Genomic DNA, 72,089 nt, shown 5'->3' on the forward strand with positions numbered 1-72,089 from the left:
TAAAGTAAAATAAAAATTAAAAAAAGGAAAAAGAAAATGTGCCATTTGGTTTCAGGATAAAGGAGACAGGGTCTAGGGAGAAGATGGGAAGTTAGATCCATGGTCCAGTAAATGCTTTTTATAGCCCTCTCATAGAAATTGATAATGCACAGTTGCTTATTAAAGATGGAGAATTGCTGCAGAAAAGAAACCTCTTTAACTATAGCATAGCATTTCTCAAATGTAATTGCCCAAGGAAAGGTTTTTTCACATAATATTATATAACACACCCAAAGACCTAATATGCATATTTCAAAAAACAAGCTTTGAAAAGAGTGTACTACATTGTGATAAGTATATATGGAGTAAGATGCCTGGAGTAAGACCTCAATAAATGGGAACTATTTTCTCCACCCCCCCTCCAAATTATAAACCTACTGAAGATGGAGACTGATGGTTTAATAACAAATATCTAGGATCAGGAGTATAATTTGAAATATCTTGCTAGGATGACTTCTTGGAGGAGTCTATTTTCTTTCTTTCTTTCTTTCTTTCTTTCTTCTTTCTTTCTTTCTTTTCCTTCTTCTTTCTTCCTTTCTTTTTCTTTTTTTGTTTTACAGAGTCTCACTCTGTCACCCAGACTGGAGTGCAATGGCACAATCTAGGCTCACTGCAACATCCACCTCCTGCGTTCAAGCTATTCTCCTGACTCAGCCCCCCGAGTAACTGGTATTACAGGCGCCCACGACCATGCCTGGCTAATTTTTGTATTTTTAGTAGAGACGGGGTTTCACCATGTTGGCCAGGCTGACCTCGAATTCCTGACCTCAGGTGATCCATCCACCTCGGCCTCCCAAAGTGCTGGGATTACAGGTGTGAGCCACCACGCCTGGCCTGGACTTAGGCTTTTGAATTAATGTTGGAATAATTTAAAACTCTGGGGAACTGTTGGTTTTGAAATGTGAAAATGACATGAGATTGTGGAGGGGCCAAGGGTGGAATGATGTGGTTTGGCTCTGTGTCCCCACCCAAATCTCATCTTAAATTGTAATCCCCACTTGTCAATGGAGGGACCTAGTAGGAAGTCATTGGATCATGGAGGTGGTTTCCCCCATGCTGTTCTCATGATGGTGAGTAAGTTCTTATGAGAGCTGACAGTTTTAAAGTGTGGCACTTCTGGTGGCTCACGCCTATAATCCCAACACTTTGGAAGGCCGAGGCAGGTGGATCACAGGTCAGGAGTTCAAGACCAGGCTGGCCAACATGGTGAAACCCCGTCTCTACTAAAATTACATTAGCCAGGCGTGGTGGTACACACCTGTAGTCACAGCTACTTGGGAGGCTGAGGCAGGAGAATTGCTTGAACCCAGGAGGCAGAGGTTGCAGTAAGCCAAGATCATGCCACTGCACTCCATCCTAGGTGACAGAGCAAGTCTCTGTCTCAAAAAAAAAAAAACAAAAAAGTGTGGCACTTCCTCACTCTCTCTCTCTCCTGCTGCCATGTAAGATGCTTCTTGCTTCTCCTTCACCTTCTGCCATGATTGTAAATTTCCTGAAGCCTCCTCAGCCATGTGGAACTGTAAGTCAATTAAACCTCTTTTCTTTTTTTTTTTGAGGCGGAGTCTCGCTCTGCCGCCCAGGCTGGAGTGCAGTGGCCGGATCTCAGCTCACTGCAAGCTCCGCCTCCCAGGTTTACGCCATTCTCCTGCCTCAGCCTCCCAAGTAGCTGGGACTACAGGCACCTGCCACCTCGCCCGGCTAGTTTTCTGTATTTTTTTAGTAGAGATGGGGTTTCACCGTGTTAGCCAGCATGGTCTCGATCTCCTGACCTCGTGATCCGCCCGTCTCGGCCTCCCAAAGTGCTGGGATTACAGGCTTGAGCCACTGCGCCCGCCCGGCCTAAACCTCTTTTCTTTATAAATTACCTAGTTTCAGGTATCTTTACAGAGGCCTGTAAAATCAAAAGCAAGTTAATTATTTGCAAGATACAATGGGAGTACAGGCATTGGGTAAATGTTCCCAAATGGGAGAAATTGGTCAAAACAAAGGGGCCACAGGCCTCATACAAGTTCAAAACCTGGCTGGGAAGTCATTAAATCTTAAAGCTCCAAAATCCACTTTAACTCCATGTCTCACATCTAGGGCACACTGATGCAAGGGTAGGGCTCCCATGGCCTTTGGCAGCTCCACCCCTGTGCCTCAGCAGGGTACAGGCCCTGCGGCTGCTTTCACAAGCTGGCGTTGAGTGCCTGCAGCTTTTCCAGGGGCATGGTACAAGCTATCAGTGGATGTACAGTGCTGGGGTCTGGAGGATGATGGCCCTCTTCTCACAGCTCCAGCAGTGCCCCAGAGGGGACTCTTTGTGAGGGCTCCAACCACACATTTCTCTTCCACAGAGGTTCTTCATGAGGGCCATCCAGGCATTTTCACACATCTTCTGAAATCTAGGAGGCTTCCAAAGCTCAACTCTTGTCTTCTGCATACTGCAAGCCAAACACAACATTAAAGTTGCCAAGGATTGAGGCTTGCACCCTCTGAAGCCACAGCCTGAGCTGTACCTTGGTCCCTTTTAGTCACAGCTACAGCTGGAGCAGCTGGTTTTCAGGGCACCAAGTCCCAAAGTTGCACAGAGCAGTGTGGGACCAGCCCACAAAGTTGTTTTTTTTCCTCGTAGGCCTCCAGGCCTGTGATGGGAGGGGCTGCCTTGAAGATCTTTGACATGCCCTGAAGGCATTTTCCTTATTGTCTTGGCTATTAACATTCAGCTCCTCGGTTACTTATGCAAATTTCGGCAGCCAGCTTAAATTCTTCCCCAGAAAATGGTTTTTCCTTTTCTACCACATGGTCAGGCTGCAAATATTCCAAGCCTTTATGCTCTGTTTCTCTTTTAAACATAAGTTCCAATTTCATGCCATCTCTTTGTGAATGTATATAATCGAATGCTTTCAGAATAAGCCAGGTCACTTCTTGAATGTTTTGCTGCTTAGAAATTTCTTCTGCCGGGCTGGGCACAATGGCTCGCACCTGTAATCCTAGTACTTTGGGAAGCCAAGATGGGTGGATTTCCTGTGCTCAGGAGTTCAAGACCAGCCTGGGCAACATGGTGAAACTCCGTCTCTACTAAAAATACAAAAAATTAACCAGACTTGGTGGCACACACCTGTAGTCCCAACTACTGGAGGAGAGGCTGAGGCACAGGAATTGCTTGAACCCAGGAGGTGGAGGTTGCAGTGAGCCAAGATCATACCACTGCACTCCAGCCTAGGTGACAGAACAAGACTCTGTCTCCACAAAAAAAAGAAAAAGAAAGAAAAGAAAAGAAAATTTCTTCTACCAGATACCCAAAATCATCTCTCTCAAGTTCAAAGTTCCACAGATCTCCAGGACAGGGGCAAAATGCTGCCACTCTCTTTGCTAAAGCATAGCAAGAGTGACCTTTGCTCCAGTTCCCAATAAGTTCCTCACATGTATCTGAGACCACCTCAGCCTAGACTTCATTGTCCATATTACTATCAGCATTTTGGTCAAAATCATTCAACAAGTCTCTAGGAAGTTCCAAACTTTCCCACATCTTTCTATCTTCTTCTAAGCCCTCCAAACTCTTCCAACCTCTGCTCAACACCCAGTTCCAAAGTCACGTCCACATTTCCAGATTATCTGTATAGAAGTACTCCACTCCTGGTAACAATTTTCTGTATTAGTCTGTTTTCACACTGCTATAAAGATACTACCTGAGACTGGGTAATTTATAAAGAAAGGAGGAGGTTTAATTGACTCACAGTTCAAATGGGTGGGGAGGCCTCAGGAAACATAATCACAGTGGAAGGTAAAGGGGGAGCTGGACTTTTATGTAAAAAAAAATTATATTAAAAAAAGTAGGCCGGGCGCAGTGGCTCAAGCCTGTAATCCCAGCACTTTGGGAGGCCGAGACGGGCGGATCACGAGGCCAGGAGATCGAGAGACGATCCCGGCTAACACGGTGAAACCCCGTCTCTACTAAAAAATACAAAAAAACTAGCCGGGCGAGGTGGCGGGCGCCTGTAGTCCCAGCTACTCGGGAGGCTGAGGCAGGAGAACGGCGTAAACCCGGGAGGCGGAGCTTGCAGTGAGCTGAGATCCGGCCACTGCACTCCAGCCTGGGTGACAGAGCAAGACTCCATCTCAAAAAAAAAAAAAAAAAAAAAAAAGTAATGACTGCCCCACAGTTATTAAAAATTAAAGCTTCAAAATAATCTCCTCTGACTCCAATCCAGGACACAGTGATGCAATGTGTGGGCTCCCAAGGCCTTGGCAGCTCCAGGCCTGTGGCTTTGCAGCGTTCAGCCCCAGCAGCTGCTCTCAAGGTCTAGCTTTGAGTGCCTGCAGCTTTTCCAGGCACATGGTGCAAGCTGCCAGTGGATTTACCATTCTGGGGTCTGGAGGAGGGTGGCCTCTTCTCACAGCTCCAATAGGCAGTGCCCCAGTGGGAACTCTGTGGGGCCACCAACCTCACATTTTCCCTCTGCACTTCCCTAGTAGAGGTTCTCCAAGAGGGCTCCACCCCTGCTGTGGTCTTCTGCCTAAGTATCCAGGCTCTTCCATACATTTCAGATACATCCTCTGAAATCTAGGCAGAGGCTCCCAAGCCTCAACTCTTGTACTCTGTGCATCAGCCAGCTTAATACCATGAGGAAGCCACCAAGGCTAATCACTTGCACTCTCTTAAGCAGCAGCCAAGCTATATCTGGGCCTCTTGGAGCCATGGCTGAAGCTGGAGAGGCCAGGATGCAGGGAGCTGTGTCCCAAGGCTGCATAGAGGAGCAGGGCCCTGAGCCTGGCTCATGAAGCCATTCTTCTCTCCTAGGCCTCCAGCCCTGTGATAAGTCATGAGTCATGTAATGTGGTTTTAGAAAGTACAATCTTGGTCAGGCAAGGTGGTTCACTCCTCTAATCCCAACACTTTGGGAGACCAAGGCAAAAAGATCACTTGAGCTTTGGAGTTCAAGACCAGCCTGGGCAACATAACAAATCCTCATACCTACTAAAAAAGAAAAAAAATAGCCAAGCATGATGGCACACACTAATAGTCCCAGCTACTCAGGAGTCTGAGATGGGAGGATCCCTTGAACCTGGGAGATCAAGTCTGTGGTTAGCTATGACTACACCACTGTACACCAACCTGGTTACAGAGTGAGAGCCTGTCTCGACAAAGAGTAAAAATCTCAGGAAAAAACAAAAAGGCTCTAAGAAGGAAAGAAGTTATTCAAGCACCTGTAAGAAGATTCCTGAGATTAGAAAGGTACAAGTTAATTATAATGGGTAGGATATCACCAAAGAAATAAATTATATTTCACAAGTGTTTATCGATAAACTGAACTTACATTTCAATTTGCACCTGGTGTCAGTGTAACTACTAACTGCATACCCTTTTGCTCCCAAAAGTGTCTCACTTTGGATAATGAATTATGTGTGGACACCCTACCATGTGCCAGGTGTACTAAGCAGTAACAGAAAATGAATATAAAAATTAATGATTTAATACTGGGGTACTGGGCCAAAAAAAAAAAGGCATGTGTCTTGCCATCAGAAAAGAGTTCCATTTCATTACAGAGGCAAGAAGAATATGTCTGAAAGAATCTGAAAGCAATAAAATGCTTTTTCTAGTTTAAAGTCAGTGTTAGGTAGAGCAAATAAACTGCAGGAAAAAAAAAAATGGAAAGGGGAAAGGGAGGAATGAAGTAGAGAAATTAGGAAAAGCAGATGGATGCATTTGCAAATTGATACCCAGAACCTAAGCTTGAATCCCTTTGTCATTGAGTGGAAAATGGGTGCATACAAACATGACTGACTACAGGCTAGTGACCTTTAGCCTGCCACTCTGGCAGCAAGGTAACTAAGACTACAGCCTCAATGGGGTCTTAATTTTTAACCAGTTTCTTCAGAAGGTATTTCTTAGAAGATCAGGTATTGCCTTCATATAAAATATACCCCAAGACTTTTTTCCCATCTCTTTCAGACCATCGATGTAACAAATTTGGAATTTTATTTATTTATTTCTCCAAGAACCTTTTAACTTCCAGAGAAGGGCGAGTTTGGGTGTGTGCAAAACTGAACTGTAGGACTGCTTTGCTCTCAAAACCTTCCACGTTGAGAGAAGCTTCTGGCCTTTGCTCTCTGCTTTATTTTTCAGCATTTTTCAGCCATCGCCAGCATACTAAGTTCAGTTTGCCCCAAGTGCTCTAAGGGTTTTAAACTGTGCTAGTTTTCTAAAAAGTAATTCATTTTTAACAGGTCTTATTTCTGAGTAAACCCACAGAAGAGCAGTTATGGGCAAATAAAAGCAGATTTTATTTAACATTCTGTGAAATGTGGCAGCCCGGGAAGAAGATGCATGCTGGGCCTGGCACAGAACTCCACAGTCAGTTTCCATAGGGAAAGAAGATGAATAACCCAATGCAGTCAACCCCTCTGTGAGTACAGAAGTAATGAACAAAGGACTCCTTTCATGTGGGTGCTTCATAACACTTTACACTGACTTCATGCAGCAACTTCAAAGCACTTCTCTGTTAAGAGTAATTATCTGCAATTTGCAGAGTAGCACACACAGTCTTCTCACAGATTGTACACTCTCCTTCAGACCCCCAGCTGGCTGGATGTGAACATGACAACACTTCATTTGTAGACCAGAAACAGCTTCCTGATTCAGCCTACAAAAAAGGAAGGAAAATATTTTAAATGAAAGGCTTTCCAAAGAGCTATGTCCTTGGTGTTGGCATGCTACTCACTGTGATCCAAGAGCCCAAGTACAGCTTGAAAAGAAAGCCCTAATTACCAGATCACTAAAATAGGATCCTTTTATAAGAGCAGCTCATATATTAACAAATTAAACCTAATGTTTTATAATATAGAATAAACTGAAAACTGATGGTATGAATTGAGTTATTTTTGTCATACCCAAATGGATTGGAATCAAGGAACCAGGAGAAAAAGCACTCAGAGTACACAGCACCTGCTTCAAGAATTATCCTGCAAGCTCAGCTGCTGAAATGGCCTGCTGCAATGTAAGACCATTTTTACCTAGCAGCTACCTAAATGACCTGCCATGACTCTAAGATTAGTTTTTCCTACTGCCATCATTCACCAATCAGAGCTTGTCAGCTCCCAGAAACTTCACTACTGCCAGTGAGCTTTCTTACAAAACAATATGTAGCATTTCTTTTTCTAATAAAACACTCAACCTTCTCTTTGTTCTTCAGACATACTAAAAACCACACCAGTCTGTGTGTATATCACAAATTGCAGTTCTATTTTCTCAAATTAAACCTTTTGTTTATAGATTTGTCTCTACGTTTTTATTTGACTTTGACAAAACTAACTGATGAAATAGTAACTTTCTGTAACTTGTTATTTTTTTAAACAGCAGTATTTTTAACAAACCACTTGATTCTTCAAGTAATCAATTTCTGTCTATAAAACAAAATATGATTCACATTTTTTTCAAGGTCATAGGATGTTTCTTCAATATAAAATGTCTTTTTTTTTTTTTTTTTTTACAAGATGATGTCTCACTGTGTTACTCGGGCTTGTCTCGAACTCCTGGGATTAAGTGATCCTCCCACCTCATCCTCCCAAAGTGCTGGGATTACAGGTATGAGCCACCATGCCAAGCTGGAAAATGTCTTTTAAAAATGATAAAATATATAAGGACTTCTAGGATCCTCTCTAGTTATAATATGCTATCTGTTATATAGGAATTTTGATCATTTTAGTGTATCTTGTTGATATGGTTTGGTTATGTCCCCACCCAAATCTCATCTTGCATTGTAGCTCCCATAATGCCCATAGGTCATGGGAAGGGCCTGGTGGGAAATAAATGAATCATGGGGGCAGGTCTTTCCCAAGCTGTTCTCATGATAGTGAGTAAGTCTCATGAGATCTGATGGTTTTATAAAGGGGAGTTCCCCTACACAAGCTCTCTTGCCTGCCACCATGTAAGAGGTGACTTTGCTTCTCCTTTGCCTCCTGCCATGATTGTAAAGCCTCCCCAGTCATATGGAACTGTGAGTCCATTAAACCTCTTTCCTTCATAAATTACCCAGTCTTGGGTATGTCTTTATAAGCAGTATAAGAACAGACTAATACACCTGTTAAATAGTATGAAAAGTATATGGTGGCTCTTAACCACGTGAATTGACTTTCCTAAGAATTTTAGTTTTTACTTTTAATTATCCAATGTATATTTATATCTAAATTCTAAGGACAATTGTTAAATTTCTACCACCATCTTTTTTAGGTAGAACTGACTTGAAACTAAGCAAAACAAAAAATTATACACAGAACTTTTCCTCAATAGATTGTTTTAATTAGTACTAATTTTTGTTTGTTTGTTTGTTTGTTTGAGATGGAGTCTCACTGTGTCACCCAGGCTGGAGTGCAGTGGTGCGATATCGGCTCACTGCTGGCACAATCGTGGTTCACTGCAACCTCCGCCTCCCAGATTCAAGAGATTCTTCTGCTTCAGCCTCCTGAGTAGCTGGGACTATAGGCATGCACCACCACGCCTGGCTAATTTTTGAATTAATACTAATTTTTAATCAGAGTATTATGTTTACAAAATTGTTTTAGGTATATGAGGAGTTAAAAGGCTTACAACCATAACAAAATAATAGCTCCAAGTTCTCCTTGCCTGCCAACTTTCTTGTCCTACTTGCAGTTTTAACATTTCTATAATATTACTTTTAAAACTCTAAATAATATGTATGTATCACTATCTCTCAGTTCATCACATTTTAGTTATTTACTAACTTTCCAATATGGTAAATGATTTGACGCACCATCTTCCCCTTCTTCTTTTCCTCCCAATATAATTCACTCTCTTCTTCTCTTTCTGTCTCATTTAAACTCAAACACAGAGGTTTCATTCTTATAATTATGTAAGTATTCGTCACGGTTGAATCAAGTGGAGTATCATGACTGCATTTACTTTCTTGTACAAATTTTTTTTTCATTTACTTTATTTCCCACACAGTCCAACACTTCTATAAAATGCCTTGCATGGCCAGGTGCAGTGGCTCACACCTGTAATCCCAGCATTTTGGGAGACTGAGGTGGGAGGATTATGTGAGCCCAGGAGCTTGTCACCAGACTGGGCAATGAAGTAAGACCCTGTCTCATTTACATATATGTAGAGAGAGAACTACAGTCTTGAGGAAACCAACTCAAGACCAATATGTTCTGTGATGTAGATTTCCTAGAAACATAATTGCTGTTAACTACAGAAAGAACCCCATAAAGATAAATAGGAGTAGAGATACAAAATTTGGAAGATAACCAGAATAAAGCCATTTGGTAGTGATATTGCCAAACGTCATCTAGACAACAATTGGACATTTGTTTAATGACCTTTGAGAGTTCCAGGGAATGTTTTTTTTTTTTTTCTGCCACTAAAGAAGGATGTCACTAATCACATTGCAAGTGGCCCTGAGTATGTCCAGAGGAAGGATTTTCTAGTTAAGCAGAGAGTTTTTTGAGCTTTCACATTAAATTAGGCTTATATTAAAGGGGCTACAAGAATTAAAATCTTTGCAAATGTATAGAATACCTAATCCAATCCTGGAAAAACTGTTTTATGCATACAAGAGAGACAGAAAATAATAAAGACAGAGACAGAGAAAAAAACAATAGAGATAGAGACAGAGAAAGAAACAGAGAAACAGAGAAAATAATAAAATCTAATTTAAACATCCCTCTCCAGAAATGGAGTTATCATAGTCCTCCATTCAAAAAGAATTTTTTTTAAGTTTCTAAGTGACATCTAACACATGAGAGAATAAGACAAGGCCCTTGTGCACACGAAGCCTACAGACTAGTATAAAGACTAGACCCAGCCTGATCAGGCCGGGTGTGGTGGTTCATACCTGTAATCCCAGCACTTTGGGAGGCTAAGGTGGGCAGATCACTTGAGCTCAGGAGTTCAAGACCAGCCTGGCCAACATGGCAAAACCCCATCTCTACAAAAAATACAAAAATTAGCTGGGTGTGGTGGCATGCACCTGTGGTCCCAGCTATTCTGGAGACTGAGAGAGGAGGATCACTTGAGCCCAGGAGGTGGAGGCTGCAGTGAGCTGAGATTGTACCACTGCACTTCAGCCTGGGTAATAGAGCGAGCCTCTGTCTCAAAAAAAAAAAAGAATATAAATATATATATACACACACACACACACACACAGACACATATCTTTTATTACCATGTCTCAAAATCAAATCCATCTACACATAGATATAGATAGATACATATATACATACATCTATATAGGTAGATACATATATGTAGATATAGATATATACATACATCTATAGAGATACATATATGTATCTATATAGAGATACATGTGTACATATAGATACATATATAGATATATAGATAAATATATGTATCTATCCATATGGATGTATGTATATATGTATATATGTATCTATATATAGATGTATGTATATACACTTACATATATGTATCTATATAGATATATATATGTGTGTGTATCTTTTTTTTAAAGTCTTCTTTATGGCTTATAAAGGATGGATTTGATTTTGAGAGATGGTAATAAAAGCAAGGAAGGCAAATTCTGATTCAAAGAAAAGCAGTGCTTCTCACCAGTCAAGAGATACTTCAATTTTGAGGCTCTTAATGCATTTTTTAAAAGTAAAGAAATGCAAAAATACTAGTTTACAGAATAGCATTGTTTATGTCTCTATTCCATTTGAAAATAATGAAGTCTAAATTTAAAACGCTTTTTGAATGAAACTCCCAGGACAAATGGTCTTTTTGACTCCCCATCATCACTCACCCCAAATAAATCCTGAGATACAAAAGCAAAGAGAGACAATGTCATAAGGCACATTCAGAGGAAATAAATGTGATCTTGATTACAGAAATAAACAAGACAGGTTATGTGGAATTTTTTTTTTCTACATGGTTAAAAAATGTTTAACAAAGTTCTTTTAATATAAAGGATGCACAAAAAATGTGATTTTTTTTAACTCCTTAAAAGCATTTATCTATGCCCCTCATGTATCATGTATCACTCACCTTGCCAGTTGTGATAATAATTTATCTTCTTAGCAAACTGTGGTATTATTATATATATTGGTTTTTGTCCATGGTTTCTGGCTTACAACTCCCATAGCCCTTCTTACAGTCTTTTGTTATAACTTTGGGTATGTCAGGCCTCAGAAAACAGAATTTCTCTGACCTTCTTCCCTCTTTTCACCTGCCCCAAGGCAGAACTCTTATCTGCACCCCCATCTTAAGACTGTCTGCAGAGAGGGTCCCACCCTATACACTGAGGGAAAGAATGCTTGTCTTGAAGTGTCCATGAAAACCCGTGGGGACTGGGTTCAGAAAGTTTCCACATTGCTGAACACGTGGAGGTTCCTGAAGGCTGGCGTGCCCCCAGAGGGCATGGAAGCTGCGTGCCCCTTCCCACATACCTTACCTTATGAAGGTATACATGTCTTCATCTGTATCATTTGTAATGTCCTTTACAATAAACCAGCAAACGTAAGTGTTTTCCCTGAGTTCTGTGAGCCACTCTAGCAAATTAATCAAACTCAAAGAAATTGATTAATTCCAAAGAGGTGGGAGCCCCACCTTGAAGTTCCAAAGAGGCGAGAACCCCAACTTGAAGACAGTCAGTCAGAAGTTCCAGAGGCCTGGAGCTGTGACTGGGTGTAAGGAGGAGGTGGTCTTGTGAGACTAAGCCCTCAACCTGTAGGCTCTGATGCTATTTCCAGGGAAATGGTGTCAGAATGAAATTGGAGGACACCCAACTGGTGTCTGCTGCTTAGGTGTGGGGAAAAAATCCCACTCCTACTTTTGGAGGCCGAGGCAGGAGGATCACCCGAGATCAGGAGTTCGAGACCAGCCTGGTCAACATGGGGAAACCCCATCTCTACTAAAAATACAAAAATAAGCCAGGTATGGTGACGCATGCCTGTAATCCCAGCTAGTCGGGAGGCTGAGGCAGGAGAATTGCTCAAACCTGGAAGGCAGAGGTTGCAGTGAGCCAAGATCGCACCACCATACTCCAGCCTGGGTGACAGAGTGAGACTCAAAAAAAAAAACACTCGACTGCTTTGGTCATGGAAGTCTTCTGTGTTGATGATTGCTGTGGTGCTGTGAGAGCAGAGGGAAAACAGGGTTTGGCTGTGTCCGCACCCAAATCTCATCTTGAATTGTAGTTTCCATAATCCCCATGTGTCATGGAGGAACCCAATGGGAGGTAACTGAATCGTGGGGATGGTTACTTTCATGCTGCTCTTGTGATAGTGAGTGAGTTCTCAGGAGATCTGATCATTTTATAAGGGGCTTTTCCCCCTTTGCTCGACCCTTCTTCCTGCCTCACTGTGAAGAAGGTGCCTTTCTTCCCCTTCTGCCATGACTGTAAGTTTCCTGAGGCCTCCCTATTCATGCATAACTGTGAGTCAATTAAACCTCTTTTCTTTGTAAATTACCCAGTCTCCAGTATTTCTTCAATGCATCGTGAGAATGAAGTAACACGCATTGTGTGGGAGAGTTTTTCTCTACATACAAACTGTTTTACAGATTTTCTCCCATATCAAGTTTTATTCTTCAGTAAAAGTAAGTAATATTAAAGCACAGCATGACTTTTCTAGGAATGTTAGTAGACTCTGATGTCCCAAACACCAGCTGGTCTCTTCACTAAAATCTGACCACGAGAGAAGAAATTGTGCTCTGAAGGAAGCAAGTTCATCTTCAACAACAAAAATATTAAATAAAAGTTAACATAAGCCTGGGCATCATAGTGAGACCCCATCTTTACAAAAAATAAAAAAGAAATTATTCAGACGTGGTGGCACAAGCCTGTGGTTCCAGCTACTCAGGAGGCTGAGGTGGGAGGATTGCTTGAGCCAGGGAGGTCAAGGCTACAGTAAGCCATGATTGCACCACTGCACTCCAGCCTCAGCCTCGGCAACAGAGCAAGACACTGTCTCAAAAAAAACAAAAAAAGAAAGAAAAGAAGAAAAATCAGCATATATGCTGATTCACCAGCTCATAAAAATCACTATTTCATATCTTGTAACTCCTTTCTGTTTTACCCACTGTATTTCACACAAAATTCGCCCCCTCAGCTTTTTCTCTGGGAATGTGGCATCAGAATTAATCATAGCATTTTAGATAATGTTGGTGAACAAATCAAAGTTTATCAGTCAGAGAAATTAGCAAATCTGTACTTCTCTAGACGTTAGAAGGGGATGGGTTGAAAAACATTAAGCAAGAAATGTCAAAGGAACTGGAAGTGAGAGAGGGCCAGCAAAGTCACAATAAAAAAGCTCTGAAATATGTTACATGAAGGTTTTCCTACATATGAACAAATAAAAATGAGAGCTGAGAATTCTATCTAAAAGCAACCAGAGCACCATCTGAAAGTGAAAGTGATGAAGATTCAAATAGTCTATATTTTTGTTTGCTTCAATATCTAAGTAATATCTGTTTATGTAATGCAGAATTAATTTGCGTTAATTAATAAACTTCTTTGAAGTTTATAGAGAATGCATACTTAGGGGTCATTTTTTCATTATTTTTCTCCATTGATGAAGTGAATGTAGAGAAACTCATATGTCAGACATGGTGCTACATACTTTACAAATATTATATCAGTTATTGTTCAAAATAATCCAGAGAAGTAGGTGTCATTATTATCCCTACTTTAGAGATGAGGGAAAAGAGGAGATTACATAATCTAAAGTTATATAACAAGTAAAACCAAGAATCAGGCCGGGCACGGTGGCTCATGCCTGTAATCAGAGCCCATTGCTATGTGACCTTACGTGACAAAAGGAATATTGCAGATGTGATCATGGTTAAGGATCTTGAGATGAAGATCATCTTGGATTATCTAAACAGGCTCAATCTAACCACTTGAGTTCTTAAAAGTGAAGAATCTTTCCAGCTGGATCAGAGAGAAGGCTAAAGGAGGAAAGATTCAAAGCATAAGAGGAAGTTGACTCGTTGCTGGCTTTGAAGATGGAGGAAGGAGCCAGAAGATAAGGAACATGATGGCCTTTAGAAGCTCGGAACAGCTCTCTGATAACAGCCAGCAAGGTCATGGAGATCTCAGTCCTACAATCGCAAGGAACTCAATTCTCCTATCAATCTAAATAAGCAAGGCAGCCGGCTTATGCCTGTAATCCCAGCACTTTGGGGGGCCAAGGCAGCAGATCACCTGAGGTCAGGAGTTTGAGACAAGCCTGGCCAACATGGTGAAACCCCGTCCCTACTAAAAATACAAAAAATAGCCAAGAGTGGTGGCAGGTGCCTATAATCTCAGTTACTCAAGAGGCTGAGACAGGAGAATTGCTTGAACCCGGGAGGTGGAGGTTGCAGTGAGCCGAGATCGTGCCACTGTACTCCAGCCTGGGGTACAAGAGTGAGACTTCGTCTCAAAAAAATGAAAATAAATAAATAAATAAATAAGCAAAGAAATAGACTCTCCCTTAGAGACTCCAGAGAGAAACACAGTTTTGCTGATTTTAGTGCAGTGGGACCTGTGTAAGACTTTCAATCTACAGAACTACAAGATAATAAACTTATGTTATTCAAGATAAGTTTGTGGTAATTTGTTATGGTACAACAGAAAACAAATACAGAAGAGATTTTCAAGACATTTTTTCAGTTCTAACACTCATTTTACCAGTGAGAAAATTGGGTCCTAGTTATGCTATAAAAAGTTCTTCTAACCCTATTCATTTGGCTAATATCTATTCTGCCCTCATAATTCAACTTGGATGTCTTTTCCTCCTATAAGTTCTTCCTGACTCTCCAGGACTAGGTGTTCGTACTATGTGGTCTCAAAGCTTTCATGCATGCTTTAGCACACTGCCTATTTCTCTGAACTCCCTACTGGATTTTGAGGGCAAGGACTTTGTCTTACTCAACATGGTATTTTTTTACCTTAACACATCCCAGTAGTTATAGCTCAAGAAACACTGAATGAAAAAATAATTAGCAGTTAGAGCTCAACAAACATTCATTCATTCAATTCAACAAACATTGAATGTTTGTTGAGCTATAACTCAATAAAATAATATATTTTTTGAGCTATAACTTCCTATAACTCAAAAAATAAAAACACTCTGTCTCCTGAGTACATTTCCCCTATGCTGTTAGAGTATTCTCCTAAAAGTGACCAAAGCATGGCAAACAGATTTTCAGCCCTGGAGTGGCAGTATAGCTTGTTTGCTAAGGACATGGATTTTGGAATCATACAAACCAGATTCACGCCATGCCTCTACCAATTATTAATTATATGGCCTTAAACAAGTTTCTTTCTAGTGTTAGTTCCTCAGTTGTAATAATAGCACCTGCTGCAAAGGATTGCATGAGAATTCACTGAAATGATGCTTATAAAATGTTTATGTGAGGCCAGGAGCGGTGGCTCACGCCTGTAATCCCAGCACTTTGGGAGACCGAGGTGGGTGGATCACCTGAGGTCAGGAGTTCAAGACCAGCCTGGCCAAGATGGTGAAACCCCATCTCTACTAAAAATACAAAAATCAGCTGGGTGTGGTGGTGGGCACCTATAATCCCAGTTACTCAGGAGGCTGAGGCAGGAGAATCATTTGAACCTGGGAAGCAGAGATTGCAGTGGGCTGAGATCATGCCACTGCACCCCAGCTGGGCAACAGAGCAAGACTCCATCTTGGGAAAAAATAAAAATAAAAAATAAAGAAATAAAATGTTTATCCAGGTATTTACCAAATAGTGAGAGCTAAAACAGAAAAATTGGCCATTATTATTACTAGATACCTGCAATGGCTAGTTTTATGTATAAATTTCTCTAAGTCATGATGAGCAGATATTTGGTCAAGCAATTATTCTAGATGTTTCTGTGAGGGTGTTTTTGGGTGAGTTTAACATTTGGTGGGCTTTGAGTGAAGTAGTTTGCCCTCCATAATCTAGTGGGCCTCATCCAATCAGTTGAAGGTCTAAATAGAACAAAAATCAGCTTCTCTGAGCAAGAAGGAATTCTCCAGCAAATGGCCTTCACTTGAACTATAACATTAGCAGTTATCTGGGTCTCTAGCCTGCTTGCAGATTTTGGACTTGCCAGCTTCCATAATTGCATGAGCCAATTCTGTACACACATGTGTGCACACACATACATCCCAGTGATTCTGTTTCTCTGAAGAATCCTGACTAATATACAATACCTGTAAATATGATGATATTATTAGGTACAACTTGTAAAAATGAAAATTGGAAGATATGTAGATTCCTATTATCTATTATAAGTAATTATTCCTTTAATTTCAATATCAGATGAGACTCCTTCAGTTATTAAGAGCAGCAACAACAAAAACAACAAAAGAAAAACAGGCTCAATATAAGAACAAAAAAGGAGAAAGAAGAGGAAAAGAAGAGAGAAGGAGAAGAAATGCATTGGCTCATGTGACTGACATGTGCTGGCATATATCTAACTTCCGGGATAATTAGATGCACATTTCAAAAAATATCACCAGGTTCCAGTGTCTGTCCACCTCTCAGAGATGCCCTCTCCATGGGGTTTCATTCTCAGATAGTAGTTCTTCTTGTGGTGGTGAGATAGATGTAGCAGCTCCACATTACACATTTTCGGGCTCAAGTCACAGTGAATGAGAATGCATCTTTTCTGATAATTCCCATGAAAGTTATGAGACTTACTCTTTTGTTTTTGTTTTGTTTTGTTTTGTTTTTTGAGACGGAGTCTGGCTCTGTCATCCAGGCTGGAGTGCAGTGGCCGGATCTCGGCTCACTGCAAGCTCCGCCTCCCGGGTTTACGCCATTCTCCTGCCTCAGCCTCCCGAGTAGCTGGGACTACAGGCGCCCGCCACCTCGCCCGGCTAGTTTTTTGTGTTTTTAGTAGAGATGAAGTTTCAGCGTGTTAACCAGGATGATCTCGATTTCCTGATCTCGAGATCCGCCCGCCTCGGCCTCCCAAAGTGCTGGGATTACAGGCAGGCGTGAGAGACTCATTCTTAATGGACTGACCTAGAACAAGTGTTCATTCAGAAGCATCACTGTGACCAGACTAGATATGTGGATTGGTCTTGGATAATCTGTGCTCAATACTGGGACTCCCCAGCAAACTAATAATTGAAAATGAGGACGGAGTAGCTTTCCACTGGGTATATGTTGCCTGAAGAAGGTTAAATGGATGCTAGTCAGACAAGAACAAGAGATAACCACTCTAATTAGTTAACAAAATCACTCTTTGCAATTTATGTTATTTTGCCTTCTACAAAGGGTATTTGATTTTTGAGAACCAAAAGCACAAGAAGATACCTGGCATTAAATATTTTTTAAATATTCCATGCTAAAAACTCACGCAACATGGAAAATGTATAACAGGAAATTCCCTTCCTTAGCCGTTTTATGACAGGAACAATTTCAAACCTTTCCATAATATTACAATTATCATCGTTGCTATTTGGTGATGATTAAGCTTTAAGTTTGCTTTATATTTTCGAAGTGATCTACTATCGTTTGTATTAGCCACACATATGTACGTATATGTAATTTTATGTATCAGATTCTCTAGGTCATGGCATCTAGAAATGCCAGTCGGATCCTCTGGTATTTCTTTCTCCAATATTCAATTTTTTACAAAAAGCCAAAAAATTATCACACCAGTTGGTTAAAACAGCTTGTAGCTAGGCTAAAATGAGAACCACCCTCCAACCCAGGATAACCAGTCTGTTACTTAGTAACAATAACAGAATATTCTAAATCTAAACCACAACAAGAGTTGGATGGACAGTTTTGTTTGCCATGATTTCAATATTCAAAACACTGTCCATATAATTTAGAGAAAACTTAAAGTCATATACACAAAAACTTTGACAATGGTTTTTACTAAGCCAAAGAGATAGATAACAATTATTGAGCGCCTAATGCATCCATGCCTTACATTCATTGTGAGCAAACGTTATTAGCCCCATTTTTCCTATGAGGAAGAACATTCAAGTTTAGATAGTTTAAGTTGCTGAAAATAAAGTCAGCTTGCAGGTAAGCACCCGAGCTGGGTTTTGAACTTAGAAAGTGTGATGTCTACTTTTCTGTTAAGAAAGCCTATTAAAGGCCAGGCGCCGTGGCTCACACCTGTAATCCCAGCACTTTGGGAGGCCGAGGCCTGTGGATCACCTGAGGTCAGGAGTTCGAGACCAGCCTGGCCAACATGGTAAAACCCCATTTTTACTAAAAATATAAAAATTATCCGGGCATGATGGCAGGCATCTGTAATCCTAGCTACTTGCAAGGTTGAGGCAGGAGAATAGCTTGAACCTGGGAGGCAGAGGTTGCAGTGCCTGGAGATCGCACCACTGCACTCCAACCTGGGTGACAGAGGAAGACTCTGGCCCCCCTCTAAAAAAAGAAAACCTATTAAAGACCACCTTTTCCTTCTAAATCTCTAAACTCTCCAGAAAAAAAAAAAAAATTACTTTTAGTTTGGCCAACATAGTAGGACTTCATCTCTACAAAAAATTAGCCAGGTGTGGTGGCACATGCCTACAGTCAGCTACTCAGGAGGCTGAGGCAGGAGGTTCACTGGAGCCCGGGAGGTTGAGGCTGCAGCAAACCACAATTGCACCACTGTGCTCCAGCCTGGGTGATAAAGCAAGACCCTATCACCAAAAAAAAAAAAAAAAAAAAAATTACTTCTGCAAAATAGAAAAACATTGTTATAGAAGGAGGGAAAGAAGGAAAGAATGGGTAAGCAATTTCATTATAGACCAATAACCACAACATTATAGCCACGGTTACTTTGTTTAGGCTATCTTATGGAGATTGTTAGATAAAATGGGTGAGACATAAGTTACTACCTATAGTGGATGCTGTAATACACCAATAAGGTTCCCCTTACCAGGCCACAGCACCGGTCTACCCTCCACCAGAGAACTGCCCTCAGCTTACTGGAGCCACTTCACCAGTAAGGTTTCCCAAGCCTCCCTCTTCAACTTCCCTGTCCCTCCCCATCTCCAGCTCATAATTAATGGTTGAATAATACAGGGATATAAAAGGCCAGCCCCTGGGTCCTCAACTCTAAAGCACCTTTATTTCAGCAATCACTCCTTCACGAACAGGCTAAGGCTAGACTTTGCTTGGCTCTTTCATTCAAAATAAAATAAGCTATGTGAGTAAAATATATGCCCATCTTTTATTACAAAGTCTCAACCTTAATCTCTGTCCCGACTAGAAACTAGGATTTGCATTAATTATGATGCCTTGATCACATGGTAACAACTCTTGCAATTTCAAGAGGGTGGTTTGCTAATCTGTTTGAGAACTGTCTGTGCTGGACTAAGAATGGTGCACTAGCACAAAGAAGTAAGAGGTCTGAAGTCCAACATTCTAGCCCCGCCTCTGCCACTTATTTTTGCTAGTCAAATGATGTTCACTCTGAACCTTCCTTTCCTTCACTGTAAGAAGATGGATTATACTTGTCCCTTCTAATTCAGCATGTAGATGTGAGAACAGCAGAGCTAATAAATGAAAGGAAAAAAATTGGGCCCAATTTTTTTTTCTACTTGAAGAAACCAAGATATAAATTACTGTAAAAATAGTATCAAGTCAGAAGTCTCTACTCCCTAGAGCTATGCTATATGTGTTCTATTAAAGGCACACTATTCAACAGACAAAGAAGTTTGCAATATCTGACAGTTCTCGCTGGAACAAATAGAAATTTAGTTTGTGAGCAGTAAGTCAAAATTGAATCCAACGTGTTTGTTTAAAAGAAGACATATAGCAACCTTTTCTTCAATCTTCAATTTAAAAGCAATTTCATTTTCTATTGCACTCATTTTTTTGTAAGTAAATTTGTGTTGTATTGTGAAGTAAATGAAATCAGGGTTTCTTTTGTTGTATAGAAGAGGAAATTCTTTTTTAAATAATTACTTGTCTTTGGATAATTCCTAAGAGAAGTTTTATTTTGAGTAATACTTTTGTTACTCCTTGATGACATTTTGTTTAATCATGTTTACCATCTTTTGTATTTCTTTCAATATTGGCCTCCTAAGAGATTTGTTATGAAGCATTTGTGTTCCCTTTTGTGTTTTTCTAAAGTGCATTCCAAGCTTTATTTTTCTTCTCTGAAATTTTCTTCAGATCCACCTGAGTAATTAAGTGATCATATTGTTTTCACTTTATAAAAATACTGTTAAGATTTGTATCTTAATAGTATTAAGATTTCCATATTTCTACAAAATAGATTTGTAGTTTCATACTGTTTCCTGGCTCCTCTGTGGAATCAGGTCATTTAAGGCTACTCTGTTGTTAAAAATGATGTCTTAATTTAAAAGATAGTCCAGATTTTACTGTTACTTTCTTATTTACTCCTCACATCTCCGAGCTGGTCATCTTCAGCAAAATAATCCAAAATAGTGAACAATCTTATCCATTTTACTTACAACAGAATTCAATGAAAAACTAAAGGAAAATGTACTACAAGGACACTGAGAAGAATATGACCCATTTCTTTTATCATGTAAATTGAAAGCAGCTGGAAGTTAGCTATGTAATGAACTCCCAGGTACAAATGCATGAGTAAATTGAGTCACAAAGAAATGTCATACTTCACAGAGTCCACAATAAAGTTTTCTCTTAAATGTCATCTAGCTGGATCAAATACAAGCACGATGCTGTGTGCCTACTGAAGATTGTACCCACTGGCTTTGGTGTGAGATGGCAATCTCACTCAGAATTTCAACAGTGAATATAGTAAACAGAAGAGCTGATGGAATTTTGCATAATATATCTTATAAAGCAACTCAGTGAAAATAGCGTCCTGAAGGCCTGACCTCACCTAACCTGACCAGAATGTCCAGTTACATTCCCTCTGCAAAACCAGATGGACTGTGAAGAAAGTGGGGCCAAGCGTCAAACATAGAATCATCATCTTAGTGTGAACTATGTTAATGGTGGGAGACATGGTTGCAGATAACCAAAAGCTGTGGATAAACCTCAAAAACCCTAATAAACATAATGGTGTCTTCTCAGGCAGTGAGGAACAGTGCCTAGAACATGGTCGTGATGGTTAATTTTATGTGTCAACTATGATGCCCAATTGTTTGGTCAAACACCAGTCTAGATGTTGCTGTAATGGTATGTTTTAGATGTGATTAACATTTAAACAGACTTTGAGCAAAAGAGATTAATCTCCATAATGTGAGTGAGTTTCATGCAATCAGTTGAAGGCCTTAAGAGCAAAGACAAAGGTTTCCCTAAAGAAAGCAATTCTGCCTCATAACTGCATCATAGAATCTCTGCCTGTATTTTCAGCTGAATGGTCTGCCCTGCAAATTTCAAACTCAAGACTACAATAGACTGTAGACTTGCCAGCCTCACAATCACATAAGCCATTTCTTAAAATAAATCTCTATCTCTCTTTCTCTCTACACACACACACACACACACACACACACACACACAGAGGCCCTACTAGCTCTGTTAGTCTGGAGAACCTTGACTAACATGATGGTAGTTACTTACTGCTCACCAGAAGCCCTAAGAGACTGAATATAGGAATGGACAGTGGCCATGCTATATGTAAAATTAGAAATTCGACCCACAATCTGCAGCAAGCTGCCCAAGAAACCAACACCCCCATCAACAATAAACAACCCATGAGATCAGCCTGCTGCAAGTCAGAGTTGCAGGAAGCCAGATTGCTTTCTTTAGTGACAATCCAGGAAGCTAAACAATAACTTGTATAACAATTGGCCCAGAATGGCCGGGAAATGAATGACTGACAGTTTCTCTAATTTTGCCCCTGCTTCCAACTTAGGAATTTCAGAGAAAGCCAAATATGCACCCTTAGCAAATCACACAGGATGCCCCATCTAGAGGCCAAAGCAACTCCATCTTGGATGCTAATCTGCCGTGTTGGCTTCCGATTAACCCTCATTCCAGTTTATCTATTGTACCTTGTTTAAGAGCAGGTACTTATTGTAAATCCTGTCCTTAGAGTAAGTCACCCTTGATAAACTCATACATACAGTAAATCCTGTCCTTAGGTCAAACAGCCTTGATGTTAGCATACTTCAGTTGTCTTACAAATTCCTTCTCAACCACTCCTCTCCCTATGGCGTGTAAGTCCCGGGTCTGGTGGGTAATTATGCTGGGATTCACCAACTTGCCCCATCACTGCCCAAGATACAGTCATGGCTTCTGTTCCTAAGTCCCTATTAAATGTTTCTTTCTAAGAAACCGGATGCCTCTTTGGCCTCTCAACTTCCTTAGACTTTGGTGTAGAGTTACACAGACCTGCCCACTGTGAAACACTTGACTCCAGTCAACCTGCTTCCAGTTTCCCCATGCCAACAGTCTTCACCTAGGACATACCTGAAGGCTTCCCTTTCCTCCACTATAAAACTTTTCCACCCATCTGCCTGCCTTTGACTTTCTGCCAAAACCCAGGTGATGGTGGCTGACTCCCTTGCTATAGTAAGCTAAGAATAGCCTTTCCTTTTCTCGTTTGGTTGATCTTCATTAATTTCCACAGCCCTAAGGCCTTGAGATGGCAAGAAATCAGTTCTGGCAGAAACCACAGTGAGACAGGACCTGCCTCAAAATGCTACTGCCTCTAGAGACAGAATTTCCAGACTCAATAGGCATAATTCAAGAGTGTGGACAATACAGAAGAATGTGTATTTTTATGTATTCTCCTCCTACACATCACTGTTATTCATCAGGCTGTATGATATTATTTTAACCAAAACAAATGGCAATATCAAGATTTATTATAAGATGAGAAACCTTTAGCATAAAAACAATTTTTAAGATTTAATTTTTGACTTATGGCTCACTGACAACTTGCTAACTATACACTCAACTATAAAATTGTCTATTTCATTATTTTTTTTAGAGACAGGGTCTCCTTCTGTTGCCCAGGCTGGAGTGCAGTGGCGCATTCATAGCTCACTGCAGTCTGGAACTCCTAGGCTCAAGGAGATCCTCCACCTCAGCTGCCCAAGTAGCTAGGACTACAAGCATGTACCACCAGGCCCAAAAGATTCTATTTTTAAACATATCTTCCTTTATTCTCAACAACTGTACTATTTCAGATAAAAATATAAAAAGTATTATTTCTCTGTAAAAAGGTGGCCTTTAACCTGCCATATATAGGATTTATAACTAATCTGCAAACACTAAGATTTGGGAATAATAGTTATTTAATTACATTTATAAAAATTAACACAAAAGGCTAAGACCTCTAAGAGCAGTAGTTGGGAATTAAAAGGACCCAGGAATATAGGTTAATGTCACATAATGTAGGAATACCACAATGGGAATACCACAATGGGATGCATTTGATAATTAGATTTATTTTTTTTAATATTAAGTACAATCTTAAATCAGTAGAATTTCACAGTAAACTTTTCAAGTATTTGATTTTTGGCTTATGGTAACTAAGTGTAAACCATTGCTTTTAATGTTCTTTTCAATGATATGCAAAAAAAATCACACTTGATTTAAGAACATTCGCTTAAATTTAAGTTCTTCACAAAACATAAAAAATGAATGACCATTATATTGTAAACATGATCAAAATAAATCTTAGACATGAAAAAAGAACGTGATCCCCCAAAGCAGCAAAAATCTCACCTCATTCAGAGGCAAACATAGAGCAAAATTAACAAAAAGATATTAACAGAATTGACCTGTAATTATAATATGACATACAGAAAACTTTTTAACAGAGATGATCCCTAAGAAGATTACAGTTATGAAAGATAATGAGGTGCCTTAAAATTTCCACTTGAAAAATTTGCAAAGGCTCATTGTTGGTCCGTTTAATTACTCAGGAAGATTTGATCTTCACAGGAAGCAGCTTCTAATAGCAGCTCTGGAATACTAGTCGTGACTTCCACTTGGAGGGTGCTATAATAACAGTGTACAAGAAAATATGTTATTAAACATATAGGCCATAGCTTCAACTCCTCAAGAAGTCCTTTTACTGAATACTACCATCCCTTAAATAAGCACTTTGACTGAGCTCCCTGTACCTTTATTTATACACCTGGTCTATTATAGGAACAGAAAAGCTTTAGAGTTCACATGAGACCACTCTTTGTAAATATAGTGACCCCCATGCTCAAGATAAAGCAGACACACATACACATACACACACACACACACACACACAGTAATAAGACTTACTGCTGCCTTCAAAGCTTGATCTAGATCTTCCAGTAGGTCTTTCTCATCCTCTAAGCCCACAGAGAGTCGAATCAGTGTGTCACTAATTCCAAGGACATCTCTGTCATTCTTAGGAACTGATGCATGAGTCATGATTGCCCTGAAAGAAGACATGAGCAAATTTTTTATCACTATATGGTGTCAGTGGAGGCATGTTTCTGTCTCATAAACTGCAATTACCCTCAAAATTTTTCTGCTCCAAATATCAAATTTTGCATACCCCTATAATTCACAGGCAAAAAAAGAGAAAATTATGAAACTTATTTCTTCTAGCTATGATTTTAAGTGAAAAGCAAGATTTTTTTTAATCTTCTTTATACCTTCGGTAAGATATGCTCAATCCAAACACTGAAAGTGTATGTCAAGTACCCCCGTGCAGTAGGGTAAGGCATAGCCTCCCCAGGGTGTAGATTTCAATACCTGCCTACATGAGGCTTTGGCCAGAAATCGTGTACTCTGTGACCAACCTACTGGACTGTTACTTACAAGAGATCTCTTGGACCAAAAGCCTGTCATAATCAGTTTCCTCTGGATCAATTCAGAGCTGGACCTTCTGAGGCACATCGGAGAAAGACCACGAAGAATCACTAGTAGCAACCACTATGCATTCAGAATTCTACAATATAACTCCTGGCATAGAGGCCTAGAAGGATTTTTCAAACTATCTAGCAGCTCATTACCATCATCAACAGATGTAAAGGAAAAGCACCCATATGTCAAGCACTGCAGTAAAAATTGGGAAACCAAGAAGAATGAGATGTTTTCTTTACCCTAAATAACAAAGCAGGAGCTAAAAACTATGACAATTCACAAAACAAAATAGTCTATATAAACAGTGCCAAACAAGTATAGACAAAAACACTGCCAAAGTTTCAAGGAAGGAGAAATTTCTGTGAAGAATAATGGAGGAGAGGCTTAGCATCTCACTTAGCCCCAATATGTATACTACAGCCAACACTCTTCGTTTCCCTGCATGCCACCAGCAAAATCAATACCTAAGCTGCTTTCTCCTTTCTTACATGAGAGCCATGGGGAAAAAAAAACATCTCAGTTGTGGTCTGAGTGATGGATATCTTCCTTTATCACACTACTAAAGTGTTTAGATAGAAACATCCATCTTAAAATGTTCTGCCCTGGGAGACTCATAATTCCTTAAAAGAATGTGTACATGTAGAAATAAGAACTCAGGTCTCAGAGACCAACAAACTTGGATATGAATCTTAGTCCCTCCACATACTGGCTATGTGGCCTTATAAAAGTTACTCATCCTCAGTGCCTATTTCCTTATTTGAAATAATAACAGATGCACCTACTGTATGCTTACTATGAGGCAGATACTCTACTAGCTGGTTTGCGTGCATTAATTCATTTTTTTAATTAATAAAAGTTGGATATGACACCTGTCTTCAAAGTTTGTCACAGGCATTAATTTGAAGGAACATGGATAAAGCACTTCGAAGCACTTGGAATGTAGTAGAGATGCCTAATAAAAGATAATAGTTCATAGTAGGTGCTAACATTTACGTGGTACTTAGTATGAACCAAGGCATTCGCTTAGGGAGTTTTTTTCCCATGTTCTCACAAAAAACCTAAAAGCTATGTAGAGTGTTGCCCACATTTTAAAATCAAGGAAATTGAGATTTAGGGAGGATGAGTAACTTTTCTAAGGTCACAGAGTTATATGTGTTGTGAGGCTGGGAGACTAAGCTAATACACATTATCTTCACTTCCTCCCTCCCGTATTGCAATGCTCTACTAGTAGCAGCAGAGTTGGGAGACACAGAATAAAGGGTCATAGAACAGACACATTATCTTCACTTCCTCCCTCCCGTATTGCAATGCTCTACTAGTAGCAGCAGAGTTGGGAGACACAGAATGAAGGGTCATAGAACAGACAAGCCCTGACCTAAATCCACCCATCCTCTGGCATCGCGGTTATAGCCTAAACCAGGGTGTCTGGGGGCCAAGCAACTTTAAACAAAAATCCCTACGTAAATCAGGAGAGATTTAAGACAAGAGAGTCTCAAGGTAATACACATTTCATTACTATGAAAAATAAACCCATTTCACATGCTGAGTGTGCCCTCTTGTGCATCCAAACTTACTAGCAGGCATCTTCTGGAAAGACTAACAAAAAGCTGTGTTAAATGAATTATTTCAAGTCATTATTTGGACATCTTTTTTTTTTTTTTTTAAACTTTGTGAGACTGCCTGACTTTCTGTCTAACTGTAAACTCCTAAACAAAGACAGAAAAGAGGCCTAAACTTTGGTGGGCCCTGACATTTCTCCACACAATGCTTGCATAACAAGTTATTCCACAAATGTTTATGAAAATGAAGACACAGAAATACACCGTATATATTTAGTATAGTTAAAAATAGTTAGGTTATGATGTTGACTTAACCCTGCAATAATTACAACATATGGCCATAGTAGCATATAATAAAGGTAATATATATATCAGGAATGCTTGGTGGTACAGGTAATCAATAAATGAATAATCATTAATTTTTTGTTGTTGTTTTGGTTTTTTTGAGACAGAGTCTCACTGCGTCACCCAGGCTGGCGTGCAGTGGTGTGATCTCGGTTTGCTGCAACCTCGGCTTGCCACAACCTCCATCACTTGGGTTCAAGCAATTCTCATACCTCAGCCACCCAAGTAACTGGGATTATAGGCGTGCACCACCACGCCCAGATACTTTTTTCCTTTTTTTTTTCCAGTAGAGATAAGATTTCACCATGTTGGCCAGGCTGGTCTTGAACTCCTGACCTCAAGTGATCCACCCACCTCAGCCTCCCAAAGTATTGTAATTGCAGGCATAATACATTGCACCAGGCCAAAAATCATTAATTATTAAACTCATTTTATGGGTTAAAAAATGGAAGTTTAAAGGTTAACTAATTGGTGGAAGCAGATCTCAAATCCAGATCCAGGCACCTTTTACCTCCCCTCACTGTTTCTGATGCAAATCCAAGAGTGAAGTTGCTAACATGTTCCTATGTGACACTTGAATCAATCAGCTCAACCTTCTGGATCTTTGTTTCCTTGCCTGTAAAATAAGCTGTTGGACTGTATGATCTTAGGCTGCTTCTTGTACCAATATCCTCTGATGCTTTGATAAAATTAGATGAATTGATTGGGTTAGATACTGAAGGGCCTGGTACCAAGTTAGGGGTTTGGATTTATCTTGTACACAACATAAAGATATTAAAGGTTTATCCCACAGAGAACAGAAAGCAAAAGATTTGACAGTATCTAGTAGGGCTCTTCTCCAATAATCAAGGGCATGGAGGAGTTTCATCAGACACAAATTCTCTGTTTCCCAAAGAGCTTTGAAAGAAGCTTTTCTAGTACAAAGTCTCCAGTCCCCTCTAAGGCTGAGTAGGGTAGAACATGTGGCCCTAGGTTAGAGGTCAGAGGTCAGAGATCCTAGAATACAATTACTGCTGGAATCTCTTTTTGACAGAGCAGGGAAGGAAGCAACATTTGGGAGGACACGACTCACTAACAAGTAGCCCGCCATGAGATTTATCAGGGTCTCCATCTTGACAGGGTAAGAGTCCATTCTGATTAATGTCATGCTATTCTTATTGTTAAATATCTTGAATTATCCCTGACCTTGTCACATTTCTTTCCCAATCATTAAAGCTGACATCAAATTTAAAGTACTGAGAAAAACAGAACTATACTTACGGAAGCTCAACAAGACTTTCGAATCCTCCCAAACTCTCAGCCAGAGTAAATAGCTATGGCAAAGAAAACATGAATTTAGACTTTCTAGTAAACTAAAAATACTAAAATCTAAAAATAAATGTTTTTAGGCCAGGCACAGTGTTTCATGCCTGTGATCCCAGCACTTTGGGAGGCCAAGGCAGGCGGATCACCTAAGGTCAGGAGTTCAAGACCAGCCTGGCCAACATAGTGAAACCCCGTCTCTACTAAAAATACAAAAATTAGCTGGCATGGTGGTGTGCACCTGTAATCCCAGCTACTTGGGAGACTGAGGCAGGAGTATCACTTGAACCCAGGAGGTAGAGGTTGCAGTGAGCCAAGTTCATGCCACTGAACTCCAGCCTGGGGAAGTGAGTGAAACTCTGCCTCAAAAAAACAAGAAAAAATGGTTGCATTTGAGACTTTGCTCTGTGGTTACCACATAAATAAAAAAATCTCTAAATGCCTCCCAAGTTATACATACTTCCTTGTTAATACATATCACTTATGAAATACATCCTTTAACTCCCTACTGGAACAGGAAAAAACAAAAACAAAAAAAAAAAACCACTTTTTATTTTGAGTGTGATAGTGTCATAAAACTTTACAAATGTTTTAAAAGTTACTTTGGTAACTGTATGAAATTAAGGTGACACCAGGAACACTTTGACTAATCTGGCAGCTTTCTATTAATCTATTCTGTAGTATTCAAACTGCATGAGCTCAAGGTTAAGCCCAGTGTATGGAGTTGGACAGGTCTCTTGCTCATGGCCCCTGAGAGCCTCCTGGGTTTTTGAAAATTAGACAAAGGCCTCCCCTAGTCAGATGCAGCCTAGGAGGCAAAGGGTTTGGAAAGCCATTCATAGGATGGATTTTTAGAACAAGCCTTGTGCAGTGCACTAACTGCACACTACTTCAAGGTTTTACCTATTTCATCTGAAAAAAGGGGTTCACTTTTAAATAAAAGCATTGTGTCTCTCAAATTGATTGTAGTATGTAGAGAGTTAAGTAGATGAACATATTTAGATGTCTGCTACTGTGACACTTTTGTTTAAGTCATTTTCAACCCAATGCATTTCATAATAAAGAGGTTTATGAGTGTAACCTGCAGACACAAAAACTTTATCTGACTTGAGTGGAAGTGAGAGATAGTGAACTGCTGTAAGGAGGCCTTACCTCTTACAATTTTAAACCTATTTTGTAAGTTACCTTTAGGTTCTTGAGGAAAATTTCAGCATGCTGAAGAGTGCCCTTAATATAAAAGGTGATCATCCCTGTACAACCTGTACACTGACGCTTCGCCAACTCATGCTGTGGATGAGAGGGCAGCCCTGTAATCATAAGGTATCAGAAAAGTCTTATTTTAGAGTCAAACATGTAATTTTTGTTGTTGTTGTTGTTTTTGGTGGGGGGAGAATTTTTCACTGTCTACTTAAGTAAACTGCAAATAAGTCTAAGATGAGGATTATGCCATGCTCACATCTGGCTACTTGCTCGGGCCCCTATCTCTCCAGCTTTATGTTGCCTCATCTTTTCTACCCTCTTCAGCTTTCTTTACACCAGTATCACTGCACTTCCTTTTATCTCAGGACCTTTGCCCATGCTGTCCCTTCAACCTGGACTTCCCTTGTTAATTATATCCTGTAATTTCTCGTTTAGTACCTGTCTTAGCCACCAGAATTGCTCCATGAGGGCAAATCCGTTTCTTTTGTTACTAATTGGATCCCAGTTCCTAGCGCAAAGCCTGGCTCATAGCTGGCAATTAAAAAACATTTCTTGAATAAATCTCCAATACTTTGTCTATGCCTTTTTAACCAATGCTGCCCACTCTTCATGGCACAGAATATATATCAATCAACAGCTCTTTACCTAAAGTACATTTAGGGCATTTAGTTTCACATGTATTTCGCTTTGGTTTCTCTAAATTCCTTGTGTAGAGGGACCAGTCTTAATTTTTCTATATATTCTAGATGCTAAATCCTTCAAAAGGACCTAAAAATAAAAGAACTACTTTAGGACTACCACAGCTTAAGAGACTGGTAAAAATAAATTCAGCTAACTCCACAGAAGCATTTCTGGATGCTGGAAGAGGTGAAGGAATACAAATACAGAAGAGAACCTTAAGGGCCTGGGCACAGTGGCTCACACCTATAATCCCAGCACTTTGGGAGGCCAAGGCGGGCAGATCACCTGAAGTCAGGAATTCGAGACCAGCCTGGCCAACATGGTGAAACCTCGTCTCTACTAAAAATACAAAAAATAGCCAGGCATGGTGGTAGGCACCTGTAATCCCAGCTACTTGGGAGGCTGAGGCAAGAGAATCACTTGAACCCGGGAGGCAGAAGTTGCAGTGAGCCAAAATTACACCATTGCACTCCAGCCTGGGCAAGAGTGAAACTCCATCTCCAAAAAAAAAAAAAAAAAAAAAGAGAAAAAAAGAGAACTTCAGGGGAATTTTGGCACCTAATATCAAGTCTCAACTGGAACAAACCTCTATCAGATTAAAGTGAGAGTTAATGCTGAATGGCAGACTGACAAGATTGTAAGCAAATCAACTGAAAAGTCCAATGTTCACATCTTTGAATAGATACACACAAGCCTTCAAATCACAGACCACCACAGGAACATCTAATGCATAAAACTAATTTTCTAATATCCAAGCATCCACTAGACACCACCACAGGAACATCTAATGCATAAAACTAATTTTCTAATATCCAAGCATCTACTAGACACCACCACAGGAACATCAAATGCATAAAAATAATTTTCTAATATCCAAGCATCCACTAGACTAGAGGCAATACAAGGGTAGAGACCATGTCTATCTTCTTTCCACCAGACCCACCACAGAGCCTGACACATGGCAGTGCTCAATAATAAATGAACATAAACAATACGTGAAAGCACTTAACTTAGAAATAAATGTTACATAAACACGATGCTCAGGATAACTGCTGAAATCCTAGTATAAGCGTATCTGCTTAGAAATCAAACTAACATACCAGGATAAATAACATACCAGGATAAATAACCTTTTCTACTCCAGGATTAGATTCCAAGAACTGGGCAACTGCCATTCCATTTTTGAAATGCTTTTCCATTCGGACATGTAGAGTCTTCAGACCTCGATTGCAGAGGTAACAATCAAGAGGAGATGGAACTGCTCCAAGAGCTGCAAAAAGAAAACATCCTGGATTAGTTTGAAGGCAGGGTATGGCCAAGAAATTATCTGGCTTCTCTTTTTCATTATAGTGACTCTCAGAAGCTAGGTGTAAAGCTCAGTGTTTGAGTTCTGGGAGGAAAATAATATATCAAATCAGAAGCACGAGAACAAAGCATAGAATATGCTTAGAGAAATTTACTTTAAAATGAGGAGAAGCAAATATGCTGAAAACTAAGTAAAAGCACAATGATATAAACTTCTCGAATATGAAAATAAATAGTCCTTTCCATGATTTTAATAAAATCATAAATTGTGCATAGCCTAACCTTGTATTTCTTTGAAAACTTATTTTAACATACAGAGAAAAATAGCAGTTCAAGTCCTATTATTACTGAATATTCTACTAATATTCTATTTAGCCTTTGTGCAAAGCAGCCAATGATTTCACATACCTCCGGGATATATACTTCATTTCTACTTTTTATAAACCAAAGGATACTTACCAAGCAATAAGTTTCAGTTTCCCTCCTGGAGGACATTTTTATTCCTAATTATGTTTATATCTTACCTGTCAAATCACAATGGTTTAATCCTTAACTGTACTGGAGATAAACTAAGCAATGTAAATAGGAAATGGTGTTTAGACATCTGTTGAAAAATTTAAGTTGATACTATAAGTGCTATTTAAAATTAACCATCATTCCTGATATAAAAGGTATAGTATATGAAAGCCCTCATTTCAAATGTAATTTTAAAAAAGAAAAAAAAAAACCCATTAAGTCTTAAAACTAAAAATTCACCAGGGCTTTATCAAATTATGATTATAATTAAGATGGACATGAAAATAAAAAAGATTCATTTCTTATGTCATAAAGCCTTGCTATGCTATAACCTTTTTTTTTTTTTTGACAGTATCTCACTCTGTTGCCTAGGCTGGATTGCAGTGGCATGATGTCAGCTCACTGCAACCTTCACCTCCCAGGCTCAGGCAATTCTCCTGTCTCAGTCACCAAGTATCTGGGACCACAGGCATGTGCCACTGCAGCTGGCTAATATTTTTGTATTTTTGGTAGAGACAGGGTTTCGCCATGCTGCTCAGACTGGTCTCAAACTCCTGAGCTCAAGTGATCCACCTGCCTCAGCCTCCCAGTGTGCTGGGGTTACAGGCATGAGCCACCGTGCCCAGCCTACTATAACTATTTTTATAACACTTTCCTCTAAAATCAGAAAAAATTTTTTTGGCTGGGCGCAGTGGCTCACGCCTGTAATCCCAGTACTTTGGGAGGCCAAGACAGGTGGATCACCTGAGGTCAGGAGTTTGAGACCAGCCTGGCCAACATGGTGAAACCCGTCTCTACCAAAAATATAAAAAATTAGCTGGGCATGGTGGTGGGCACCTGTAATCTCAGCTATTCAGGAGGCTGAGGCAGGAGAATTGCTTGAATCCTGGAGGCAGAGTGGTCACGAGCCGAGATCACGCCACTGCGCTCCAGCCTGGGTGACAGAGTGAAACTCCATCTCAAAAAAATAAACAAATAAATAATAAAGTCAGAATTTTTCTCCTCTATTTTTCATTTCTTCATAAATTATTAGAGTGCCATCACTTCACAACACTTAGTGGAAATATAAATATCAAATGTAGTCACTGAGAGAATCATAGAGAATCTGGACTTTTTAATACTTACAATTTTGCAAGAAACGAAGTCTATTATGAAGTCTTTCACAATTAACAGACACCAGGCCCATTACAACATCACTGTGGCCTAAAAACAAAATACAAACAAAAAAAGTTTCAATTAGAAACAATTTATATTTACTCTTTATTTTACAACTTCCAAAATGTGATTTTCACTTGAAAAAACTCTCAGGGAAGAAGCTCTATAAAATAAGTTTAAATAAACGTTATTCAATTGGACAGCAGCAAAAGCTATGTCTAAAACAATAAAATAAAATTATACAAGAACAAAATGTTTCTTTAAGGTGTCAGCAAGATAAAAGCATAACTTTTTACGGTCAACTTTAATCCTCTTCTCATAAATCATGAGCATAGTTTTGTGTACTATAAACGAAATCCTACATTTAATCAAAGGATTTTTTTTTTTTTTTACTTTCTACATGAGTCACAGAAAAAAAATCTACAAAATAATCAAAGAAAAGGGATCAAAAGTCAAGCCCTATGCTATTTTCACCTATCCATGGAAAAGAACATTCAAAGTGTACGCTGTACGCATCTTACCATTCATGTATTTTGTTGCAGAACACATACAAATATCAGCTCCCAGAGCCAAAGGGCGCTGAAAGAAACAAGTTTTTTACTTAGAGAAACCATTTGAAAATATGCTTCATTACCTGCCTATCTGCAATTGTAAATTTCATTCTTATTATAATCAATATTAACTTTGCAAAAATATGTGCATCTTAAAATCTTCCAGGATCTCTGATATTATTTCTCCTTTGCCTCCCTCCCACCAAAGAAAAATGTAAAGTATTGAATCCAGTCTTTAATCTGAAGGCAAAAGTTTCTTGGAAATAGAAAATAAGCCCAGGTCAACCGGTCTCTTGAACCTGTTTTTTATAGCAGTTTCTGACAGGACTCTAAATTTATTACCTACAGTAGAGACACTGGTATTTTATGACTCATTAAACATGTAAAATAGTTGACATGAACATTCAGCAATTTTTATTAGAGTAAGTATAAACTCATCTGCTGAGATTTTTATTGATTAAAACCTCATGACGTATGCTGTGATTATTCACATTTGGGGTTTGTCATGACCTTGATTCTTAATGGATTCAACCAACTGTGGATTAAAAAAAATGGAAAAAAAAATGAATGGTTAAAAAAAAGAATGGTTGTGTCTGCATTAAACATGTACAGACTTTTTCTTGTCATTAGTTCCTAAACAATGTAGTGTTAACAACTACTAATAAAGCGGGTACATTGTATTAGGTATTACAAGAAATCTAGATGGCCGGGAGTTGGGGAATGGCTCACACCTGTAATCCCAGCAATTTAGGGGGCTGAGGCAGAAGGATCGCTTGAGACCAGGATTTTCAGGCTGCAGTGGACCATGATCAAGCCACTGCACTTCAGCCTGAGTGACAGAGCAAGACTTTCTCTTAAAAACAACAACAAAGAAATAAATTTACTGGGGTGGGGGCTCACACCTGTAATCCCAGACTTTGGGAGGCTGAGGTGGGTGGATCACTTGAGGCCATGAGTTCAAGCCCAGCCTGGCCAACATGGTGAAACACTGTCTCTACTAAAAATAATAAAAAAAAAATTAGCTGAGCATGGTGGTACATGCATGTAATCCCAGCTACTCAGGAGGCTGAGGCAGGACCAGGAGGCGGAGGTTGCAGTGAGCTGAGATGACACCACTGCACTTCAGCCTGCTCTGCGACAAAGCAAGATTCTGTCTCAAATAAATAAATAAATAAATGAATTTGTCTGAAATTGGGAGAATTAAGAAAAACAAAAAAGAGTGTTTTCTTTCACCTAATTTTCCTGTAAATCAATCCTTTAAGTCATGGAGTATAATGTGATGTTCAATACATGTGTAATTGTGTAATGATCAAAAGCAGGGTAATTAGCATGTCCATCATCTCAAATATTTATCATTTCTTTGTAGTAGAAACATTTAAAATTCTCTCTCCTATTTTGATATATACAGTATATTATTGTTAACTCTGGTCATCATTTTGTACAGTAGAACACCAACACTTATTCCTCCTTCTAATTGTAACTTTGTACCCATTGATCATCCTCTGTCCTGCCCACCTCCACCCTCCCCTCCCTAGACTCTGGTCACCACTGTTCTATTCATTACTTCTATGAGATCAACATTTTTTACATTCCATGCATGAATGAGATCGTGCCATATATGTCTGTCCATGCCTGGCTTATTTCACTTAACATAATGTCCTCTAGGTTAATCCTATAGTCTTAAAATGTATTTGTTTACAATGAGAGTGAAAGGTGTAGACTTTCCACTTAACAATACGTTGTCAGGCAGGGCATGGTGGTTCATATCTGTAATCCCAGCACTTTGGGAGGCCTAGGTGGGTGGATCACTTGAGGTCAGGAGTTCGAGACCAGCCTGGCCAACATGGTGAAACCCTGACCCTGTCTCTACTAAAAATTCAAAAATTAGCCAGGGGGCCGGGCGCGGTGGCTCAAGCCTGTAATCCCAGCACTTTGGGAGGCCGAGACGGGCGGATCACGAGGTCAGGAGATCGACACCATCCTGGCTAACACGGTGAAACCCCGTCTCTACTAAAAAATACAAAAAACTAGCCGGGCGCGGTGGCGGGTGCCTGTAGTCCCAACTACTCGGGAGGCTGAGGCAGGAGAATGGCGTGAACCCGGGAGGCGGAGCTTGCAGTGAGCTGAGATCCGGCCACTGCACTCCAGCCTGGGCGGCAGAGAGAGACTCCGTCTCAAAAAAAAAAAAAAAAAAAAAAAAAAATTAGCCAGGGATGGTGGTGGACACCTGTAATCCCAGCTACTTGGGAGGCTGAGACAGGAGAATTGCTTGAACCGGGGAGGCAGAGGTTGCAGTGAGCTGAGATCGCACCACTGCACTCCAGCCTGGGCAACACAGCAAGACTCCATTTCAAAACAAACAAACAAACAAACAAAAAAACAAAAATACATTATCAACATCTTTCCCTTTGACATTTTCCTAAACATAGAACCATATGTGTTTATTCCATCCTTACTAGAGCTGTTTAGTCTTTGGAAGATATTAGTACAGGTGGCTATGGGGACTTTTCACTTAGGGTATTTCAAAAATAGGATGCTTTAGGTAAAGTATTGCCCAAAGCACTCTCTGCATATGTGTTTGCACATCTCTAAAGGGATGGAGTCAAAGTAGATGAGGCCTAAGGTCTTTTCTAGTGCTAACATTTGTAAACTCTACAGCCAAAAGAGAAGGAAAAATAAAAACCAAATCACTAACACCTGCTGATCTCATTATCTTCTGAGAATCATGCTACATACTTTATATAACCCAGGGAAGCACTGTACAAAATACTTTACCTAACTCAATAAAATCAGTACCTTTATGGCTCTCATCATACAGGTGAGGAAAGGGTACTAAGAAAAATGAGATAGATCCCTCAGATTAAAAAGCTGGTAGAGCCAGGACTCACACCCAGACTGCCTGACTCCAGAGGTGCTAATCTGAAACTTCATGCTGGTAGGTCTATTTTGCCTTTTGTGAGACTTACAGAAGATCCAGAGGACAAAAGACTGGGAAGAAAGAGAATATATTCCGTTTTCATGAAGGTAAGACAATGAGAGGATTTTTTTCAGGAAGATTTGCTTTATGGAAACAACACATGTAGCTACTTAGGGATGATGTGATTCTGAGTAATTCAACTGGAATAAATCCAAATTGAAATGAAGCAAATTCCAATCATTGGCATGAGGAATGTGATGTGGGCTTCAAAAATGCAGAAAAACTAGACCTATGTTAGTGATGGTAATAGGAGAAGGAGGGCCAGGTTTGATGAGTAACCTGGGCAGGGCCAGGCTAGAAAACGTATGCAATTTTTGGGGAATATACAGGACTCACTGTGACTCAGCTAAAGCTATACTATGCTGTATTAACTGGCCTAATGTAAGCGGCATATGGGCTAAGGAGTTGTGATAAGGAATATTACACTGAAAAATCACTTGGGACAAATAGACGATGCCAAATAGACAATGCCAGATTTTTCACTTGGAAACAGATTGCTTTACCTGATAAAATCAGTAATCAAGGATACATTATGAGCCAAAGGCAGATGGCCCATGAAGCTGTCTGAATGCAATGTAGGCAGGAAATGTGCTTCAGGAAAGGAAAATAAACTATGACAATGCCTTCAAATAAAATGGGGGAAGGTGAAGAGCAGGTTTATAGAAACTGCCCAGGGAGTCGGCCAGTCACATGGAAGCAGCAACCTGGATCAACTTCAGGGACCCAGAACAGAAAAGGGGGGAAATGTAAACAATAAAACCTGTAAACATCTACCCAATTGAAGAGCCAGAGAAAATGAGCTGGGTTTCAGGAACTCTGCAGAATAAAGATGAACTACAGGAAGTGTACTAAGTATGACAAGGTACAGGCAGGAAGAAAAGAGCAGGAAGAAGGTAACTCCTAACAAAGAAAGGAAAGAGTTGGGTTACTCAGAGGAAAGAGAGGGAGAACCTGTGGGGAAAAGGCAGGAAAAAAGTTAATTATAAAGAGATCCCAAAGTGATCTACAAAAGAAAGCAAAACAGAAAAGAGGATGAAACTAGACACAAGACAGAGAAAAAAGGAAAGGATAGAGGATGTATGGGAGGGGTGGTCTGGGGAGGAAACAAATGCAGAGGGCTAGGTAGGGAAAGAAATCATTAAAGAGAGTTGCTACGGTTTGAACACTGTGTACTCCAAAATTCATAGGTTGAAATCTAATCACTAGTGTGATTAGGAGGTGGGCCTTTGGGAGGTGATTAGGGTGATCTGTGCCTGATATGATTTGGATCTGTGTCCCCACCAAATCTCATGTTGAATTGTAATCCCCAAATGTTGGAGTGCAGCCCGGAGGGATATATGAGGGTGGATATATCATGAATGGTTTAGCACCATCTCCTCTTGGGACTGTCCTCACAATTGTGAGTTCTTGTGAGATTTAGTTGTTTAAAAGTGTGTAGCACCTTCCCCCTCGTTCTCTCTCTTGCTCCTACTCTGGTCATGTGACGTGCCTGCTCCCCCCTTTGCCTTCCACCATTATTGTAAGTTTTCTGAGGCCTCCCCAGAAGCCAAGCAGATGCCAGCATCATGCTTTCTGTACAGTCTGCAGAACCGTGAGCCAATTAAGCTTCTTTTCTTTATAAATTACCCAGTCTCAGGTTATTTCTTTATAGCAGTGTGAGAAGGGACTAATACAATGCCCTGATAAAAGAGGCCCCAGAGAACTGCCATGTCTCTTCTACCATGTGAGGACATAGTGAGAAGGCTCTGTCTATGGACCAGAAAGCGGGCCCTCACCAGTCACTGAATCTGCTGGCACTTTGATTGAGGACTTCCCAGACTTCAGAACTGTGAGAAATAAATTGCCATTTATAAGCCACCCAGTTTATGGTAATTTGTTATGGCAGCCCAAAGAGACTAACACAAGAGCACTATAAATACTTACAGCTATAATGTAAAATAAATAAAGTAAAAGTTCAAAATAATAATAAGTTAAAGAGATCTAGGCATAGTATATGGAGTGCTGAAGGAATAAAAACTAGAAGAGAAATAATATGTATAACATACACTGAAATCATTGAGCATCACTTTTCTTTTATAATATATATAAAAATATTGAAGATGACTGAAAAATATGACTGATTTGTAACCAATGCATAAACGTTCAAGTCCTTACTATGTATAAGGAATTAGCAGATACAATCACATAATAAGGCCATTTCTTCAGAGTTTACACATCTTAAGAGAACTGGTAAGCTTTAATAAATAAAAAACACAAAGTACCATAGAGGATATTAACATATGTTTGAAAAGATACTAACTAATGGTAGAAGAGGTCCAAATTTAATTCTCTGTCCAATAAATAATGAATGATGATTAGATTTCATGAATTTGATCATGATTTTAATTTAAGCAAGTCCTTTCTTTCCTAATTACGGATATATGTGATTTACTAATTGTGCCAAAAAAAATTATTTTCGTTTACCTGGAAATATGGCGACATAAAGGTGTTATCCACGACCAAAATAATGTCTCCACGCTTATGGACAATATGTGCGCAGGCTTCAATGTCAATCATCTTCAGGACGGGGTTCGTGGGGGTTTCAATCCAAACAAGCTAAAATAATTCAATAGTTTGTAAAAATATACTTTACAAACATACATCTCATATATTGTAACACTCTGGGAAGCTATGTTATATATAATGGAAACACGTGGATGATGATGTTGGGAGGTTCAAATCTGAATCCTAGCCTTACCTACAAATTTCTGAGGCCATTGGTATGTAATGTATCCTATTGATCTGTATAATTGGGTTGGTAATACCTATCTTACAGAATTTTTGTAAAGATCAAGTGAGATAATGTACATGTAAACAGAAAAGTACTGAAGTTAATTATTGTATTTTTCTTAAAAAAGGGAGTGTATTCCAAAGACATAGCTCGGTGTCTGTTCTCAAAGATAAATAACATAGATTGTGTAAGAATACATCCTAGAATTTTAATGAAAGAGAATTATCCCTATGATGCCAAAAATATATTTAATATGAACTTAATGCCAGAAACCCTGGAAACTACAGAATAAGCACCTAAGACTTGAAGAGCATGGGCTTTAGACTAAAGAAGAAAAGTGACACCCACAACAGAAAAACTGGTTACTGCCTACTTAAAAAGTCACAATGACCTTTTTATCTCAAAACCTACCACAATTCAGACACATAGTAGATGCTTGATTGTTATCAAAAAGACCAAAGAAAATAATTCTATTTGTTGAACAAAATGCCATTGTACTGAATTATTTTTTTTTTTTTTTTTTTTTAAGAGGCAGGGTCTCACATTGTTGCCCAGGCTAGAGTGCAGTGGCATGATCACAGCTAACTGCAGCTTCAACCTCTCAAGCTCAAGTGATCCTCCTACCTCAGCCTCCCCAGTAGTTGGAACTACAAGCATGTGGCCATGTCCGGCCAATTTTTTTTTTTTTTTTTTTTTTTTTTTGCAGAGAAAGGGTCTCGCTATATGTCTCAAACTGCTGGCTCAAGCGATTCTCCTACCTCAGCCTCCCAAAGTGCTGGTATTACAGGCATGAGCCACTGTGCCCAGCTGATTCTTTTTTTATTACCTATTATTTAAATAGGCAAGGGATCTGGTTTAATACACTTCTGACTTTAGAGTTTTACTCTGGAAAAGATAAGATGGCTAAAATAATACATATTCTACAAAAATTTTGAATTATTTAAAGAATCTATAAAAATTATTCCTGATAAGAATTTATTATTCCTACTAATAATAAAAAATAAATAAATAAAAAGTAGGTTTTACATGGACTTAGACATTCTACTTCAAGTGAAAAACCTGATATTTCAGGAAGGAAAATGTATTAATCCAAGTTCGTAGAGTCACTATATAAAGTTCTGTTGACAAGACTTACTATATTCACAATTTGCTTTCCTCCCTTAGAAAGATTCAGACCAGGGCCGGGCGTGGTGGCTCATGCGTGTAATCACAGCACTTTGGGAGGCTGAGGCAGGTGGATCACAAGGTCAGGAGTTCGAGACCAGCCTGGCCAACATGGTGAAACCCCCGTCTCTACTAAAAATACAAAAATTAGCTGAGCATGGTGGTGGGTGCCTATAATACCAGCTACTCGGTAGGCTGAGGTAGGAGAAGCGTTTGAACCCAGGAGGCGGAGCTTGCAGTGAGCCGGGATCACGCCATTGCACTCCAGCCTGGGTGACAGGGCGAGACTCCGTCTCAAAAAAAAAAAAAGAAAGAAAGACTCAGACCAGCTATTTTAATGTGGCTTTTCTCCCAAGCAAGATAAAAAACAAGTTCTTCTGAAAACAAATCTTAATTACCAAAAGCTCAACCATGTTAATGTGCAAAGTAATTATTTGTACATGAAAAGACATTCATTTTTTAGCATTCATTGCAACATAATCTTTGGTACAATTCTAACCTTTAAATCATTAGCAAAAAGTTGTAAACAGCTGACTTATAAAAGACACTGGTCCTTCTTTTATCCACACAGAATTTAAATGAGTTCGCAAGAAAGAATATCACATATGCCATTCACTCAGACACAAAACACCTTCCGGTGGCATACAAACTTCCCCGGATGGAAGCTAAAGATTGTTTGCGGCCCATTCTCTAAATCTACTAGTATCTGGGCAGCATCCCTTACAGCCCAGCAAAGCCACTGTGCTTAGGGTTCGGGGGTTTGGCAGGTTTCTTTTTCTATAATCCAATCTCTGTGATGACTTCTGTTACCAATACTGTTTTGGCTATGCAGTTAAGAATTAGGTGCTCCTGCATAGCAATTTTTTTTAACAATTACCATGTATCCAGGAACTATACTAAGCATTTCATATGCATTATCTCATTTGATTCTCACACTCCCCTTTCTATAAAACCAGTATAATTATCTCCATTTTGCAAATGAAGAAACTGAGACTTTGGTTAAATAATTTACCCAAGATAATACACCAACTAAGATACAGAATTAAAATTTGAACTCCACTCCAGAAACCATGTACCATCATCATGCTATAATACCCTGGAGATGACAGTCTATCTTAATTTTGTCGATGTTTCCAATGGGATATAATAAAATTTGTTATTCACATTAAATTATATCGTCTAGTAAACAGAAATGATGAAAACAAAACATCAAAGGAAAAACAGGCAAAACTGAAAACGAGCTGAGTTACCTTGGTTTCTGGCGTAATCGCCGCCTCTAGTAATTTGATTTTGGAACAATCAACAAAAGAAATCTTTAATCCAAATTCAGATGCCACCTGCCTGAAGTACCTGTTTGTACCTGAGACAGAAGAGAATCAGAAAAAATGGAAAGAACATTGCATTAAGAAACATTCATTCCTTCTGCGTATAAACACAAAATATATGGAACTCTCAGTCACCAAGAAAAATGCAACTAAAAGCACTTCTAGTTTGGTCAAATAGTTTGTCTATCTGAAATAGTAAAGAATAATAAGATTTGTTCTTTAAAGGCTCAAGAGTCAAATAAAACACACTTGAGATCCAAAAGTAGCCTGAAGCAAATAATGTTTCTCAAAACATCCAGTCTCCACTAAGTGACATGCTTCCTGAAACATCCTATCTTTTTAAACAATTTCTACCTAGTTCTCAACTGTAAACTAAATGAACCAATGTCAATGAAATGTTTGAAATAAATTTCAAAATACTTTGTAATAGAAAAGAATTGGTTACTATTCTTTGTACTTTTTCCATCTTTTTGTTATGTAGTTCTGAAAGTTTTAATCGATAAAATGAGACAATATAAATCAAACTACCAGATTTTTACAGTGAAAGAAGATAAATCATTTGACTTAAAATAATTTCTTTTATAAATACACCTGGATTTATTTTTACACATAAAAACTTAAAGAAAAAATTGCTATTGATACTCAATAACAACAACAACAACAAAAGAATATTCTGTCATTAACGAGAAACTAGACTTGTGATGGTATGTAGACTGACCCTAGGTAATATAAAATTGGAAAATAACGTAAAAAGTTCTTTAAAATCAACAATTTTCAGGATTTTACACCTATGTTTGTCATGAGACTTTTATAATGCATTATAAAAGTATCTGAAGGTTTGAGATTTCTATAATTTCAATTCAACAAGTTAATATAAGAAACTAAGATAAAATACAAAACATTGTGCAAATTTCTGAGGGATAAAATGATTACTAAGAGTGAGTCCCTTCCTTTAAAGCAGGAGTCCCCAACCCACAGGCCACAGACATGTACAGGTTTGTGGCTTGTTAGGAATCCAGCTGCACAGCAGGAGGTGAGCAGCGGATGAGCATTATAACTTCCTGAGCTCAGTCTCCTGTCAGATCAGCGGCAGCATCAGATTCTCACGGGAGGAAACCTACTGAGAACTGCTCATGCGAAGGATTTAGGTTGTGTACTCCTTACGAGAATCTAACTTTCGAGGGATCTAGATTGCATGCTCCTTATGAGAATCTAAATAGCACCTGATGATCTGAGGTGGAACAGTTTCATCCTGAAACCATCCTCCCGTCAATGGAAAAACTGTATTCTACAAAACCGGTCCCTGAGGCCGGGCACGGGTGACTCACACCTGTAATCCCAGCACTTTGGGAGGCCGAGGCGGGTGGATCACCTAAGGTCGGGAGTTCGAGACCAGCCTGACCAACATGGAGAAATCCTGGCTCTACTAAAAATACAAAGTTAACCAGGCATGGTAGCACATGCCTGTAATCCCAGCTACTCAGGAGGCTGAGGCAAGAGAATCTCTTGAACCCAGGAGGCAGAGGTTGCAGTGAGCCAAGATTGTACCACTGTACTCTAGCCTGGCAACATGGCAAGACTCCACCTCAAAAAAAATCCGGTCCCTGGTGCCAAAAAGGTTGGGGACTGCTGTTTTAAAGGACTTAGTGATTTAACTTTTTGTTCCGATAGGAAATACATAAAATGATAATATTCTAGAAATCACATTTTAATTATTTGGAAGCATCTGGAATATATGTATATGTATATTCACAAAATTTCTTGCTTTTGTTTTAAACACAAAAATCAGTGGGCTTAAAGGCAAGGGCAAGCCTGTCTTCTCCACATTCACCACTTTAAATAGTTAACATTTAATCTCTTTGGAATGTAAGTTCTTAAATATAGAGCCATAGATGGGCTTCAGGGGTTCAATCGTGAGATCCCCTAAAATTAAAATGCTAATCACTGAGTGTAGTCTTAAGAACGTTTTTTGGGAAAAGAGGCCCATATCTCTCAACAAATTTTCGAAACTTTCCCTGGTACCAAACAAAAAATAAAAAGCAAAAGGGGATATGTGGGGTTGAGCTCTTGAGAGTAACCTGAGTGGTAGTTCACCTTTATTATAGGTAAAAATTAAGTTACAGGAGAACATTGTCTTTCTAAACCTTATCTTCTCTAGAGCAGAACATGTCTGCAAGTTGATCAAGTGCTACGTATTCATTCTAGTGCCTTAAATACTATTCTTATTAAATAATCTCTGGCCAGGTGAGGTGGCTCATGCCTATAATTCCAAAACTTTGGGAGGCTGGAGAGGGAGGATCACTTGAGCTCAGGAGTTCCAGATCAGCCTGACCAACATGACGAAACCCCGTCTCTACAAAAAATACAAAAATTAGACAGGTGTGATGGCACATGCCTGTGGTCCCAGCTGTTCAGGAGACTGGGGCACGAGAACCATTTGAACCCAGGAGGTGGAGATTGCAGTGAGCCGAGATTGCACCACTCCACTCCAGCCTGGGTGACAGAGCAAGATCCCGTCTTAAAATAAACAAAAAAATAAATAAATAATCTCTCTTATAAGCAGTTCCAGAACACGGACCCTAAGTGTTTATGCTCCTCTTTTGCCAAGTCTGAGAGAGCATAGAGGTGCCCGTCACACCTGTAAAATATAATAAATAACCAAAAATACTGGCAACATTGTTAATATTAATTCAGGGCTCACTTTCTTATCTGTAAAATACAAGTTTACACAACATAAACGAGAGGGGTCACCTACCTCCATACACATCATCCATACAAATAATTTGGTCTCCTGCTTTTAAAAGGTGGGTAATAGTTACAGTGGCTGCTAAACCTGAAGCAAAGGCCAAACCTAAAATAAAAATCAAGTTAGAGTAAGCTGAAAAGTCAGGCCTATAGGTTAAAACACACCTCCAAGTATTTATCTGACTTACTTCAATGCAGATAGGGCAGCCATCACTGCTGAGTTGCTAGAGGCCCCTGATTAATACCATTACAAAATCTCCTTTTCTATTTCAAGAATAAGATATCTTTAAAATAAAAAATACATAATGTGGACAGATACTTTTGTGTTAAGTCAATTTTGCCTTGGTAATAACATTTCTCTGAAACACTTCAAGAAAATAATTCTTTACAAATATCTGAGATAAAAGGCCTATTGCCAGTTAAATTACAGTTTGAAAATAGCAAACTAAAGGAATTTCAGGGCGGGCATGGTGGCTTATGCCTATAATCCCAGCACTTTGGGAGGCCAAGGCAGGTAGATCATTTGAGGTCAGGATTTCGTGACTAGCCTGGTCAACAGGGTGAAACTCTGTGTCTACTAAAAATACAAAAACTAGCCAGGCATGGCGGCACATGGCTGTAATCCCAGCTGCAAGGGAGACTGAGGCAGGAGAATCACTTGAACCCAGGAAGTGGAGGTTGCAGTGAGCCGAGAATGCACCACTGCACTCCAGCTTGGGCGACAGAGGGAGACTCCATATCAAAAGAAAAAAAAAAGAAAAAAGAAATTTCAAACATAAAGAATACAGCAAAGATATGATTCAGACATTCATTATATGAATATGCAATTCAGTAAATATTTTAACAAAACTCGCATCAGACCTGAGATTTGTCTGATAAGTGTAATCACAATGAATACACAAGACTCTCCATGAAAAAAAGAAAAAGTTTAGGGAGTTAATCTCTAATCTCTGACAGTACATTATCAGGAGTTATTGACCACTGAAAATAAACTTTAGTGCTATTCTTAAGCACAAATTATTAGGTGAATAAGCCAGAGGATAAGAAAGTTTAGGCCAAGTGCGGTGGTTCACATCTGTAATCCCAGCACTTTGGGAGGCCGAGGTGGGCAGATCACTTCAGCCCAGGAGTTCGAGACCAGCCTGGCTAAAATAGCAAAACTCGATCTCTACTAAAGATACAAAAAAAGGGCTGGGCGTGGTGGCCTACTCCTGTAATCCCAGCACTTTGGGAGTCCAAGGCGAGAGGATCATGAGGTCAGGAGATCGAGACCAGCCTGGTCAACATGGCGAAACCCCATCTCTACTAAAAATACAAAAATTTAGCTGGGCGTGGTGGCAGGCACCTGTAATCCCAGCTACTTGGGAGACTGAACGAGGAGAATCGCTTGAATCCAGGAGGAGGAGGTTGCAGTGAGCCGAGATCCTACCATTGCACTCCAGCCTGGGCAACAAGAGCAAGGCTCTGTCTCAAAAAAAAAAACAAAAAAAACAAAAAAAAAATATTAGCTGGGTGTGGTGGTGCGCACCTGTAATCCCAGCCACTCAGGAGGCTGAGGCAGGAGAATCGCTTGAATGAGGATGCAGTGAGCAGAGATCGTGCCACTGCACTCCAACCTGGGCAACAAAGTAAGAAACCCTGTCTCAAAAAAAGATTTTATGTTCTAATTGGTGGTGTTATTAAATTTAATTTCCATTTATTTATTTATACTGACAGTTTCAGATGAAGATTGTTTTCACACAAATAGTACATAATAAATGTAGTATTAATAAATGTAGTATTCATGTGAATTTTTTCCTTTATTCATTTGTCCTCTATTCATATGTATTTTTACCTGATGATTACACATATGCATATTTTACCAACTGAGGGACCTTGGGCAAAGAATTCAAAGTCAGTAGAACAGGAATTTTGGACTACCGAATCTGTTTGTTTTCAGTTCCACATTCTGTGCCTCTATGGCTTTCTCTATACATTTAAAAATAGATTCTAGACTGTGAAATGGAAATTACTTACAGTACTTAGCCCCATCCAGTGCTGCCACTGCTTTTTCAAGGCAATTCCTAGTGGGATTTCCAGAACGGCTATATTCAAAACCCTGAAGAAAACAAGTTTGAGTTCATCCTAAGAGATTTAAGTTTATTATCAGAGTCCTAACATAGACAACTACAGTTTCACCCTACCATATGAGTTTCTATTCTTTAGTCATGATATGTCTTGCTTTAATACAGAAGCAGAAGAGTGCTGTGGCTATAGTCAAGAGGCTCTGAAGTCAAACAAACTCTATGTGAATTCTGTATCTGCCACTTCTGAGGTGCACGACACTAGGTAAGTTACTTCACATTTCTAAAAGTCAATCTCAGTATCTGTAAAATGGGAATGAAATACAGATGTCTAATTCATAAAATCGTTGTGAAAATAAAATGAGATAATGCACAAATTCACTACATGTTTCCTGGCACATGCTAATCACTAAATAAATGGCAGTTTTTATTATTAGTATTTTTATTATATTAGACTCACCTTTTTTCATTAATCTGGAAACATTAGGAAAAGGGACTTGCATAAGCCAACAGAATAAACCTAATTCTAACCTGTGTTTCATTTCCTAAGAAATAAGTGATTAAATGATACAAGTTTCTTTTGTTTTAAGGATAGGACCTCCCTCTATTGCCCAGGCTAGAGTACAGTGGGGCAATCACAGCTCACTGCAGCCTCAAACTCCTGGGCTAAACAATCCTCCCATCTCAGCCTCCTGAGTAGCTAGGACTACAGGTGCACATCGCCATGCCTAACTAATATTTTAATTTTATTTTTTGTAGAGGCAGTCTAGCTATGTTGCCCAGGCTGGTCTTGAACTTCTGACCTCAAGCAATCCTCCCACATTGGCCTCCCAAAGTGCTGAGATGATAGGTGTGAGCCACCTGTCAGGCTGATTCAAGTTCTATTTGGCATACAACAGGAAGTTATGATCGGATCCTACAAATACTCAGCATTCATTCACATCTTGGCTCTACAAAAGCGGCTCAAAACATAGGGAGCAATTCCTGGCAAAACAACTCCACACAATACTTTTTAGAAATGTGCATTCCTGTAATCCCAGCTACTCGGGAGGCTGAGGCAGGAGAATTGCTTGAGCCCAGGAGGTGGAGGTTGCACTGAGCCGAGATCGTGCCACTGCACTCCAGCCTGGCCGACAGAGTCTGTCTCAAAAAAAAAAAAAAAAAAAAAAAAATTGCATTATTCTGCTCTTACATATACGGCACCCTGCTAGCTATATTCATCCAGTCATTCTATTAATCCTTATGACTGAGAAAGTGAAGCCAAATGTAGTAGTACCTAGAGAGTGTCAAAACCAGATTGCAAACCAAGGATTTCAACATTAATTAGAAGTCCTATAATTTTCTCCCTCAGCTTCACATCACACATAACAAAACACAACACTCTTTCACCTTTGTTTCTGATTCAGAAGCTCCCAGTATTAATAATAATAACTTTTAAAAGTTTTGTTGCTATGTGCCCTTGTTTATGACAAGTTGAGCAGACTTTTTTTTTTTTTGAATGGGAGTCTTGTTCTGTTTCCAGGCTGGAGTGCAGTGGTGCAAACTCCACCTCCTGGGTTCAAGCGATTCTCCTGCCTCAGCCTCCCGAGTAGGGACTACAGGCATGCCACCACACCCAGCTAATTTTTGTATTTTTTTAGTAGAGATAGGGTTTCACCACATTAGGGAGGATGGTCTCGATCTCCTGACCTCATGATCCGCCTGCCTCAGCCTCCCAAAGTGCTAGGATTACAGGCGTAAGCCACCACGCCCAGCCTGAGCAGATACATTTTACAGGGTTCTAGGATATCCTTACCACTCCCCACCATCACCTTCTTACCATGACCTGCAGCTGCACCCAGCAGATTAAAAAAAAAAAAAAATGCTTGGATTCATGTGGCGTCTGCCACAGAAAAGTACCTTACATTTCTCATTCAACTCTTCAAATTCCCTTTAGTGGTCTTAGCTAATTTTTAAAAAGGGCCGGGCGCAGTGGCTCATGCCTGTAATCTCAGCACTTTCAGAGGTGGATCACCTAAGGTCAGGAGTTCGAGACCAGTCTGATGGTGAAACCCTGTCTCTACTAAAAATAAATAAATTAGCTGGGCATGGTGGCGGGTAGCTGTAATCTCAGTTACTCGGGAAGCTGAGGTAAGAGAATTGCTTGAACCAAGGAGGCGGAGGATGCAGTGAGCCAAGGTGGCACCACTGCACTCCAGCCTGGGCAACAGAGCAAGACTCTGTCTCAAAAAACAAAAACAAAAACAAAAAAAAGATACTAAGCAGAGTTTTTGTGGATTTAACCATCCCTGCTGGCTTCCTGGAAACATTTAATTATTAATATTACACCCGAATGGTTAACTTTTGCACTGAGTTCCAAAGCTTGGGCAGCTACACATTCATTAAACCCTACACGAGAAATGAACTGCATGTTTGAAAGAGAGGCTGTGAGCTGGACGCAGTGACTCACACCTGTAATCCTAGCACGTTGGGAGGCCAAGGCGGGTGGGTTACAAGATCCGGAGTTCAAGACCAGCCTGGCCAACATTGTGAAACCCCGTCTCTACTAAAAAAAAAAAAATACAAAAATGAATCAGGCACAGTGGCAGGTGCCTGTAATTCCAGCTACTTGGGAGGCTGAGGCCAGAGAATCGCGTGAACCCGGGAGGTGGAGGTTGCAGTGAGCCACGATCGCACCACTGCACTCCAGCCTGGGCGACAGAGTGAGACTCTGTCTTAAAAAAAAAAAAAGAGGATGAAAGAGAGGTTGTGTACATCTTTTGATTCTAAAATACAGTAAGGAGTATTCTAAATCAGTTGTAGAAATGGCCTTAGAACTCTATCTCACAAAACAAAGGACTGTCTATAAGGATTTTCCTCAACTTATATAACACACTGAAGTGGTTTCCAAAGCATAATCAAGGCCTTGGACTTACAGACTTTAACTAATTCTTACAAATCTTGTAACTTTTAAATTCCCAAGACCCATCAAATATGCCACCAAAAGGGGAAAAAAAGCTATGTGATTAGCAAAGAGGGCTCTTTCATAGGCTTTACAGATCATTCATGTATGACTCTGGATCAGTTCCTTTCTATAAAAAGTACATAATACCTGTCCTGCCCTCTGACTTGGTTGTTGTGAGGATCAAATGGAAATAGTGTAAATATGAACATCATGAAAAAACAAATTACCATTGAGTAATTATTATGTACCATACAGCCTTAAATACATCTCAACAACTTATGCGGTAGGTACTATTGTTATCCAAATTTATACAGGATCAATCAGAGGCTTTAATAGGTTAAATAACTTGCCCAAGATACCCCGACTCAGAAGAAGTGGTGTCAGAATACAAAACTAGCTTTTGACTATAAGACTTATGTCCTCTTTTTGTTGTTTGAGTTGGAGTTTCGCTCTTGTCGCCCAGGCTGGAGTGTAATGATGAGATCTTGGCTCACTGCAAGCTCTGCCTCCTGGGTTCAAGCAATCCTCCTGCCTCAGCTTCCCGAGTAGCTGAGATTACAGCTACCCGCCACCATGCCCAGCTAATTTATTTATTTTTGGTAGAGACGAGGTTTCACCATGTTAACCAGGCTGGTCTCAAACTTCTAACCTCAGGTGATCCATCCACCTCAGCCTCCCAAAGTGCTGGGATTACAGGCGTAAGCCACTGCACCCAGTCATGACTTGTGTTCTTAATCACTAAGCCACAATGATTAAATGATGCAATAGGCTAAATTGTTACTAGCATTATTAGAGATAGCATAGTGTAGCTGAGTGCCTAAGAGTTGGTTCCTAAAGCAACCTCAAGTTTCTAAAGTTTGAATCCCAGCTCCAATACTTACTGGTCTAAGGCTACTTAACTCCCTAAATCTCAGCTGTTTTATTGAGAAAAAATGAGGATTCGGTTCAGACTAGGGTTGTTGTTAGGATTAGATGAGACAATACGTGTAGTACACATGCTATATACAAGTATGTATTTGGCACATAGTAGATACTCAATAACTATTAATACAGCTACTGGGAACAATCTTAATTCTCGTCAAGTTATCAGACCCTTAATATTTTTTAAGCTGACTCCGAACTACATCTTTAAAATTTATGCTGCTAAAGGTAACTCAAAAAAGTTAGGACCTTCGGTTTTTAATTGCAAATTTGTCAAAATCACGTGAATTTCAGGCCAAATCTATATGGCAAGTTGGACAAACGGCTTCTTCCATTCCTGCTTATCAAAAGAAACACGGTCGCTGGACCATCCGACACAAAGCTATACTGCAAGAATTACAGCGTAGAAACATCTTTCGGTTGCCTTCCTAATTTATAAGTAATATTATAAATTACTTACATGCCTTTCAAATTCATAAGCCATCTTTCTTTTCCCGCCCAACTGTGGACAGCCCCAGACAGACTCAGCTCACCGAGTGCTGGCCAGGCGCCGCTTGCTTGAACGTAGTGGACAGTGAGATGAGGGGCACCACAGCCCTGGAGGTCCATTGCTCTGGTTCCTGGCCCACATGGATGGCCTGCGTGGCGAAATGCTGGAAGTGAGGCAGGAAACCTTGTGAGGAGGCGTCTTTTTCCTGCATGCTGAACCGCGAAAGGAGAGAGGAAAAGAACCGGGAAACCGGGTGTCCGGGATAGGGAGAGACAGAAGGATCGGCCAAGAAGGAGCTAAAGCGCGCAGAAAGAGCCGACAGCGAAGCACTAAAACCGGACACTGCGATTGTGGGGTGGATTTTATTAGCCGGCCGGCAGATAAAATCTCACGACCACAGCGGGGCGGGACCCGCGCGGCCCATTAAGCAAAAGCCCGACGCGTCTCCCGCTCCTTATTGGCTGACAGCAGAGGCGTTGCCTGAAACGTCACCGCGACCGCCCCTCCCAGTGCAGAAAGTGGAGGGAAGCTGGAGTCCCTGGGTTCAAGTGGTGTTGGTCCCTGCGGGCGAAATTCGTGAGTACCAGTCCTGAGGAGGCTGCCATGCTGGCTCCTGAGAGCCACCCGGGCGTCTGTGTGACCTCAGGCCGGAGGTTCGCCCGAGACGTGGCAGAAACCTGGCTTAGTGTTGAAACCTGGTAACTGTAAATAGACCACATAAATAGCCCCCTCTTATTGCGGCACTTGCCTCTGACCACCACCCTTTGCCCTGAGGGCGGTGCTAAAAGACGTAAGCCACAACGTGGAGATTGGTTAAGAAAACAATTGCCCAAGCCGCCCAGTTTGCAGTTTGGATTCTCATCAGTCACAGTCAGCTTGCGTTTTACGTACACTGAACTCTGTAATGACCCAGTGCTTACGATGACTGAAACGATGACTAGAAGTGAAGGTTAAATGGTTCTTAAGACATAACGAAGCTACTGTAGTGAGGAACTCTGGCAGATTCCCAAAATTTAGTCAATCTTGAGCTTCTTCAAGCATCATTATCTTCTTTTCAAGTACAAGCAGAAACTCCCCCTAATGAGAAAGATAATGTGGCTTTGAAAAACTTACTGGAGTCTAACATCCTTACACAAAATGCTTTTGCTTTTCACAACTGACAGCAACATCCCTGCAGGAAAAAGGAATGTTTACCGCTCACCTGCACCCAGAGTCCTACTCTCAGAAGAATCACTCGTTTAAAACAAACAAAAATCTCCTTGTTCCCTAAACAATACAGACTTGACCTACTTACTATCGTGGCTGTTTTCTAGCACCAGGAAATTTGGGGATATTTCTGTTCTTGCAAAATATTCACTAAAGATCTAAAACTTTATTAAACAAATTAAGAACAAGGAGAATAAGGAATAAACAGCTCTTAAAATGTACAGTTTGAAAGAAAGATGTGAAGAGAAAGAATGAGGCAATTTGCTTTTCAAATTAGATTCAGGGACACTTAACCCATTCAGCACTAGAGGAGTGGTGCTTGAGGGCCTACAAGCTTTTAGAAGCCTACCAAACTTGTATGGCTGGGGAAAAAAAATTGATAGACTTCAAAACACTAAGGGTGTATATTAATACATATTGAATTAATATTTTTCTTTTAAAAATATAACATCAACTGCAACTCACCTCAATATTTATATACAACTATAGATGGGTATTTTTGTGTGATATGGTATGGCATTTAGGGGCCAAAAGGTCTAAAATAGTTCCATTTACTTTTACCTCCTAATATTTGCTGACAAACCCTGAGTTGCATAAATGCAGACATTTTATTTAGTGTACTGTAATGAAGAATTATTCAGAAGATAGCACCAGGCCAGGAGGGTTGGCTTACACCTGTAATCCCAGCACTTTGGGAGGCTGAGGTGGGCAGATCACCCAAGGTCAAGAGTTCGAGACCAGCCTGGCCAACATGGTGAAACCCTGTCTCTACTAAAAATATAAAAATTAGCTGGGCATGGTGGTGCACACCTGTAATCCCAGCTCCTGGGGAACCTGAGACAGGAGAATCGCTTGAACCTGGGAGAGAGGTTGCAGTCAGCCGAGATCACACCACTGCACTCCAGCTTGGGCCACAGAACAAGACTCTGTCTCAAAAAAAAAGCACCCAGTACAAATGCTATAAATCAGGCCTGTTTTACTCTCATAAACTGAGAAAACTTTATTGGATGGCAGCTTAGTATGTATCAAGGATTTAAAATATCCCCTATCTATGACTCGACAATTTCTTTTGTAGAAAATTTTACTTGCAGGAATTTATCCTTTAGATATATTGTTAGCATGTGTACAGAGATGAGCAAGGATGCTTTTTAACCCTACCTTACCATTTTTAATAGCCAAAGAGTGAAAACTAGCTTAATTATTCATTCTCAAAAGACTGTTTAACTAGTTATGATACTACTCTGTAATAGCTACAGTATGGTCAAGAAGTAGGAAGAGATTAAGATGTGCTGGTATATCAGAGTCTCACTCTGTCACCCAGCCTGGAGTGCAGTGGTGCCATCTCAGATCACTGCAACCTCCACCTCCGGGTTTCAAGAGATTCTTCTGCCTCACCCTTCCGAGTAGCTGGGACCACAGATGCGGCCACCATGCCCGGCTAATTTTTGTATTTTTAGTAAAGATGGGGTTTCACTATGTTGTCCAGGCTGGTCTCGGACTCCTTTCTTCAAGTCAGCCACCAGCCTTGGCCTCCCCAAGTGCTGGTATTACAGGCATGAGCCATCATGCCTGGCCTATTGATCTCTAATTTCTAAGACAGGAAAGCAAAGTAATGTATACATTATGCTTCCACTTTTTCAAAAGAACATATGCTATGTTGCATTATTTTTAGACAGATATTTATGATTAATATGTAAAAAAATCCTTCTGGTCATAGAGACTATGGATCTGCAGTGGAAAGGTGATTTTCTTTACATTTTGTTCTCTTTTGTGTTCAAGTTTTACATTATGGGTACGTATTACCTTTTCAACAATAATGATACTATCAAAAACCCTAATGTAAGCATTTTAGAAAGACAAGTTTATTTAGAAAATAAGCTTTTTAAATGATTAAATGATAGCCACTTTAAATCCAATAAATGGTATATAGTTTGGGGTGTGTGCTAATTTTTCATACAGATTAGGTTGCACACAACAAAATAACATTATCATAACACTTACTGAAGAATTATTAATTCTTCTTGGGAAGGAGATTCAGCAAAAGCAGATATTTTAGAGGAAATGGGAGACTTCTCATTTTTTATATTTCTTTACTGTTTGATCCTTTTATAAAACACAGAGTGCATTATTTTATAATAAGTACTTCTTAAACACTATGAAAATAGCAATGTACTTGTGTATATGCACGAAGACCTCTACTATTCTCATTAAAGGCAGGCTATGAATAAAGATACCATGACTGAATATCAAAACAGTACAATCGGAACTTGGGAGGGATGTTCATATAATATATTATCATTATTATTATCAAGCATAAACATGTGCAATTATTAGATCTATTTTGTTTTACCTCAGAGGAAAACAATGTGTTCATCCTTGGACTTTTGTCAATGAAATAATGAGAATTATGAAGGGAATTTGGGGATCGGGGAAAACAGATATTACAATATAAGATCTAAATTTGGTAGACTTGTAGATTACTACAATGGGCCAAAGCCTGTCAGATAGCCCCTTTTTTTGGGGGGGGGGGACAAGGTTTCAGTCTCCCCCAGGCTGGAATGCAATGGCGCCATTTCAGCTCTCACTGAAACCTTTGCCTCCTGGGTTCAAGTGATCCTCCCACCTCAGCCCCCCAAGTAGCTGAGACTACAGGCATGCACCATCATGCCAGGCTAATCTTTGTGGCCTTTTTTTTTTTTTTTTTTGTAGAGATGAAATTTTGCCATGTTGCCCAGGCTGGTCTCAAACTCCTTAGCTCAAGAGATCTACCTGCCTTGGCCTCCCAAAGTACTAGGATTAGAGGCATGAGCCACTGCACCAAGCCAGATAGTACTTGTGACACCTACCTTCACTTACTGGTGTAAACGATTTTTAAAAATAGTAACAAAAAGATATTTTGCAATCATATCAATTATGTTTTCATATGGCATAATTGAAAATTATATGTCTTGAGAACAAAACGGTCTGGATATTGTTGATGGAATTATTAATGTTAATATCAAGAGACACTGGAGAGCAAATTTCCAGCACAACTGCTTTCTTTTAGTGATAGATACAAAGAAGATAAGCGACATTCTCATACTAATATAGCAAGCACCTCGGCTGAGAATTGAGTACAGTTTCAGATATTTAAGATGAAGAAGTAATCCCAAAATCATTTGGATGCATTCCACAATGATGTAAAAGGAGTCAAATATGACTGAAAAACAACTCAGACATAAGCAGTTAAGTACCTGAAGTTTGGAATCAGAATGCTTGGGTTTGAAGCTCACCTCTAGAACGTACTGTCTCTGTGACCTTGAGGGAGCAATTGACTTAATCTTTGTAAGTCTTACTTTCTTCCATAAAATGGGTAAAATAATACTTGGCAGTGCTCAAAAATAGATTCTTAAAAGCTTCTGGCAGGCCAGGAAAAGGGTATAAGGCAAGTAGAATAACTGGGAAGCACTGAGGTCAGAGAGCTACTTTTGATATTTGTCTATCAAAACTGATATTTGCAGTACCTTCGAAGAGGAATACCATGCAGAGGTCATGTGGTCCAATACAGAAAGTAAGCAATATCTTTTGTAATGTTCATAACTGGCACAGAGATTTAAAAAAGAAAAAAAAGATAGGTAATTTGCACTATCCAGTCATGCAGATATCTTGTTCAACTAGTAATGCAGCAATTGAAAAGCTCTTGATTTTTCTTGCTTATAACTTTATATCAGAGACAAAACATTTTAGGGGGAGCAATTCTCCATGTTGCGGGACTGTTTGGCTAATTGCAGGGCATTTAACTTCCCTGGTGGCTAGTTGCACATCCCCACATATTTCTGATCACAAAACAACAACTCCAGTTGAGAACAATGAAAAAGGAACTAATGGAGTTGCTCTGAATTTAAGCTTACCAACAAAAAGAATGGATTGACAATGAAGACATGTAGAGAAATCTGGAAGAAAATGAACTTACACTGAAGATTGTGGTGTCTAGGAAAAAGAAAACCGGCCATATGAGACATATTTAATAGACCAAACCACCCCAAAGTGTGCCCCTAGAAAAGTTTGTAATGAACAAACGGCTCTGTGGCCAGAAATGCTAGTGAAAGGCATACCTTGGCGGTATTGCTATTCAGTTCTAGTAGAGATATTTGTAACCAATGCCTGTTCTGTTTGAAATGTGCTTTGAGTAAAATGATGTCAATATGGAATCCCTCCAGAAATTTTGACACTTATCCAACTACTTTAATGATTTAGATTGTGTAATTTAGCTTAGTGCAGCTGTGTTTGAACAGGCTCTTATACCAAATTGTGAAGGTCAATAAAATTTCTAAATTCATTCATTTGGCAACCTGGTCATTAAAGAAAAATAATTTTGGCCGTACAGTGGCTCATGCCTGTAATCCCAACACTTTGGGAGGCCGAGGCTGGTCAATCACTTGAGGTCAGGAGTTTGAGACTAGCCTGGCCAGAATAGTAAAACCCCGTCTCTACTAAAAATTAGCTGGGTGTGATGGCGGGCACCTATAATCGCAGCTACTTCAGAGGCTGAGGCAGGAGAATCGCTTGAACCAAGGAGGCAGAGGATGCAGCGAGCCAAGATTGCACCATTGTACTGCAGCCTGGGAAACAAGAGCAAAACTGTGTCCCCCTGGGCCCCAAAAAAAGAAAAGATTGTATTGTTATAATAAAGGTGGGAATAAAGTATCATAGGGACTCAGAGAAAGTTTCATGAAAGACAGAAGATTAAGCTAAATCTCGATGAATAATTAGGAGTTCCAAGGGTTAAAAAGACATTAAAGATCGCCCTCTGGACATGCAAATTTTTCTAAGGTATGAAAATTTAAAACACATTTATTATGCACATAATTATCAAAGGGATGTTGTCAGGAAATGAGGCATTAAATATACAAATAAGATTTGGTTTCTTTATTTGAGGATTATGTAGTCTTCTAGGAGAGAAGAGGTTTCTAAAACGTGTATTCTTGGTATCTTGCAAAAAGAGAGACACTTTACCTTGATGAGAATAGGGTGGAGATAGGAAGTTAGGGGTAGTGGGTTAGGAAAATTAGTTCGGGGGAGCCAAACCTGTACTGTCTTAACAATGACCAACATTACAAAAAAAAATGTGACATGAAACTGAAACTAACTCCAGGAGAGGGGCAGCATACCTCACGGGAGAGGGGCAGCGAACTTCATATCAGCAGAGAAATCATCTCCACATTGGTCCCTTTTCCTTGCAGAGGTGGGTGGAGGAGAGATCATGCCCATGGGGAAGCAGAGCATAGGGAAGGATGAGCCTTGGGCTGTGAAAAGCGAGGTCTCAGGCAGGGTAGAGGCTACAGGGAGAGCCTACAGGGAGGCCATGAGAGGGAGGAACTGCCGATGACAGTCAAGCAGGAATGACAGAAGGAAAAGCACACCAGACGAGCAGCACGGCTAGAGACTGCACCCAAGTCAGCAGACATGCTGAGGGTATATTTTTAAAAACAAGTAAGCCTAGTAGCAATTTTAGATTATTCATGAAGCATTGACATAAACCTTATGCATTCCCCAGAACCTCCACTAAAGTCTGCAATATAGAAATGTTTTTTAACAAAAAACAAGGAAAAGTGACTGAATTCATTCCACACTTGGGTTCCTGTGGAGTTAAGAGGAAGAACTGTAGGGGGTGATTTGAGATTTGCTTGGTACTAAAGATTGGAGAGTAAAGTGCCCGTAAGAGGGTAAACCTTGGGAAACAGAAATCCTGGGAAGGATGTGGCATGGGGGAGGGGTTAAATTATCATCTGTGTTGCCAGGCGCAGTGGCTCACGCCTGTAATCCCAACCCTTTGGGAGGCCGAGGTGGGAGGTCACTTGAGGTCAGGAGTTCAAGATCAGCCTGGCCAACGTGGTGAATACTAAATGTCCATACTAAAAATACAAAAATCAGCCAGGTGTGGTGGCATGCGCCTGTAATCCCAGCTTCTTGGGAAGCTGAGGCAGGAGAATTGCTTGAACCCAGGAGGCGGAGTTGCAGTGAGCTGAGATCTCACCATTGTACTCAAACTTGGGCAACTGAGCAAGACTCCCTCTCAAAAAAAAAAAAAAAGGAATTAGGGATGTGAGAGGGAGATAATATGTTTTAGTTATTAATGTCTTTTTTCTTTAAAAAACACATATTTATTTTTGTTATTAGATATTCAAATTGAATTAGTAATTCAAATCAACTCCACAAAAATTTAGGAAAGACAGATAAACAAAGAGAAGAAAATACCCCTCCCTTCAAACAGTCCTCACTGTTGATTTACTCTATGTTCTTCACAGTATCAAGTATCAAAATGCAGGCAATTGGGAAATGGAGATCTCTAAAGAGGAGTCGGCAGTGAGAGAAGATGATAGTCAGAAGGAAGGAATAATAGAGAAATTTCACCTGTTTCTTTCATAGGTAGGACAGGACTCCATGGGCCATTGATTACTCCTTGTGGCAGACTGACATGTACCAAGGAATTGAGTCCAGGGCCCAGCTGTGGTTCCTGCAGGAAATTTGACATTTTTGCTTAGAAAATAGTTGATTTGATGTGCTTATTTGCCTTTACGTATAATGAAATTGATATTGTTCGCCTTCAGAGACTTTGATTCTCAATGAATTACTTCAGCGATACGAACTAGGTAATTTAGCTCTGTGCACCTGGGTTCAAGCTAATTCTTGGGCCTAAACTGTGGAATTAAAATAAAATTATCTGAAAGTCTGGAGCCCATTTTCTAGGCAATCTTCCCAGCAGAAATAAAGTTCACTGACACTCAGGTAAGATTCTAACCATCAATATATTGCAGTTAGTCAACATGAAAATTGTGGCCAAGGGAGAGCAGGAGAAGAAGCTTCTATCTAAATAATTTTTATCTTAGTGACTCTCTATTGCCCAAGATATCCTGATATTATATCCTAGGAATCTAAAATCAAGATCAAGCATTCAGGTCTATCTAGAGTGATTGATGCTCCAGTATGCACATATTGTACACAGAAGCCCGTGCCCAAGGACATTAATTAAGTTGGCAGAGATACTGAAATATGATCACTGGAGGTTATTGATTATACAGCTCCCAGTAGTCCAACCTTTGGAGTTAAATCAACACATTCTGCTTTGAATGTAACCATAGATTGGAGTTGTTCCTGCTTCTTGATACTAACTGATCAGAATCTTAGCATAAGAACTCAGGGAGAATGGCCTATCAGTAGAGCCCACATAGAGAACTGAGTAAAATATGTCTATTTAGAGCAATGGTTCTAAATATCTTTCAAGTTCACAGAGTTAAATTTTTTTAATTTTTCAACACCAGAATTTTTGTGGCATACTTAATTCCATACTTAATGGAATTAATTTCCTCTATTTGCAGATGATTGGTCTTCCCTTTGACTTGCTCCAATCCTGCATTGCAATTTGATTAGAATGCTTATTTCCCTTACCTGGCATGTATAAATTCAATGAGGCAAAGTGCTTTATGTTTCAATAAATAACTAGTTATATTTTGGTCTCAGTTTGAGATTAAGTTGTGCCTGCCTTACTCTTTTGTAAGTTGGATATTTTCTTACACCATTTTTCATGGCCTATTTAGCTCAGAGTTTTGGCCCATAGATACTGCTATAATATAGAGTTCTTCCGTTGTAGTGAAAGTGATGTTTACATAATAAACAAAATATAACACACCTAAAGGTTTGTGCTACTTTGATGTACAACGGCTCACTTATAAACACATTATTTCATTTATCAGGTATTCATTGGCCAAATCAAATGTCTCAGTTCTAGGCACCTGGAGGAATAATAAAATGTAATTTCCCATCCTCAAGATATTTCACCATATAATAAAGGGGAAATGAAAGTTAGCAAATGGGCCGGGCGCGGTGGCTCAAGCCTGTAATCCCAGCACTTTGGGAGGCCGAGACGGGCGGATCACGAGGTCAGGAGATCGAGACCATCCTGGCGAACACGGTGAAACCCCGTCTCTACTAAAAAATACAAAAAACTAGCCGGGCGAGGCGGCGGGCGCCTGTAGTCCCAGCTACTCGGGAGGCTGAGGCAGGAGAATGGCATAAACCCGGGGGGCAGAGCTTGCAGTGAGCTGAGATCCGGCCACTGCACTCCAGCCCGGGCGACAGAGCCAGACTCCGTCTCAAAAAAAAAAAAAAAAAAAAAAAAAGAAAGTTAGCAAATGAATGTGCTATAAAGGATGGTAGCTAATTTATAAGAATTTATAGGAGAGCAAGTTCACTATTGGGTAGTGTCAGCTAGATTGGTAGGCCCATGCCAAAGCATGCCAAAGTTGGAGAGCTTGAGCCCTTAACCCCATGATGAGCCTCCCCTCACTCACAGCCTGAACAACTGTACTAAGACTGCAGGGTAGTCCTGTACAGGACACAAAGTCTTCTCTTTGTACAGGACACAACCTGCACAACTGTACCCTGCAGTCTCAACTTGGGGTAAGTATGGCTTTATGTAAACAGCAGTTTTGAGATGAGCAAAAATGTTATAAGTATTATCCCTCGTTTCATAATCCAGATGGTATATTTATGATACAGAAAATTAAAACTTCAAGTATAGGAAGAAACTTATTTTAAAATTAAAATTTACAGAAAACTTTTAAAGTTAGAGAACATTAATTTGTTAGTTTGTAAAAGGAACAATAAGAGACCAAATTGCAGACAGGTAGGATTCGTTCCGTCTGATTTATAGAAACAGCACAGAAATCAAATTCTCAGTTGATAGCCACCAGTCCTGCCACAGCAAAGAGGAACCATTTTCAGCACCACTACACGAGGGACTTTGAGAGACTTTCAGATTAAAACAACAGATATTTGAGGACCCATATATGAATTAAGACTCTTTTAGCTTATAAAGTTCAGAAATCTTATTTGAATTAAATTAGCACAAAGAAGAATTTGTTATAATGAAAATGAAGTGTCTAGTGGAACCCATGGATAGAAATGCAGGTGCTTTTCAGGAATAGAAGAGGAGCTTAAATATTCCTAAATTATCTCACCATCTCTCATCTCTGCTTACTTTTTTTTTTTTTTTTTTAATATGGAGTCTCGCTCTGTGGCCCAGGCTGGAGTACAGTGGTGCCGTTTTGGCTCACTACAACCTCCACCTCCTGGGTTCAAGCGATTTTCCTGCTTCACCTTGCCAGGTAGCTGGGATTACAGGCACCTGCCGCCACACCCAGCTAATCTTTGTATTTTTAGTGGAGACAGGTTTCACCATGTTGGTCAGGCTGGTCTTGAACTCCTGACCTCAGGTGATCCACCCACCTCGGCCTCCCAAAGTTCTGGGATTACAGGCGTGAGCCACTGCTCCCAGCATACCTTTGTACTTCTATTGTATTTTTATTTCTCTCTTTGTAGGCCTGTTGTTGTTAACTCTCTGACCTAATTGACATATACATTCCCCCTTTTCTCTCCAACATCTCCTATTTACTGATTACTATGTCTGCCACTGGAGAGTATTTGGCTTTTATTCTCAGTTCTAGTTTCATGAATTGCAGGAAAATGTCTGGTTGGTTCAGCTGGAGTCAGGTGCCCATCTCTGTGTAAGTGTCTATAGCCAAAGGGACAGTTATCGAATACTAAATGCAGTGATGTGCTGACAATGTGTAACAGTTGGCTGTTGGAGTAGGGAGGGAGAAGATGTCAATTTGCCTCTTGCCCCTTGCCAATATGAAGTGTAAATATTCTCACTATGGTTAGTTTCAAGCTACCAATGTGATATCACTGAATGTGGAGTTGAAAGAGATACTAACAATCGGCTTCATAAGATGTAATAATATGAGGCAGCTCTAATAATGGCTGCTCCCATAGTAACCACGGGGATGAGAGAATGTTTGTTGTGAAAACAGGAGACTCTGGGAAAAGAAATCAATGTATCTAACACAGCCTACATTGCACAATAAATACTATTGTTTTCCCCACCATATCATGTCTTTTGACTCAATTTTTCTATGTAAAGGTATATATTTAATCAGCCATCTTTAGATTCATAATGCCTATCTTTAGGATGATAAAAGGTCACAGAAGCCTTAGAATAAGAAACCAAGTATGTACAGGGTCTCAAAAATGATACCCAAAAATGAAGGCCTCAGAAGTAGCTCTCTCTGACCTTCTGCCCTTCTGTCTCTGGCCTTCCATTCTCCCCTGAGGATAGCCATAGAAACTAGAATCCCTCTTCCTTAATGCCAGTCATAGAAACCGGGTCCCCTTTTTCCCAAAGCCAGCCGTAAACCCTGAAAATATTACTGTAACTTCCTTCCTGCCTTTCTGTGTAAAAACTGGCCATAACAAAATTATCTAACTTTTTTTTTACTATAGGTCATAAGATCCCCATTCCAGAGGGGGTCCTGCCCCATACTCAGAAGGAAGAAATGCATGCTCCAAGAGGTCAGGAGGAATCTAGATAGACAAATCTTGCTGGGTTTTACAACTCAGCCCCTTAACATTTGATCATGGACTAGGCACAGTGGCTAATGCCTATGATCCCAGTACTCTGGGAGGCCGAGGTGGGTGGATCACTTGAGGTCAGAGGTTTGAGACTATCCTGGCCAACATGGCGAAATCCCATCTCTACTAAAAATACAAAAATTAGCCAGGCATGGTGGTGCACGCCTGTAATCCCAGCTATTCAGGAAGCTGAAGCACAAGAATCACTTGAACTTGGGAGGCGGGGTTTGCAGTAAGCCAAAATTGCACCACCGCACCCTGCACTACAGCCTGGACAGAGCAAGACTCTGTCTCCAAAAAAAAAAAAATTAGATCACAATCTTTTTGTCCAATCATGTTTTAAAACATCTGTCCATACTTTCTTGAACCTAAACATACAATTGAACTGTTTCCCCTGCATCTTTGGATCTTCATTCTGAAGGCTCCCGTGTCACGTAAAACTATGGTCAAATAAATTTGTATGCCTTTTCTCCCATTAATCTGCCTCTTGTCAGTGATTTTCAGTGAATTTTCAGAGGGTGAAGAGGACGTTCTTCTTTGTCCCCTATGTATGAAATAACTCAAAAGAGAAGACTCTTTTCTTCATACACCTATTAACTTCCTCCTGTCCTATCACCTGTCTCCTATTTCTATTGTAATACATTTCTCGTAACAACAATTTATCTATTTATTTATTATTTTTATTTTTTTGAGACAGGGTGTCACTCTGTCACCCAGGTTAGGGTGTAGTGGCAAGGTCATAGCTCATTGCAGCTTCCCACTCTGGGGCTAACGCTATCCTCCCATCTCAGACTCCTGAGTAGCTGGGACTACAGGTGTGGACCACCACATCCAGTTCATTGTTATTCTTTTATAGAAACAGGGTCTCTCTATGTTGTCCAGGCTATTCTCAAACTCCTAGCCTCAAGCGATCCTCCCACCTGGGCCTACCAAGGTGTTGGGATTACAGGTGTGAGCTCCCAAATCTGGCCAACAACAATTTTAAAAGAGCTTCTCTGGACAGGTTTTAAAATACACCACCTGTAATCCCAGTTACTCTGGAAGCTGAGGTGCAAAGTCACTTGATAATGGTAGGCACAGGTTGCAGTGAAGCATGATTGTGCCACTGCACTCTAGCCTGCGCAACAGACCAAGACTCTGTCTCAGGAAAAAAAAAAAAAAAAGCATAAAACAATCCTGGTATAGGAAAAGATAGGTTGAGAAAATGATACCAAACTCCTCCACTAGCTATTTTTTATGAGAAGGAAATGGGCAGTACTTTGATTCTCTCCTCTGATCTTTCAAAACCAATTAAAAATTTCTTTAAATGTCCACAGTTGGTCAGTTTATTCTCTGAATGATTAGTACAGCTACTATATGCTTTCCCCAATCTCTCTTTGAAAAAAAGAAAAAAATAGAGACAGGGTCTCCCTAGGTTGCCCAGGCTGATCTTAAACTCCTGGACTCAAGCGATCTTCCTGCCTCAGCTCCCCAAAATGTTGGGATTACAGGCCTTAGCCACCATGCCTGGCCCATCACTCCCTTTTAAAACCCTTCTCTAGGACTCTCCTCTGTATTCTCTTCTTGACATATTTATAGAAAATAGGTGTGAACTCTGTTAGTTTTCCTTTCTGCTCCGCTAAACTTCCTCCACGCACTTAGTGTCTTCTCACCTACCTGAAAGTTATGCCCTTACCTTAATAGTAATAGATAAGCAGCTACTTTTTGTTGAATGCCTATTTATTCTAGCGTTCTACATCATTCCAGAAGACATAAATTATCTCAGTTTTACAAGTGAACACATTGAAGTTCAAAGAATTGATGTTACTCGCTCCAGCCACACAGCCAGTGAATGGAGAATCTAAACTCCAGATTCCATCCTCTCCCATACCTTCTCCAACATTTTTATCACGACTTCTTCTCCAACTCCTTCCCCACAGTACATAATCATGCTCAAGCCACTCCTTTAAAAAACAAAATCTTCTTCATATTTCATCCCTCTCCAGTAAATGCTCCAATTCTCTCTTAATCTCTTCATGGTACCTTTTTTTTTTTTTTTGAGGTGGAGTTTTCACTCTTGTCACCCAGGCTGGAGTACAATGGCGTGATCTCGGCTCACTGCAACCTCCACCTCCTGGGTTCAAGAGATTCTCCAGCCTCAGTCTCTAGAGTAGCTGGGATTACAGGCATGTGCCACCACACCCGGCTAATGTTAGTAGAGATGGGGTTAGTATTTTTAGTAGAGATGGGGTTTCTCCATGTTGGCCAGGCTAGTCTCAAACTCCTGACCCCAAGAGATCCGCCGGCCTCGGCCTCCTAAAGTGCTGGGATTACAGGCATAAGCCACCGTGCCTGCCCAATCACAGTATCTTTTAAGTGTGTTCTCTCTTCCTCATCCCCTTGCAGCATTCTTCTTCTTCTTCTTTTTTTTTTTTTTTTTTGGTGGTGGGGGCGGGGGTGACAGGGTCTCACTCTCACCCAGGCTGGAGTACAGTGGCAAGATCATGGCTCACTGCAGCCTCAACCTCCCAGGCTTAAGCGATCATGCATGCCTCAGCCTCCCAAGTAGCTCAGACTACAGGCACATACCACCACACTCTGATAATTTTTGTATTTTTTTTTTTAAGAGATGGTATCTCAGGATATAAGAGATGTTGCCTAGTCTCAAACTCCAGGGCTCAAGCGATCTGCCCGCCTCAGCCTCCCAGAGTGCTGGGATTACAGGCGTGAGCCACCACACCCAGCCTTCATTGCAGCATCCTTGATCAGGTGCTACTGTGTGCTCTAGTCTGTATCCTTCCTTGCTAGTTCACCTTGCACATTACAGCCTGAATAATTTGTTTAAAGTGCAGCTTTGATTATGTCAATACTCTCAAGTCCCTCCTCTCAAGAAAGGACTTCTATTTGTACTGTGTCTCTATAGCTGTATATATGTGTGTGATATGTCAAGAATACAAATACTGAACTCTATTCATTCTTCATTCCTGTATTCATTCAGCTGTTATTCAGTGCCAATTATGTGCAAGCATAATAGTTTGTCTTGGCTGAAATCTTTTATTATGTGTCCTAGACTATCTATATTGCTTCCATTCTATCAGAAAGAACTTTGAAAACGAAAATGCAAAACCGATCATAGTATGCCCTGGTTTAAAGCTGTTCAGTGATTTGCATAATACAAAGTTTGCATTCCTTCACCTACCATCCAAAACCCATCATGATCTTGCCTTTCCTACCCTTCTCCAACCACACCACGCTACATTCAGTTCCTTGAATATGCCAATATCCTTTCATGATTATGAGTCTTTATACATATTGTTATCCTAGAATTTTCCTTTCCCTTTCCAGATGAACTAACACTCATCTGATTCTCTACATCTCAGCTTAAGCTTTTCCTTTTCTAGTTAAAATGTATCTGAAGCTACTATACCCAGCATTAGTTTCCCTACCACAGATGTGGGTTCAATAATAATTCTTATTGTGTTTTATTGTAATTGCCTGTTTAAACGTCTTTTGCTAAGTTATGCATTTCTGAAAGGAACGGAGCAATATTTTATCTTAGTGTCACCAGCACCTAGTTCTGTGTCTGTCATATAGAAAATGCCCCATAAATATTTGTTAAATGGCTGAATAAATGCTAGGCAATCAAGGGGATACCAAGACTTAATCTTTGCCCTTAAGCAGTCTAAAAAATAAATAGTCAGAACACATCAGTATCACCAAGTTATTTACTGTGTTATTTGCTTTAAATGAAGCCGACTTTTCAATAAAGGAACTTTGTTCCAAAATGAATTAAAAACCAGAGTATGTAGGAAATCTACAAATAGATAGGCTGCTGCTGCTTAAAGCCCACTGGAGTGGTTTTTCTGAAGTATAAATCTGTCCAAAGAAAAAAAATGAATATGAAAATGTAAGAATAGTCGTTAAGATGCCAGGGAAAATGGGAGAGTAGAAAAAGTAAGCGAGGCCGGGCGCTGTGGTTCATGACTGTAATCCCAGCACTTTGGGAGACCGTGGTGGGAGGATCACTTGAGGTCAGGAGTTCGATACCAGCCTGGCCAACATGGTGAAATCCTTCTCTATTAAAAATACAAAAATTAGCTGGGCATGGTGGCAGGCACCTTTAATCCCAGCTACTCAGGAGGCTGAGGTGGGAGAATTGCTTGAACCTTGGAGTAGGAGGTTGCAGTGAGGCTGAAATTGTGCTACTGCACTCCAGCCTGGGTGACAGAGAGAGACCCCATCTCAAAAAAAAAAAGAGAAAAAGTAAGCTAGACTTATTTTGTCCTCCTCTAGTTGCAGTTCAAGAAAAAAATTGAGAAAAAATAAGCATAACTACTACTGCTTCTAAGTCTTATATCTTCAGATTAACACTCATAAACCAGAAAGAGTTTGCCTACTACATAACCACCTTATTTCAATAGCAACAAAACAAAGTATTCAGCTTTGGACTCAGTGGCTCACACCTGTAATCTCAGCTACTTGGGAGACTGAGGCAGGAGGATGGCTTGAGGCCAGGAATTTGAGGCCAGCCTGAGCAACATGTTGAGGCAACATCTCTGAAACACCTTTTTCAAAAATTAGCTGGGCATGGTGGCGTTGTCTGTAGTCCCAGCTACTTGGGGAGCTGACGCAGGAAGATCCCTTGAGCCCAGGAGTTTGAGGGTGCAGTAAGCTATGATTGAAACACTGCACTCAAGCCTGGCTGGCAGAGACAGACCCTGTCTCTACAAAGAAAAATTTTTAAATTATTTAACAAAGGCTACTGGATAATTTTATCCAATTATATTGGAGCATTGTTGAGTTTCTAGTAGAATAGTTTTTATTATAAATAGTTCTGAAGTCATGCTCTCCCATTTATAACTTCATATTTATTTATTTAAAATGTCTTTAATCTTTACAGGACATTTTTTTGTGACTAGATACAGCCCTTGAGGCATTTTTTCCATAAGCAGAAATTCTAAGTTCATTTCCCTGTTTCTTGCTAAATGTTCACTTATTAAAACAGTCCCTTAATCCAAAGTTTTGGGTCACAAGCATTAGGGTGGATAATATCACCATCCAGCCATTCACTCAAAAATTTTATTTTATTTATTGTATTCACTGCAACCTACCCCCACCCCCTACCCAGATCGCTTGAGCCTGGAAGGTGGAAGCTGCGTGAACTGAGTTTGAGCCACTGCACTCCAGCCTGAGTGACAGAGTGAGACCGTATCACACACACACAAAGACAAACTTAGTCCCTAGTGTTGAAGAGTTTACAGGAGAGTGAGAGAGTTAGACCAAACAACTATAACACAAAGAGTCTTTTTTCTGCGGGGGACGAAGTCTCACTATGTCGCCCAGGCTGGAGTGCAATGCCACGATCTCAGCTCACTGCAACCTTCGCCTCCTGGGTTCTAGCGATTCTCCTGACTCAGTCTCCCCAGTAGCTGGGACTACAAGCATGCGCCACCACGCCCAGCTAATTTTTGTATTTTTAGTAGAGATGGGGTTTCACCATGTTGTCCAGGCTGGTTTTGAGTTCCTGACCTCGTGATCCACCCACCTTGGCATCCCAAAGTGCTGGGATTACAGGTGTGAGCCAACACGCCCAGCCTAGAGTCATTTTTTAAAAGTATCATTATGACATTACCCAACTGATACTATGCTTGATTCCTTAATTTAAACCCTCGGAGACACAAGCACCTCCACTGCCTTGTCTGTCTCTTTCCTAGATTACTACCATAGCAGCCAAATTGATCTCATTTCTTCCTTCTCACAGTCCACCCTCAACATAGCAACCCCAGTGATCCTTTTAACACGTGTCCAGTCATGTCACTCCTCCTTAAAACTCTAGTGTCTTTACATCTCACTCAGAGTAAAAGCCAAAGTTTTAAAATTGCCCTACAATATCCTCTCTGCTGTTTTCTCCTACTCTTCTGTTGTCCATTCGAAGTGGGCTCCTTGCCATTTCCTGAACAAGTCAGGTATGCTCCTGCACAGGGCCTTTGCACAAACTACTCCCTCATTCCTGCTACTGTGGGAACACCTTTCCCCCAAACAGCCCACAGCTGATTCCCCCACCACCTCCAGATCTTAGCTCAAATGTCACCCCCTTCTCGGTGAGACTACCCTGACTATACTATTTCAAATTTCAACCCATTTTCTTGTAAATTTCTTTTCTTGAAACAGGGTCTCACTCTGTTGCCCAGGCTAGAGTGCACTAGTGTGATCTCAGCTCACTGCAGCCTCAACCTCCCGGGGTCAAGCGATCCTCCACCTTAGCCACCTGAGTAGATGGGACTACAGGTATGTGCCACCATGTAGCTTTTTTTTTTTTTTTTTAATGTTTATAGAGATGTCTCACTATGTTGCCCATGATTATCTTAAACTCCTGGCTTCCAGCAATCCTCCCATCTTGGCCTCCCAATGTGCTGGGATTATAGGCATGAGTTGCCACATCCAGCCTCCTCCCCAAATCTTGATGTCCCTTATTTTGCTCTAATTTCCTCATAGCGCTTATTACTTCCTAGAAGGCTATAGATTTATAAACTACTTATTTATTGTGTTTATTAGGTATTATCTGTCTCCTCACTAGAATTAATGTCTATAGGGACAATACCTTTTTTGGTTTTGTTTCCTCATATATATCAGCACCTAGAACAATGTCTGGTACATAGTAGGTGTGTAATAAATATTCCTTAGCAAATAAATATTTTTAAAAAACTCTACCTCCTGCTTGGACAAAAGGAAGGCTAGTGTTTATTCATTTATTGACTCAGCCAAATTCATTGAACATAAGCTATGATTCAGACACTGTAAGTAGAAGATGAATAGATCCATGTCTTTGTCCTGGAGGTACTCATATAGAAGTGGGGGAGACACATAAACACATAATTCCATTTTGTTGGATTAACTATCATAATAGAGGAAGGTACAAGATACCATAGCAGCACAAAGTCAGAGTAGCTAAGCTTTGGAGATGCTCATAAAATGCAGACAGTTTTCTAGCTCGTAATAATTATATTCACTGTGTGGCTGTTTGTGGTGAGGTGGTATGTGTCTTGCTCTAGGGAGGCTGAATAGAATAATGATTGAGCACCTGTAATCCCAGCACTATGGGAGGCCAAGGTGGGTGGATCATCTGAGGTCAGGAGTTCAAGACCAACCTGGCCAACATGATGAAACCCCATCTCTACTAAAAATACAAAAAATTAGCCAGGTGTGGTGGTGTGTGCCTGTAATCCCAGCTACTCCAGAGTCTGAGGCAGGAGAATTGCTTGAACCCGGGAGGCAGAGGTTGCAGTGAGCCGAGATCACACCACTGCACTGTGGCCTGGGCAACAAGAGTGAAACTCCATCTCGGCCGGGCGCGGTGGCTCATGCCGGTAATCCCAGCACTTTGGGAGGCCAAGACGGGCGGATCACGAGGTCAGGAGATCGAGACTATCCTGGCTAACACGGTGAAACCCCGTCTCTACTAAAATACAAAAAAAAATTAGCCGGGCGAGGTGGCGGGCGCCTGTAGTCCCAGCTACTCGGGAGGCTGAGGCAGGAGAATGGTGTGAACCCGGGAGGTGGAGCTTGCAGTGAGCAGAGATCGCGCCACTGCACTCCAGCCTGGGGGACAGGGCGAGACTCCATCACAAAAAAAAAAAGAGTGAAACTCCATCTCAAAAAAATATATATATATATAGTGATTGAGCTTCTGATGTCTGGAATTAACACACCTGGATTCAAATTTTAGTTCTACTCCTTACTAGTTCTGTGATGTTGGGCAAGATACTGATCCTTTCCAATTACAAAACACAAGAACAATTATTACTGATCTGTACACCACAAGTGTTACAACAGACTGTCACACATCAATTTAAAATAATGAATCTGGCTGGGGAAGGTGGCTCATGCCTGTAATCCCAACACTTTGGGAGGCCAAGACAGGAGAATTGCTTGAGCCCAGCAGTTTAAGATCAGCCTGGACAACACAGTGAGACTCTATCTACACAAAAAATTAAAAAATTAGCCGGGCATGGTAGCTCATACCTGTAGCTCTACCTCATTTACTTGGGAGGCTGAGGCAGGAGGATAGCTTGAACCTAGGAGTTTGATGTTGCAGTGAGCTATGATTGTGTCATTGCCCTCCAGCCTGGGTGACAGAGAGGGACTCTGTATTAGAAAAAGAATTTTTAATAGGTAAATAAAATAAAATGAAACAAGGAATCTATTAAACCATAAATTTACTTGGATACATAAAAAGAAAAGGATACATTCTAAGGTTTTTCTGTCTAAAAAAGCAACCCGCCGGGTGCAGTGGCTCACACCTGTAATCCCATCTCTTTGGGAGGCCGAGGCAGGCAGGTCCTTTAAGGTCAGGAGTTCGAGGCCAGCCTGGCCAACATGGCGAGACCCCATCTCTACTAAAAATAGAAAAATTAGCCAGGCATGGTGGCACACACCTGTAGTCCCAGCTACTCGGGAGGCTGAAACAGGACAATCACTTGAGCCTGGGAGCTGGAGGTTGCAGTGAGGTGAGATGGCACCACTGCACTCCAGCCTGGCTGACAGAGAGATTCCGTCTCAACAAACAAACAAACAAAGCAACCTGACCAGTATTTATTTCTAAAGAAATCAGAGATGTTCATTTAATTATTATTACTTAAGACAACCAATTAACAAGTGGAACAGGAATTCAACAAGAAAAATGCTTTAGAGAATAAAGGATACATTTGCCTAATAAAGCCATAAACTTTGAAGCTCAAGCATCTTTAATAACTTATTTTTCTATCAATACTAAAAGGATATTTTTAAAGTAACAGAAAAGTGAACAGTATGGTTGAAGGTATAAATTTTCATTCATGTCTCTATACTAGAAAAGAGAAAACTGGTATTTTTTTAAATGCTCTCAACTTACTGCCTTGTTAGAATCAATAACTTAAACTAGTTTTATCTTTCAGAACTCTGCCCTCTGCAGCGTCAAAATAAAAATTATCTCTTCTTTATCTCTATAAATTCCTTTCACTTATGGTTGTTCACCAGGATGCCTTACAATCTTAAAAGCCAAGTACAGGAATTCCCTTTTTTTTTTTTTTTTTTTTTTTTTTTGAGACAGAATCTCGCTCTGTCACCCAGGCTGGAGTGCACTGGTGTGATATTGACTCACTACAACCTCTGTCTCCTGTGTTCAAGTGATTCTCCTGTCTCAGCCTCCCAAGTAGCTGGGACTACAGGCACATGCCACCACATTCTGCTAATTTTTGTATTTTTGTAGAGACAGGATTTCACCATGTTGACCAGGCTGGTCTTGAACTCCTGACCTCAGGTGACCCGCCGGCCTCGGCCTCCCAAAGTGCTAGGATTACAGGCATGAGCCACGGCTCCTAGCCTTGGAATTCCTTTTGTTAACATCGAATGGTAAGTGTAGAATAAAATGAAAACCTTAAATAAATTTCAAAATGTGTTCATTTGAATACATTTGAGATATGTCACATTTGATAAACAATTGATGAACAATTGAGATATGTCACATTTAATCCTCTGATTCTACATTTGGTTGTTGTATTAAATGAATTAATACAGTAAAGTTTTTAGAACCGTGCTTGGCACATAGTAAATGCAAAATAAATGTTACCTATTTTAATAATGCAAATTTCTTTCCCCAAAAACACACTCTCAAAGAGGTAGAATATTGCGCACAAGCCCATTCAAAACGCTACCAAGA

General features: G+C 40.1%; 1 protein-coding gene across 3 annotated transcripts; it reads right to left on the reverse strand.

Moving 5' to 3' along the window:
- Positions 1-23,322: 23,322 nt before the first annotated feature.
- LOC105498368 (cystathionine gamma-lyase) lies at positions 23,323-51,452 on the reverse strand. 3 transcript variants are annotated; one of them, XM_011770433.2, is made up of 13 exons: positions 51,343-51,452; positions 50,802-50,921; positions 46,357-46,438; positions 44,351-44,446; positions 41,521-41,630; positions 38,800-38,931; positions 33,330-33,387; positions 32,779-32,856; positions 30,950-31,102; positions 29,137-29,258; positions 27,910-27,962; positions 24,176-24,314; positions 23,323-23,896 (listed from the first exon to the last, which is right to left on the reverse strand). In XM_011770433.2, the coding sequence occupies exons 1-13, from the start codon at positions 51,361-51,363 to the stop codon at positions 23,870-23,872; spliced, it is 1,191 nt and encodes a 396-aa protein (XP_011768735.1). In that variant the 5' UTR covers positions 51,364-51,452; the 3' UTR covers positions 23,323-23,869. The 3 variants fall into 3 exon arrangements, with proteins under 3 accessions (XP_011768735.1, XP_011768737.1, XP_011768736.1); XM_011770435.3 differs by having other exon boundaries at positions 50,729-50,921; XM_011770434.3 differs by lacking the exon at positions 51,343-51,452 and having other exon boundaries at positions 50,802-51,153.
- Positions 51,453-72,089: the final 20,637 nt, after the last annotated feature.

The sequence above is a fragment of the Macaca nemestrina genome, chromosome 1 (genome assembly GCF_043159975.1).
Source record: "Macaca nemestrina isolate mMacNem1 chromosome 1, mMacNem.hap1, whole genome shotgun sequence".
In the NCBI taxonomy this organism is placed as follows: Eukaryota; Metazoa; Chordata; class Mammalia; order Primates; family Cercopithecidae; genus Macaca; species Macaca nemestrina.

Coding starts and splice junctions, on each gene's coding strand:
- LOC105498368 (XM_011770434.3), bottom strand. CDS start 50,969: ATGCAGGAAAAAGACGCCTCCTCACAAGGTTTCCTGCCTCACTTCCAG. Junction 44,447..46,356: donor ACTGGATGGGGCTAAGTACT/GTAAGTAATTTC, acceptor TTTTTATTTTAG/GTTTGGCCTTTGCTTCAGGT. Junction 27,963..29,136: donor TTTTCCTCAAGAACCTAAAG/GTAACTTACAAA, acceptor TCTTTGCCATAG/CTATTTACTCTGGCTGAGAG.